Source organism: Myxocyprinus asiaticus, chromosome 8, assembly GCF_019703515.2.
Source record: "Myxocyprinus asiaticus isolate MX2 ecotype Aquarium Trade chromosome 8, UBuf_Myxa_2, whole genome shotgun sequence".
Classification (NCBI taxonomy): domain Eukaryota; kingdom Metazoa; phylum Chordata; class Actinopteri; order Cypriniformes; family Catostomidae; genus Myxocyprinus; species Myxocyprinus asiaticus.
The window spans coordinates 41,896,791-41,968,879 of NC_059351.1; the positions used below are offsets into that span (position 1 = coordinate 41,896,791).

Sequence of the window (72,089 nt, forward strand, 5' to 3'; positions counted from 1 at the left end):
AATTTTCGCTGTGCTCTTGGAGGAATTTTGGAAGGTCAGCCACTTATGGGAAGGTTCCCTACTGTGCCATGTTTTCTCCATTTGGAGATAATGGCTCTCACTGTGGTTCTTTGGAGTCCCAGAGCCTTTGAAATTGCTTTGTAACCCTTCCCAGACAGATGTATTTCAGTCACCTTTTTCCTCATCATTTCTGGAATTTCTATTGCCTTGGCATAGTGTGCTACTGGGTGGGACCTTTTAGCCAACTTCATGCTGCTGAAAAAGTTCTATTTAGGTGTTGATTTGATTGAACAGTAATCAGGCCTGGGTGTGTCTAGTCCAGCTGAACCCCATAATGCAATTTCATTGATTTGGGGATTTAGTAAAAGGATTTAGGCAAATACTTTTTTACACAAGCCCAGTTGGTATTAAATAAATGTTTTGCTTCAATAAATAACATTATCATTTAAAAACTGTATTTTGTGTTTACTCCGATATGAGATATACACAAAAACAGAATCAGGCTTGGGGCAAACACTTTTTCAAAGCACTGTGTGTGTGTATGTGTGTGTGTGTGTGTGTGTGTGTATATATATATATATATATATATCATTTTTTATTTATTTATTTTAATCAAAGAATAATCTCTAATATTCTGGCTGGGTCTGGGTCTAATTTTGGTCCATTCCTCCAGACAGAACTGGTGTAACTGAATCAGGTTTGTAGTCCTCCTTGCTCGCACACGCTTTTTCAGTTCTGCCAAGAAAATTGAGGTAAGGGCTTTGTGATGGCCACTCCAATACCTTGACTTTGTTGTCCTTAAGCCATTTTGCCACAACTTTGGAGGTATGCTTGGGGTCATTGTCCATTTGGAAGACCCATTTGCAACTGATAAACTTCCTGGCTGATGTCTTGAGATGTTGCTTCAATATATCCACATAATTTTCCTTCCTCATGATGCCATCTATTTTGTGAAGTGCACCAGTCCCTCCTGCAGCAAAGCACCCCCACAACATGATGTGCCACCCCCATGCTTCACGGTTAGAATAGGGTTCTTCGTCTTGCAAGCCTCACCCTTTTTCCTCCAAACATAACGATGGTCATTATGGCCAAACAGTTCAATTTTTGTTTCATTAGACCAGAGGACATTTCTCCAAAAAGTAAGATCTTTGTCCCCATGTGCACTTGCAAACTGTAGTCTGGCTTTTTTTATGGTGGTTTTGGAGCATTGGCTACTTCCTTGCTGAGCAGCCTTTCAGGTTATGTCGATATAGGACTCGTTTTACTGTGGATATACATACAGTCTACCTGTTTCCTCCAGCATCTTCTTTTGCTGTTTGTTCTGGGATTTATTTGCGCTTTTTGTGCCAAACTATGTTCATCTCTTGGAGACAGAATTCGTCTCCTTCCTGAGTGGTATGATGGCTGCGTGGTCCCATGGTGTTTATACTTGTGTACTATTGTTTTTACAGATGAAATTGTCAGGCATTTGGAAATTGAAGGATGAACCAGACTTGTGGAGGTCCACATTTTTTTTTTTTTTTTTTCCTGTGGTCTTGGCTGATTTCTTTTTATGATGTCAAACAAAGAGGCACTGAATTTTAAGGTAGGCCTTAAAATACATCCACAGGTACACCTCCAATTCAGTACACCTCCTATCAGAAGCCAATTGGCTAATTGTCTAAAGGCTTGACATCATTTTATGGAATTTTCCAAGCTGCTTAAAGGCACAGTTAACTTAGTGTATGAAAACTTCTGACCCACTGGAATTGTGAAATAGTCAGTTAAATGTGAAACAGTCTGTCTTTAAACAATTGTTGGAAAAATGACTTGTGTCATGCACAAAGTAGATGTCCTAAATTACTTGCCAAAACTATAGTTTGCTAATATTAAATCTGTGGAGTGGTTCAAAAAATAGTTTTAATTACTTCAACCTAAGTGTATGTAAACTTCTATTTTCAACTGTAAAAACTTAATTAGGTGTCTTACCAGATGTAGTTTTGTTGGCATTTCACTCAGACAAACTCTGCTGAGATCGGCGCCATGTTATTTTGTCACGACTGTGCATCAAAGGTTTACCCCTTAACTGACAGCCTGACAACTGGGTGTTCTGAACTGAGATCAGTTGGTTTAAATGCAATTAAACTATGGGGTGCACAAGGCTATAGCCTTTGTAAAAGCCTGTAAATGCACACTTGTGAGTGCACACTATATGCTATTGCGATAACCCCACTTTATCTCAATTATAACTGTTTAACTGATACAACTGAGTTATTTTACGATTATTTAAGAGGCTTTAGATATTATTCTTTGTGTTACACCCCTTACCTGTGGTAAAATCCCTGTAATGCACAGCCTCTGGTGCCTTATTGCTTTAATTACTTACATAAACAGTTTCTCATGTAGGGATTCATACTTCTCAAAGAGATGCTGCTCAGAACAGTATTTAAATGGATGGCATTCTTGGAAATGGATTGCTGTCCATTTTTCTTTAGCAGTTTGGTTGTAAATATATGGATTGTGTCAACACTGATGTGTAGAATATATACTGTTTTTTTATTTTTTTTATTTACAAAATCAGGTAAGCCAGTTGAAAACAAAAGCTATTCTAAATGTCAGTTGCAAAAATATGTCAGTCCTTTACTAAGAGAACTCAACTCAGATTCAGAGTCATCATAGATTTCTTGTCTCTCATCTTGATCTTTCACATTTCCATTCTCTTGCTCAGTTTCTCTTTGTTCCTCTTTTTCTAAAATCTCAATCGAGTTCTATCAGTGCCCTCTCTGACGGGGCTGCTGTTTGTGGTAACCTTGTAGCTCTTGCATTGCGCTGCTGTCAGTCGTCTGTCCATTTACACCATCCTTTTAGGGCCCACCTCAAAGCATATCAGTTTAGCAATCCTATTCTGCGTCCAGATCAAAGCAGACAGCAACTTCACAACTTTTTTTCCACACACACTTTTGTACTCTTTGATGTCATCCACACAGGTATTGTGCTGGACAGTGTGAATGATGAAATACAAAACTCCCCCCACTGCACACAAAATAGCTGTCAGATATTGTTAGTGTCTTAAGTGAGTCCTCACGCCAGACTTAAGACATTCGAGTGTTTGTTTTTAATCAGTTTTTTCTTTCTTTTGCCATTTCTAACCAGAACACAGCTCTTCTGTTCAACTCCCCTGCTATATAATAGTTACATTAATGTTCTTATTGCCAAGGCTGATCTGTTATGTTTTGTGACCAGTTCAACTGAGTTTTTGTGTGTTTATATGAGATATGACATTGTGTTATTGTGAGTTAGGTGAGTTAAAGAAATAGTTCACCCAAAAATGAATATTCTCTCATCATTTACTCACCGTCATGCCATTCAAGATGTGTATGATTTTCTTTCTTCTGCTGAACACAGACGAAGATTTGTAGAAGAATATTTCAGCTCTGTTCGTCCTCACAATGCAAGTGAATGGTGACAAAAACTTTGAAGTTCAAAAAAGCACATAAAGGCATCATAAAAGTAATCCATATGACTACAGAGGTTTAATCCATGTCTTCAGAAGCGGTATGATAAGTGTGGGTGGAAAACAGATCAATATTTAATGTATAATATAATGTAGTATAAATAAAAATGCTAGATTTATGCTGCTAAATAAGGCTGAAACGTGTCATCACACTGTTATAAAGGTCTATGTTACAATGCTGGTCGGGATGCTCAAACAAACAGAACAATGTTCTGATAGTGTCACAGTGCATACATGTTTCGTGGTAATTAACATACAAATGGTTTACTTCTAGTGATCTCTACATATTAAGAAAATATCTTAACATACAATAGATTGAAAACATCACCTTGCTGTATGCAGTGTCAGAAATTACATTTTATTTAATAGCCAATATTTGCCCCTGGATTTGATTTTCAGGGACATTTTTCCTTTATGAGGCCTTTTTTTTTTTTTGCCATTTAAAACAGAAAAGGTGTCTCATCTGTATATGTCTGATATGTTAATTCAATCAATTTATTACAAATTATAACAAACTATAGTTGAGTTGTTGACTTGAGTATACTTTATTGTCCCGTAAGGGGCATTTGTTTTGGACTACATACACCACAGCCAAAACACACACAAAACTTGAACTCTCAAATATTATATAATATCCTAATACAACAACATATACTATAATAATAATAATAATAATAATAAATAAAACCATGAAAATATAAGTCTCAATTAGTCTTATTTAAAAGTCCAATTGAGGTAGGCACAAAAGAGTTCCTAAAACGATTCGACCTTTTGTTTTTAACTGTATCGATAAGTTCCTGTACCATGCTGTTACTCCATATCTAATAAGACTCTCACAAATGGACTTGTAAAATAAAAACATTATTTTCTGGCTTACACCATGTAGTCTCCTCAGGAAATATAACCTCTGTTGCAGTTTTGCACACAAACTCTCAATATAGGTATTCCAACTCAATGAATTATAGCAGATGTTATAAATAAATAATAATAAGTAAGGATATGCCCAAAGCCGAATACCTTATTCAGAAAGGTACGAATAATGACTTCAAAACGAATAACGAATTCATCCGAATAATAGAAAAAAATATTCGAAAGACTGATCATCCAACGAGCACAGGTATAAAGCGATATTTTAAATAAACATATTGAAAATTGCAAAGCAATGATGAGTCTGTGAAGTCAATATTACTACAGTGTAAACCTATGAATGAAAATGCATACGATGTGATTTCAGGTTCAGATCGGATGGCCACATTCTATGGAAGCAAATCTGTCTCACCAGATTTTTAAATTTAAAAGCCATTGAATTTGTAGCACTGAATTTTTCAGCACTGAAACTATGTATGTGAATTTTTTGCCTTCAACTCTTCAAAATTTCAATAACTCATTTTCACTTTTATTTTTCAATGTTCACAAATTCAGAATCAAACGTTCAAGTTTAAAAATTCAAATAATTTATATTAGAGTTGCTCAAATTCGATAGGCCAAATCAGGGCCGGAGTGGGATTCATATTCAGCCCGGGATGTCATGTCCAAGTCAGCCCACACCCAAAAGGGGGGTTGGAGGTGAAGATGATAACAATAAACAAGATCACAGCAAAAATATGCAATAAATGTAACTACTTGAAAATTATTTAAGCTCTCCATGTCATTATACCATATACGGCATTCACTAAGATTTTCACTTTGTTATAAGACATCATTGTATGTTTTGTAAAAATAAGTGAATGTTAAAGGGATATTTGATCATTTTCTCACCCTCATGCCATCCCAGATGTGTATGACTTTCTTTTGCAGAATATGAATGAAGATGTTTAGAAGAATTGTTGGTCCATTCAATGCAAGTAAATGAGAAGTGGTGAGAAACAGATCAATAATTAAGTCATTTTTTTCCTATAAATCTCCACTTTCACTTTCATAAGCACTCTTCTCTCTTAAGAGTTCTTCTTCTGTTTTTGGTGATTTACATAAGCATATCGCCCCATACTGGTCAGGGAGGAGAATTTATAGTAAAAAAAAAAAAAAAAAAAAAAATTAAATGTTGACCTGTTTCTCACCCACACCTATCATATCACTTCTGAAGACATAGATTATACCACTGGAGTTGTATGGATTACTTTTTGCTGCATTTATGAGATTTTTGTACCTTCTGAGTTCTGATCACCATTCACTTGCATTGAAAGGACCAACAGAACTGAGAAATTCTTCTAAAAAGCTTAATTTGTGTTCAGTAGAAGACAGAAAATCATACACATCTGGTATGGCATGAGGGTGAGTAAATGATGAGAGAAATTTCATTTTTGGGTAAACTAAGTTTATTTTAAAGACTATCTAGGCACATAATAACACTATAGAACTGTAAATGTTTATAACTCTTTCAAGATGTACAGGCTCACACTTTAAATGGTCAGTGCTTTGTATTTTAGATAATTAAAATAGCAACAGATCCAGTGAAACAATTAAGGTTGAGTGATTGTTTTTACATTTTTACATGCCATTCAAAAACGTGCCATTTTACAATGATACGAATGAAATAAAAGTCTAAAAAAAACACATTTGTATTTTTCTTTTACTTGGAATGTAAATGTTCAGGACAAAGGCAAAATGGTTACTGTCTCTTTAAGAGGGTTTTATCGCATTATACAACATTGAAGGCACTCTGTGCAGTTTGTTTCATTGAGTTTAATCATTTGAGACTGTAAAGTCCCATTATTTTCGTACCATGTCGTGCTGTTGCATCTGTATTAATTTACTTTAAGTATTCTGTTATTTTGTGACAAAAAATAATTTTGCTATTATCATTCTGCACTGCTAGGGAAGAGGATTTCAGAGATTAATTAATTGAGATTGTGAGACTGCAGTCAGTATTAAACTTGTGATGATCTTGTACCTGAAGCACGTTCATCCATTCAGCTATTAGTAGCCTATCTGTTCTCGATGGATCTTCCGTGATCCTTCCCGCGCTGTCAAGTGAAGCACATCAGTTTTGTCTCTCACAAGCTACTCTCTCATTAGTTTGGGTGTGACATGATAAAATACAGACTGTGTCCGCTATAATACGGAACGCAGTTCTGATCCTTTAAATACCGGATGTTACAGACTGTTGGCGATTGTTATGCGACATATGATTTAAGTTTGTCAATCTACATGCGGACCTAACCGGCCCAATTTTTGACCGGCCCATCGGGAACTCTCCCGATCTTCCCGACTGCCACTCCGGCCCTGGGCCAAATTCAGATGCCAAAATTCGGTATTAAAAATTTAAGATTAAACATCCGGGACACCAAGGATAAGCAATCGATTCTGTATGAAATCGAACCATGTGACAGGAGGACACCGTTGCTTGAAATGACAGGAATGCCGTCAGCTATGACAACAAACCCAAACAATGGTGCTTTGGTGAGTGTATTAACTGTTTTATTTGCCTTTTGTAAGATTCAGTAACAGGTAATACCTGACACGTTGCACATTAACAGAATTTATTGGACAATATCTACGCAAACTTTTAATGAGGTGGCGTTCGTTAAAATTTTGTTAGTGTAGACATGCAGGGACGGCCAATAATGTAACTGTAACCAAACCCTTAATATTATGCTTATTAAAGTTTAGTAACGTTTAGCCGATTAAAACTTCATCTGTGTGCTACTGATTTGTAATATCCTTCTTATTTTTTTCTGTGCTGTATTTGTGATGAAAGGGTAGTCAGGCTGATATTGTACAGTCAGCTAGGTGCTTACTGTACTTACTAACATCGTCTGAAAGACAACGGGGCGCAGCAAGTGGTGATGTCTCAAATCAAGATATGGGGTGAAGTATCAAACTTCAATTCATGTACATATGGCTTATTTTTACTTATCAATTCTAGACTTATTGATTAAATATTCTTGGATACAATTCCGCAGAGAACAGAGGCAGGGAGGTCACAGCAGTTCAGCCCTTCAGCCAGAAAGACCATCATTTCAAATGAAAATGACCAGGTAAAGACTTAAAGGACAAATTGGCTATTTTAAATGCAAGCTGTATGTATACATATTTTGGCAAACTGTTGATTTGTACAGGCAAAATTCCACCTGTTACTTACAGTAAGTAATGATGCACATAGTATTGTGTTGCATGCTCTAATTCTTACCAATATTTCAGACATTAAAATCTAAAAAGTTAGTGAACTGTGGAATAAAGCATTCAATGTTTTGTGACCATCAATAAAACAAAGACCTGTTTCACTTTAGACTAATGTGAAATGTATTTATGAATAGAAAAAAAATATCATGGTTTTTGAAGTGCCACGTTTTTCTATTTTCATCTGTGTCATGCAAGGCAATGTTCAAATACGCCTGTTGGAACATTGTCAACTTTTAATGTAATTACAAAAAAACAGATAATGGGATAGTAGTGTTATGTTTTAACATGCTTATTTTCTAAAGGTCCTTTCCAGGTATTTTTACCAAGGGTAGAGGAAAGAGGCGCTTTCCTGCAGCAAATCTTGTTCCTGCCAAGAGACTTAAACCACTTGAAGTGGCTTTCTATTTGTTGCCAAAGCAGTGTGAAAAAACTCCAAATGAGCAGGAGCAAATAGCCCATATGCAGGCAGGGTTGGGCCGTAGGACTGCTTATCTAGATGAGAGCAAGTAGTTATAACCTATACTATGTATCAAACTGATTGATTTATGACATGTGATTTATGACCCCCATCACCCATGATTGACAGGTATGTGTAACGTGATTTATGACCCCGTCACCCCTGATTGTCAGGTAGAAGATAGTTCGGACATGTTAAAGAACATGTTTGGACATGATCTTCCAGGGATGTGTTGGCCATTCGTCGGATATCAATAATTGTTTATGGTGTGTTTATGTTAATGATTTTAAGTGTGAGCCCTACTTTTCACAGATTATAACCCCCCCACCCCAATGCGTACATGTGGTGTTAAAAACGGAGTCAGACACACCAGTCAGTATCAAACCATACAGTTGCGTTAGCGTCTGTGAGGTGTAAGTGAATCTTCGTTCTCAAATTACTTTTTTCTGGCAAGTTTTGTTATTTTGAAACATAATCATACTTCAAGAGAAGATGGCTGTCTATCTTAACAGTAAGTGTGTTTTATTATCTCGTATTATTATTATTATTAAGAACATTTATTTATAAGTGAGTCACGGCTCTGATGCAGTTCTTAAACAGGATCTCTACTGCTCCAGGTGTTGTGGATGATGTAGACTTTTCCGACATTGTTGAGGCAATTCAATTCCTGAACCATGCGAGTGGTACGTATACCTAATTATATACGTTACATGTCTACGTATAGTGTGTTGTGAATGTGTAGAATGATCATATTTTTAATATTTACCAGCAGGGCAGAATCTGGAGCATAGTTCAACATCAGAGCGTGCGTCTCCGCAAGACAGTACCAACATACCGCCGCTCAGTAATTGTTTGTAATGCAGCATTATTTACATGATTTGTTGGATTTGTTTAAAATGTTCTTATGTGTTGTTTTTTTTCCCAGAAGATTTATCAAACCTTGTAAACAAGATCGCCGCGTCTGGAAGCGAAAATCACACAGTGAGGGCTAGCGGCCGTGGCATTGCAACAAAGCCGAAAAGACTCAAACGTAAAGCATTTACGGTCGCCCAGGTGCATGCTCCGGTTGATGGGGGTGTGAGAGATATTGATTTCATACCACAGACACCAGAACGGAAACAGTCAAGATGTTCGCTCAGAGCATCAGCTGTTATGTGTGTGTGTGTGTGTGTGTGTGTAACTAGATGTTTGATGTGAACAAACATTGATGTTGGCGTGAAGTCTTAAATAGTATAACAATATGTACGACTTCTCAAAGCCTACATAAATAAATATGTTAAAAACATTATTTTATCTTTTTCCTAATTCATATATCCTCCCTAACTCTTTTTTTTTTCCACAGAGTTGGTTGTGGATGACCATGCGGTACCCGATGTAAATGATGTTCGGAGTTGGGGTGATGGACTGATAGAATCGTGGGACGCCTGTGCATTTTCCCAGGTAACTAAAGAAACACAACGGGGTGATCAATTCAACGAATGCGTGGTGTCTGTGGCAGATTCTGACCCTGAGGCTCTGCCTTCAAATCAGGAGGCTTACAGAAGGCGATCACATCCCGTTATAGACAATCAACACATAATCGGACTGTTTCAAGACCATTGAGGGACGTTTCAACGCCTTTGAGGGACGTATTAAAGCCGCTGAGAGGCGATTCAACATCGAGGAGCACTTGGATACCTTTGAGAAGAAGCAGGATTATTATAAACAGTCTGTGAAGGCCACACTACAACAACAAGGTATCTGGATTTAACAAGTGATAGCAACGCAGCGTTTCCATGGTGGGGCGAGCCAACGAGCAGCCCGCGATCAAAACCTGACAACGGACTTATTAAAGCAGGTCATACTCATGCTTAAAAAGAAACTCAGGTGAGTTGTAAAAACTTTATTTTTTAACTGTGTATTTTTTGTACCATCTATTTTTTCAACATTTATTCCCACTGTATGTTATTTTAGTTTGGTTGTAATAGTTTATGTTTTCGGTACTGTTTTTGTTTTTACTAGTTTTTTAGTCTAGTTTTATTTCCTTAGTTGTATTCTTAGTTATTTTAAGTGTACACCCCTAAGTGTGGTTTAAATAAAAAAAAGATGTGATTTAAAAATGGCAAAATGTTGTAGGGAGTCGGATGGTTGTGATCAGGGGCCAGCAGCTAGGTTTAGACGATGCGATGACTGTGAGATCCCCCTTGAACTGTTCAGCAACACAGAAACATTGCTCTATTTAATTCAGACAATAGAGGAGATGAATAGATCTGATTCTACAACTGGTACATTGCTAGAATTATTAAACATTGTGAGATCAATGTCAGACGATCAACCAGATCCAAATTCAGCATTAGACAGTGTTATCAATTCTCACCAGGTGGGATTAACACCCACTGATATTGACATGCTTGTAAGAGTGGGTGGTGACATTGGTGGTTATAGTGTGGTCCCGAGACTCAGATTCAGATGTTTGGAGATACGTCGGCGTATAAATCTGCGTGTGATATCTGCCACAGACTTAGCAGCCTACGCTATATTTTTGCACAATATTTTGTCTGAAATAGTGTCATTTTCTGGACTGTTGGTTGGGGATGACGGTTTAATTAACATAACATTGAGAGGTCCTAGTCTAACCACTGATGTTAACACTGTCTTGTCACCTAGCTACGATTACAGTGTGGATGTCTTCACAAATCAGATTGAAAAGATAATGCAAAGTAACTCTGAAGTGCGGGTTGATGATAGTTTGGATCTAAATGTGACTATAGCAAGGAGTAAACAAGGGGGTGTGTATCGAAAGATACGTGATAAGTGATCACCAGAAACAGGATGAATCTGTTCTGCCCCATCAACACATCAATAATCTGCACATAAGCAACCACCATTAGGTCAACAGTTTGCACAGTGTGCTGTTACAAAATACTGTCAAAAATGTAATAGACGTTATCATGTCAGTGCCACCAACCCCAAACCACACAAGTGCGCAGCCGATCGGTGTATTCATTGTGGCGAGGAATTGATTAATGACAGTGTACATCAATGCTTTATACAACCAATAAAGCTCGAGGCACCTAGCGACAAGTACATATTCTATGATTTTGAGACGCAATACGTAAATGGTAAACACGTTGCAAACTTTGTTTGCGCCATTACATTTAAAGGGGAGGAGTTCACAGCCACTGGTCCAGACTGTATAGAACAACTTGTTAAAAGGTTTAGACATCCACGTTATCAGAATTTCACATGGGTTGCCCACAATGCTTCTGGTTTTGATAACTTTATACTTTTGGAATATTTCACAAAAGCAGGGCTCACACTTAAAATCACGATGCACGGATGTCGGATAATTTTAATGTATGCCAACACATTCAAGCAGCACTTTATTGACAGTTATTCATTCATCCCTATGCGTTTGTCCATGACATCTGCTGCGTTAAATCTAACCTGTGCAGAGAATGGTTATTTTCCGCACAATTTCAACAGATTAGAAAATGAGAATTACATAGGCCCATACCTGGACAGGCATTTCTACTGCTATGAGACAATGTCTGACAAAGAGAGGGCTCTGTTTGATGAGTGGCATGTTACAGTATCAGGTAAAGTGTTTGATTTTAAAAAAGAACTTGCTATGTATGGCAAGAATGATGTAGTTTTGCTCAGGGAGGCTTGCATGAAGTACCGCGATGAATTCATACAGTGCACCAAACTTGATCTGTTTAGATGCACCACTTTAGCAGCATGTTTTATGGCAGTGTATAAAACCCACTTCCTACCAAAAGACACTCTAGCTCTGACCCATAACAATGCGTACACCAGTCAGAACAAGACATACTCAAACATTTCCATTGAATGGCTTGAATATGTTAAATCAACACACGGCATAGACATTCAGCATGCATTAAACCATGGTGAGATGGTGATTGGAAAATACCATCTCGATGGTTATTATGAAAAGGACGGTGTAAAAAAGGCTCTCAAATTCAACGGCTGTATATTTCACGGGCATGAATGTTGTTATCAAAACTGCCCTATGGCACACTCAGAAGACAGTTTGTTGATAAGGTTGAAATTTTAGAGCATGCATTTGAGATGGAGGTAGAAGTGATGTGGGAGTGTTCTTGGAACACTGCTAAACAGACTGATGGTGACGTGATGGCATTTATGGCCACTTACACACATCCTGAAAGATTGAAACCACGCAACGCTTTATTTGATGGTTGTACTAATGTGTACAAGCTGTATTATAAAGCTGTAACAAGTTTGTACCCCTTTTGCCAGGCCAAGAAATGCTACCCCATAGGACACCCCCAAATAATTTAAGGATTTTGAACCTCTTGAAAATTATTATGGATTTGTCAAAGCCACAGTACTGCCCCCGTGAAAACTGCTTCACCCTGTCCTTCCCTATTGGACAAGCTTATGTTTCCACTCTGACATACATGTGCAGATCAGCAGAATCAGACCACCCCATGTAGACACACTGATGAGGAAAGGATCATTTCAGGCTGCTGGGTCAGTATCGAACTGTTAAAGGCTGTGGAGAAGGGTTATGGATGTAAAGAAGGTGGACGAGGTATGGCATTTCCCTCAACGATCAGAAACCTTGTTTTGTGATTGTTAAAACATTTTTACAGTACAAACAAGAGGCCAGTGGATTCCCCATGCACGATGTGACAGATGCAGACAAAGAATCTTACATCAACGATTACTTTGAGAAAGAGGGGATTAAACTGAATCTTGACAAGATAAGTCTTAACCCTGCATGCCGGTCTATTAATAAACTTCTGCTGAACTCACTTTGGGGACGATTCTCTATGCGCGAAAATTTGCCGTGTACGGAACTACTTTCAGACCCTGAACAGTTTGCCCAGCACATTTTTGGTGATGGTTATGACATTAAACACTTCTCGTTCATGTCAGACACTGTTGCACTAATTCAGTGGTGTTACGCGGACGGGAAAGGTAAACAGACCCGTGACATTAATGTCTTTCTTGGTGCGTTTACAACTGCACATGCGCGTCTAGAACTGTATGAACTAATGGATAAGTTGGGGGATAGGCTGTTGTACAGTGACACAGACAGCGTCATCTTTACTTCTAGAGACAGCGCCTGGGAGCCTCCATTGGGGCCTTACCTCAGTAATCTTACTGATGAGGTTGGTGACGGGGATCACATTGTAGAGTTTTGTTCAGGGGGCCCGAAAACTTACGACTACCGCACTGCTAAGGGTAAGGTCTGCATGAAAGCCAAGGGTATCACTCTCAATGCTGTAAACTCAAAAGCCATTAGGTTAGACACTCTGATTGGACTTGTTGATCACTATGTCATGGGGGAAGATAATAGTCGGCATATACTGGCATACACCGACACTATTGTGAGAAATAAAAAACACTTCACACTACACAACATGTCAGTCGTTAAAAAGTTTAAGGTGTTGTACAACAAACGTGTGCTGCTCCCTGATTTCACCACGCTCCCATATGGATTCTTACAATCTTTTTGGACATAGGGGTGTGTGAGACACAGATGGTTATGATTTCAGATTACAGCATCCATTTTCATGTGTGATAAGTGGCCCTTCAAACTCGGGAAAGTCATATTTTGTAAAAATGTTGTAAAATGCTGTACGGTTGATTTCTTAAAAAACTGAAAATATTTTGTATATTTATGATTGTTGGCAACCATTGTATGACGAATTGTTGAAAATTTACAAAATTAAATTTGTTGAAGGACTACCACAGACACTGAATGATGATGATTTGTTCCCCATCAACAAAGCTAATTTACTGATCCTTGATGACCGGATGAAAGAGGCCAGCGGAAGCAATGAGGTTTAGAAGGTTTTCACACAGTATGTTCACCACAGAAATCTTAGTGCTATTTATATTGTACAGAATTTATTTTGCCAGGGTAAATCCAGCAGGACCATCAGCTTAAACACAAATTATCTGATGTTGTTTAAAAACCCCAGAGATACCAATCAGTTCAATGTACTAGGAAGGCAAATGTATCCCAGGAACACAAAATTTTTTATGGAATGCTATCAAGATGCAACCAACAAACCTTTCGGATACCTGATGATTGATTATAAAACAAAAACACCCGAACACTATCGGCTCAGAACAGATTTACTTTCAACACATCCTGTAGTATACCTCCAGAAAAGAAGGTAGTGAAAAAAACTGTTGGACGATGAAAATGTCAGCTAGAATTTGTAGAAACATGCCTCTTTTAAAATTATTATTTAAAGCAACACCCAAACAGAGACGGGTTATTTTACAGTCTGCCACAGACAAGCTCATTGTGACATTGTGTGAAGTAACTCTTAATGTGCTCTACAGCAATATACCATTCACGTCACAACAATACCAGAAGCTAAGAAGGAGGAAAAGCGAGATCAAATTTGTTGCAGATAAGAAGATTGGGGTTAAAAGAAAGAGACGGCTGATAAACCAACAGGGTGGATTTCTTCTGCCCCTCTTAAGTGTTGCAATCCCTTTTGTCTCCAGCTTGGTTGCTTCTAGATAACCTTGGGGATGGCGTATGCAGAGAAGATGTTTTTAGTTCCACAGCATCAATTGGATAAACTAAAGACTGGCACCCCCCACGAGTCTATTCAACAGGTTGTGGAGAATGATTTGGACATGACTATAAGAAGTATTTTGCACATATCTGATTTGGACAATTATGAAAAGGCAAAACTGTACACAAATACTTTACAGTGATTTTTAACACTTGCTAGACAAGGGGATAGGGAAACCAACACATTAACCCTTCCATAGCCTGACCACGTAGAAAAAGAAGACCCACCCGCGACGGGCGGTGTAAGTGTCCAGGATGTTTTAGATAATGTTGTGGATGACATTTTGAAGAATGTTCCACAGAAGAGTGTAAAACAACGTTCGTTACATTTTAGATAAAATGTCTAAAACTAAAGATGTCACTTCTTGGGCTGAGTCGGGCGAGTTTGTTTAAAAGTAGAACAATCCCTGGTTCACACATGCTTGATTAAGATAAAGGTGTCACGGCTCCACAAAAGATTGCTGATGCACGGAGACCTGTTGGATGGAACGAGTTTCTGGAGGCTTTTGCTACTTTAAACATACCATACTCAACGGTACCAAATCATTATGTCAGACATGCAATTAACTCTTTCAAAACCAAATCGACACTGACTATAACCAGCTCATCTAAGAAGAGTAAAAAACAGAGAGTACACCCGATTCCACCATCAACACATTCAAATTATTCAGATGGACATGTATTCATTTCACCTACTCTTGACCAGAGTCAGTGTCTAGGTTTTTAATCTCATAGTTTTGTATGTTCTGTGTTCTCATGTTTTGATCTTGTTATTATCTGTATTGTTGAATGTGTTGTATGTATAATAAAGAGTCAAAAGAAGAAATTTCTGTTCTTTAGTTGTTTTATTGAAAATATTAAGCATAAGACATAAACATTTCACCTGTCTGAACACATTGAACACACTTGAAAACATTTCATTACAATGAGATTATTTTAGTTTAATTTTTTTTCACAAAAGCTGACACCTTTTTGTCATTTTTAATAAAATCATTGGGATACAGCTTCAACACATAAGCATAATCCCCTTTGCCAAGTGGTAGAGATAAACACACAATGTTGACCACAAGTCTCTGATGAAAAATCTTGGACTTGCACTGATGAATGCTGTACCACACTAGAATTGCAGTTTAGAAAGTTTTTGATAATCGGCAGAAAATGGGGGTAATCTGGTTTATTACCAAAGCTGTCGAAAAAACACCCCACACAGTCCTCATTTATGTAGATGGCTAACCAGTGTTCACCTGGGAGTCCTGAAGGATGTGTGTTGATTATAACTATTGATGGTAATTTTCTTAAAGGGTCTTTTGGTAGATAGTCAAACTGAAGTACACTGAAAAAATGGATGTTGCATGAGATCTTATCCATGATAGTTGTAAGCTGGACAGTGTCCATTTTTACATATTAATAGTAATCAACCAGGATCTGTCGGTGACTGGACACTTCGATGATGCTGTCGAATATGGCATAAACAATTAAGTTGATCGTTTGGGGTAGCGGTTGTCTAAACCAGGCTTCTAGTCTAATATTTCCAGACTTGATAAGCGATATGTGTTGATTGCACTCTTCATATGGTGTGAAATTGAATGCGTAGAGGGTATAGCTATGCAGAAAGTCCTCTCTATCAATAGATAAACCTGATTTTTAAGATGATTTCCAGAAGACAACGCTAACTGGTAAAATTCCCGCACTGCAGAACCACTTTCATATTCAGGCTGCAGAGGCTTCGCTGGGTGCTGTTGTCCGTCCAGATAAATGGCCAAAAATTCTAGGTCGTAGTTTTTAAATGCAAATGGGTTTTTATTATAGGATCCTGTGAACGCATCATTATCAGTCATCGCTAGAACAACAGATTTTGGTAGAGTTCCTAAGAATAAGTTTTCTTGATTGTAGACACGTGAGCCTGCTGGAATTGAGAAGTTTTTCAGGCACACTCTGTCGATGGGGTACTTGGCAGTTGTTGAGAGCAGTGCTTGTGCATGCCCCAAACTCACAGCTGGTGATACAGACACTTTTTTCACAAATAGCGAGGCCGACAGGATGTTTAGTTTAAAGGCTACAGCGTCGCTCCTCATCAAGCAGAATTCATCTTTACCTCTCGTCATGCAAATTTTAATGTCCATCCCGTTAAGCATCAGTTTTACTTGAGAGAAAATATCACTGTGAACGGGTGCGAGTAGCTCAACCACATTACTGGCATTGGTAAATGCCGCTCTCTTTGTCAGACCACGATTACCCCCAGCGGGGTCTGCCACATCCATATGACCAGCCGTGTCTTTGTAAAAGAGCCCTGCAGAGAAAAGCGTTTCAAGTGCATCTTTACCATAATTGGTAAGACATTCTATTAAGCATCGATAAGGATGTGTGCTAGAACTCTGTGATATAAGACGGTCTCCAAGCGACACATCCACTTGTGAAAATATTGTTGCCCCTGCATATTTAATAAGACCCACTGGGGCTCCATCTGCAATATCTGTGCCATCAGCATTAGTGATTTTGAGACACAAAAACTCCAATGTGTTGTTTAGGTCTACATAATCCTCTCCAGTCTCCATGATAAAAAATGTCATGGTTACTGGTGTAACCTCCGTTCCCTGATGGAGGGAATGAGACGTTGTGTTGATGTAGTGACACTAGGGGTCACTCTTGGGAGCCCGAGACACCTCTGGTTTTTGATAAAAGGCCAATGAAAATTGGCGAGTGGTATTTACATGCCACTCCCCCGGACATACGGGTATAAAAGGAGCTGGTATGCAACCACTCATTCAGGTTTTATGCTGAGGAGCCGATATAAGGTCCGGCCATTTCAGCGGGTAGTTCAGCGTTGTGGCAGGAGGGACACAACGTCTCATTCCCTCCATCAGGGAATGGAGGTTACACCAGTAACCATGACATTCCCTATCGGTCACTCACTCGACGTTGTGTCGATGTAGTGACACTAGGGGTCCCTATACGAAATGCCACAACTGGCTGAACTGTGTTACATGAACTGGCAGTGTGTGGTGGGCAGACTGCTGTGTGCCTCATAGCCAGCACACCAGGTCAACACGTTACCTCCTCCAACATAGTTATGAGTGTCGAACGGCCCTTTTTGGGGACAAGTCGACTACCCAAAGATAGAGACAGGCTTAACCCAGTCATGGCCTCTTTTCCCCTTCTCTTTTTCCACTCCCTAAAAAAGAAGGGGGATTATCCGACTGGGCCGCCAGGTCTAGTCGGGGGTGTCCCTCCCAAGGAAAAGACACTGCGGAGACCACACCTCACCCAAAGAGAGGGGGGGGATATTTAAGTGGAAGAATATGTCACATGGTCTTTCCAACCATGTGGAGAGCCTTCAAGGTAGATCCTGCCCAATGGGGGAGGAGTTACTACAAACCTGGAGACTGGGGCAGAGGGGCTCTGCCCAAGGAAGACACAGTTTGCCAGAAGGGAAACAGACTAGCGGAAAATATGTAATCGCATGGGGTTAGCTTTACAGGGAACTGCCACATGCGGAGCACCTACCCCAGAACAGGGCTCTTAGTTAGCACGTGTACTGGGCCGGCAGCGAGTCTCTCCGAAAACTCGACTGCCACAGGGCTCGGAGGAAGTCAACCAAGGAACAAAGATTGTGAACACTACTGGGAATTAACAGCACACGTCTTCAGCTCCAAGGGAGGTGGAAGGCGCTATGTGCAAGCGATACACCCGGCCAGCTATCCCGGGCTTATCCGCTTGTGTTGCGTGCCACTACCTGGGACGAAACCGGTTCCACCCGGAGGTTGTAGAACCTTGCAAAGGTGTTGGGTGTTGCCCAGCCCGCTGCTCTGCAAATGTCTGTTATAGAGGCACCTCTGGCCAGGGCCCAGGAAGCCGCTACACCTCAGATAGAATGGGCTCGTAGCCCTACCGGGGGCGGCATGTTCTGGGCGAGATATGCCATAGTTATGGCATCAACGAGCCAGTGGGCTATCCTCTACTTGGAGACAGCGCTTCCTTTCCGCTGTGCACCAAAGCAGACAAAGAGCTGCTCGGAGATTCTAAAGCTCTGCGTGCAATCCAAATAGATGCGTAAAGCACGCACCGGACACAGCAATGACAGGGCTGGGTCTGCCTCCTCCTGGGGCAGCGCTTGCAGGTTTACCACCTGGTCCCTAAAAGGGGTGGTGGGAACCTTGGGCACATAGCCCGGTCAGGGTCTCAGGATCACATCTGGGTGCGGGTGCCAGAGGGTACCCCATCCCTGAGAAAGAAGGTCCTTCCTCAGGGGAATTCGCCGGGGGGAGCTGTCGCGAGGAGCATGAGGTCCGAGAACCACGTCTGGGTGGGCCAGTAGAGTGCTACCAGGACGACCTGCTCCTCGTCCTCCCTGACCTTGCACAGGGTCTGTGCAAGCAGGCTCACTGGGGGAAACGCATATTTGCGTAGGCCAGGGGGCCAGCTGTGTGCCAGCGTGTCTATGCCGAGGGGAGCCTCGGTGAGGACATACCAGAGCAGGCAGTGGGAGGATTCTTGGGAGGCGAACAGGTCCACCTGTGCCCGTCCGAATTGACTCCAAATCAGCTGGACCACCTGAGGGTGGAGTCTCCACTCTCCCCTGAGGGAAACCTGCCGTGACAGCGCGTCCGCTGTAGTGTTGAGGTTGCCCGAGATGTGAGTGCTGCTGACTCCGGAGGAGGAGACGGCGGGCGAGTTGTGACATACAGCGAGAGTGCAGACCACCTTGGCGGTTGACATATGCTACCGCTGCCGTGCTGTCCGTCCGAACTAACACGTGCTTGCCCTGGATCAACGGCCGGAACCTCCGCAGGGTGATCAGAATTGCCAATAACTCGAGGCAGTTGATGTGCCAATGCAATCGCTGGCCCGTCCAGAGGCCGGCGGCTGCGTGCCCGTTGCAAACAGCGCCCCAGCCCGTTTTGGAGGTGTCTGTCATGACCACGACGCGCCTGGAGACCAGTTCTAGAGGAACACCTGCTCGTAGAAACGAGAGGTCGGTCCAAGGGCTGAAAAGACGGTCACAGTCCGACGTAATGGCCACGCGGTGTGTCCCGTCTTGGGACTCAAGTCTGGAGCCAGTGCTGAAGCAGCCTCATATGCATCAACCCGAGCGGGGTGGCCACCGCCGAGGACGCCATATGCCCCAGGAGCCTCTGAAAAAGTTTCAGTGGAACCGCTGTTCCTTGTTTGAATGCCTTCAAACAGGCCAGCACCGACTGGGCGCACTCGTTCGTAAGGCGCGCCATCAAGGAGACTGAGTCCAACTCCAAACTGAGAAAAGAGATGTTCTGAACCAGGAGGAGCTTGCACTTTTCCCAGTTGTCCCTGTGTGCGTGCAACACGTCTCGAGAGTGAGCTAGGATTAGCCAGTCATTGAGATAGTTGAGAATGTGAATGCCCACCTCCCTTAGCGGGGCAAGGGCAGCCTCTGCGATCTTCGTAAAGACGCGAGGAGACATGGACAGGCCGAAAGGGAGGACTATGTACTGATACGCCTGACCCTCGAACGCGAACCGCAGGAAGGGTCTGTGTCGAGGAAGGATCGAGACGTGGAAGTACGCATCCTTCAGGTCTACCGCCGCGAACCAATCTTGATGCCGGACGCTCACCAGAATGCATCTTTGCGTCAGCATCTTGAACGGGAGTCTGTGTAAAGCCCGGTTCAATACTCGCAGGTCCAAGATTGGCCACAACCCACGTAAAACCCTTTCTTCATCTTGGCTGGAGGGACAGGTTCTATCGCATCCTTCCGTAGAAGGGTAGCGATCTCCGCATGCAGGGTGGCGGCATTTTTGCCCTTGACCAAGGTGAAGTGAATACCGCTGAACCTGGGCGGGCGCCTGGTGAACTGAATCACGTAGCCGAGTCGGACGGTCTGGATCAGCCACCGCGATGGATTGGAAAGCGCGAGCAACGTGTCCAAATTCCGCGCGAGGGGGACCAAGGGGACAATGTCGTCGGACGTACCGGCAGGTGGGGCCTCGCGGTGGGGCTGAGTCTAGGGGCATCGAAGTACTTACCTGGCTCCTTGTGACCACCCCCGGAACAGCCTGGGATGGGGAGGAAGAGGCCTGTCCTCGTAAGCCGTGGAGGCTGCCACATCGGGGGCGGCTGTGTGCCACAGCTGGGCATTCAGGGGCGGAAAGGGCACCGCTGGAGCGCCAATCCTGCAAGTAAAGCCCGTGGACGGTAGTCGTGGTGACGACCGTACGCACTGGGTATGTGACCCAGGGAGGAAGGAAGCCACTCTTTTGCTGAACTGTTGGGTACTGCAGCCACTTGGGCGTGTGGCAAAATCAAACAAAAAGGCAACAAAAGATTTTCCACCCGGCCCTCCACCGGGGGATGGAGTGGTCTTCCTACCAGCTCCACGTGAGTGGGTTCCCTCATCCCTGGGTTGCCCATCTCAGGGGCGCTTCGAGGACCTCTGTGGGTTCTTCGGCGCCGGCTGTGAGATGGGTGGCGTCGGCTTTCTGCGGTGGGCTCCACGCTGGGGCTGGGCTGAAGAGGCGGGCTGCGGCGGAGCCGGTGCAGTCACCACAGGGGACGCCCTTGGCGACGAGCAGACGGGGTACGGGATCTTGAGCCACACCGGGGCAGGATGTGCCAGATTGCCTCCGTCTGCTGCTTCACCGTCGAGAACTGCTGGGCAAAGTCGTTGACGGTGTCGCCGAATAGGCCCGTCTGGGAAATGGGGGCAGCAAGGAACCGTGTCTTGTTGGCCTCGCCCATCTCGACCAGGTTGAGCCAAAGGTGGTGCTCCTGGACCACTAGTGTGGCCATCGTCCGCCCGGAGGGCGAGGTCGGTCGCCGAGCGCAGTTCCTGCATCAAATCTGGGGTGGAACTACCCTCGTGCAGTTCTTTCAGCGCCTTGGCTTGGTGGACCTGCAGGAGAGCCATGGGGTGCAGGGCAGAGGCGGCTTGTCCAGCAGCACTGTAGGCTTTAGCCGTCAGGGGATGACGTGAGCCTACAGGGCTTGGATGGGAGCTTAGGGTGTCCATGCCAGGTGGCGGCGCTCTGCGTGCATAGGTGCACCGCGAGCACCTTATCCACCGGGGGAATCGCCGTATAGCCCTTGGCTGCCCCGCCATCGAGGGTAGTGAGAGCGGGGGAACTGCGGAGTCGGGGCCGGGCAGTGAAAGGTGCCTCCCACAACATTGTCAGCTCCTCATGCACTTCCAGGAAGAATGGCACTGGAGCTCACGGCCGCCTGGGAAAGCATGTCCGTCATTTCGGCATCGGCCTGTGACTGGGCGATCATCCCCAAAGGGGGAAGCCCAGCTGAGGCTTCTGCGTCCGACTGGACAAGCCCGCTCTCCGATGCTGCGCTCGAGGGCTCATCATCTTTGCGAGCTCTGAACAAGAAGCCAGACTCGCCGTGAGACGAGCCGGTGAACTCATCCGGAAGCCCGATTGGGGCAGACGAGCGTGCTGGGGAATGGGAGGTCCGCGGGGGGATACCCGGCGGAGATGATCCCATTGGGGTCCCCAAATCGCCCCCAGTGCTAGCCGCGCTGGCCTCATACCCATAGGTAGAAGGACCGAGGTGGGGAGCCGCTGGGGTGGCTTTCTTTCTTACGAAAGCAAGCCGCGACCGCAACGTTGCCATGGTCATGTTCTCGCAGTGAAAACATGAACCATTCACAAACGCTGCTTCCATGTGGGTCACGCCCAGACACGAAAGACAGCGATCATGACCATCCGAAGTTGAGAGATAACGACCGCAACCAAGAATAACACACAATCGGAAAGGCATCTTTGAAAAGACGTGTCTTTAAAAAGACGTTCCGTGTGTGCGCTCTTTTAGAGAAATATATACTCTTTTAGAGGGGAAAAAATGCTCTTTCAGAAAATATACTCTCTAGTTTTTCTGCCGAAGCGCCTAGGGGCGTTCTCTTTTATCAAAGACCAGAGGTGTCTCGGGCTCCCAAGAGTGACCGCTAGTGTCACTACATCGACACAACGTCGAGTGAGTGACAGATAGGGAACTCTAAAGGTGATGAGTCCGATATCGCTGATAATGGTGGTACTTCTATATAAGTATTTTTTTCAATAGCAGTTTGAGTCAACGGCACTGTGAATAGATCCAGTTCGTTTTTTAAACACTCTTCTGACATGTTGTGTAGTAAAGCCATGATCTAAAATATTGTTTTAACAGAGCTCTTTGGTCTTTTTGATGTAGCACGTGTTGTTGTTTCCTTGCACTTGCATTTTACGACTGACGCTTTCTTAGGTGTATGTTTTGTTTTCTTCTGCATTTGGCCACTCCTCCGCACCCCTGGTGATCTAGATGCTCTTTTGCGAGCCATCACCATTAGCTTGGATCCGTCTTGAGTACTGTTGTTATTAAAAGACCTTGATAATGTGTTGCTAACAACATCACTTAGTATGTTTTTTGCAGCTGATTTAAGATGTGGCTTGGCTATGCTAAATCCTCGTTTTAGCAATGGTATAGCCATTCTAAAGGGTCCTCTAAACTTCCCCCCAAACCAGCTCCATACATAACCCTGCCGGGGAGTCCATTGCCATCCTGATTCTGGTAATAGGCCACATAACGCATGGGGTCGGTGATTGTTGAAATATGCCATTTTTAAACAAATTGTTTCACAGGTCTAAAGTGTAGCTTAGCACACACCTTCCCGTAACTGAAACGTACGTCTTGATTTTGATCGTCTTTCACTTGTATGGTATCTCGGTACAATGGACAATTTATTAACTGGTACGTAATGCGGTCTGTCGTATCTAACACTAACAATCTTGTTATTCTCACCGTCTATATGTACACACCTTAGTAGCAGAACATGATGATCACCAACTGATTGATATTCTATAATATCCGTGTAGATATACATGGTGTAGAACCCACCATTTATGTTTGCTTGATAGGGCGCATACGTCACAGGCTTGTACCCAACACTATGATTTTCATGAGTTTGGTTACCAGTTTCTAACCCCTGGTTTTAATCCTAAAATATTAGCCAACTTTCTATAAAATGTCAGTGATGTCTTCAGAGGGGCTTTCAGAAACACTTTGTTTTTAACATGGTCATAACCAAGACTCACCCGTGATGGCAGGTTTGCGTTGATCTCCCTGATAAAAAAACCGATGTCATCATAATATCCAGTCTTTAACCTGTAAGGCACATTTGATATCTTTTGATCGCTGCTGATGAAAATCTCTATCTCTTTGCCTTCAACAGGATAGTCGGTGATGTGTTTCTCACTATCTGTCGACATTGTTTCACCATAGTTGAGAATGAACGCAGCTTCTTCCTCATTAAATGTGTACCATGACACAGGATATTCAAATTCGATCAATCAAACTTGCCATTCTCCTTTTAGGTTTAAAGTTCTCGCTAACCTTGTTGTATAACTAGATATGCAGTTTTCCGGATAAACAGATAAGGAGACGTTGCAGGGCAGCGTGACATAAAAGCCACCCTCAGTCATGGTTAGTTTTTACATGAATGTGTGCTACCTATGTAGGTCTTTTGTTTTTAAGCTTCTTTACATCAACCAGTTCATTCTGGTCGATCCATGATGCGAATATTGCAGGCCATCCGAGCCAGCGAACCAACACTAACATTTTCCGGCCTTGTTTCTTCTTGTCTAAAAGTTTTTGCACTTTAAATGTCTTGTTTTTTGTTCACAAATATTTTTTGTAATTCCTCCTTATAAAAAACGCCGTCGATGACATAGCCGTCTTAATCACACAATCTGTAGACAGGTGGGTCGCGTGGGATGCACACTGTTATAATGAAAAACTCCTGCATATAGTTTTCCTCATACCCTTTTGTGAATGGGCCTCTTACTTTAGAAATTCTAACAATGTCACCAAATTTATATTTAAATTTTGGGGTGACACCGCAACCCCCACTAGACCCATAAAGATTATGAAACACCACAGATTCATTTTCTTTGTTCACATCAACCGGTTCATCATCTTGATGCTTCTGTGATAGCTGACGTTGTATCCATCCGTGATGTCATGAAGTATATCGATGTAGCATTTGGAGTTTGTAGCTGTTAAATAGCTCCACATCCTAAACCGCTCAATGACACAGGCTTTTAATTCTGTGGTGGGTGCAAAATGCGTGATGTTGTACTTTTTTGTCATGCTTTGAAAATGCTTGTTAAACAACTCCTTTCCTTTGTCTGTCTGTAACTTGTGTGGCACATGTCCCTGTTTCAGTATAGATTCAAATGCTTTAGTCACCTCGGCACCGCTCTTGTTTTTAACACACGCGTCCATGCATATTTACTAAACAGATCTATGCACGTCAACAGAAAATGATAGTCGTCATTTTCCTTGGTGTATGCAGACATATCAACTAGATCGGCCTGGAACTGCATATCAATACCATAGACAAAAACCCGATTCCTTTTGTATTTTAGAGGGGCAGTTCTGTGTAGTGTGTAAGCATCCTCACCGGCGAACCAGTCTGAAACTTGTTTATCGGTTAAGCGAACACCCATTTCTTTTAAAACACCATCTTTTAAATGTTGTTTACCTCCTAAAGAACCCAGGTTAGAAGGTGTGTAATAAATATTTTTCATTTCTTCGGACATATTGTCACTTCAGTATCCACAAAAGAATAACTCAGATGGTTTAAGTGTTTTGGGTTTTTATTTCAGTAAAAGAGAACATTGGCATCATACAGCATCGAGGTACTGTAGAAAATGTATACACATCACAATGTTTTTCTCAAGAATGTAATCAACTAGTGTTTCAGTAATTTCACAAACATCAGTCTGATCATTTCTTGACACTGTGATTACACATAAATCAGTCATGTACGTACACATACAGATTATGTCAGCAATTCTAATACAACTGCCACATTCGGTCACCAGGTCTAGTAATTTTCTGATGGTTGCACAAATTGGATCGCCCGCATTAATACTCATACGCATCATATCTCTCCACTCATTTGACATGCCTCTTACAACAGACATTTGCCTTTACAGTTGTCCACTGCGTCATAGACAATCTGTTCGCTGCTGACATCCACAACTTTCTCTCTGACTTCACAAAGCTTTTCCACAATGTAAACTTCGTCACGCAGTTCATGCATAATAGTGTTCACCGTCCCCTGAATCCTCTGGGGGTGAATCCTCAAACCACACCGGCTCAATGCTTGAGCTATGATGTGTTTAAGTCCTGGTTTAACCAGATTACATGACAGTTCCTCAAAGTACGCGTCAAAGAAATAGGCGTCAGGTTCAAACAAGCAGGAATGTCTAATCTGACTCGGATGGTCCACCTCGCAGCTCAAACAGAGTTCTTTCAGCTTTTTGTTGATGAGATATTCCAGAAGGACCACGACAGTCGCTTTTATGATTTTGAAGCCGTCAGAGCGGATACAACTGTCTGTGTCATCAATCCCAGCATAGGCCGCAGCTCCAGCTATTGCTCCAGCATTGCCATACAGCGTTGTAAGGAAGGTCAGGTTGTGATACCCCAGATCCTTGCAAAATATATCCAACCAGTTGTTGTCACAAGTTTGTGGGTGGGGCTCCAGAGGTGTTGCATTGTCATCAGGCATCGCCGGTGCAGTCTCAGGAGTGTTGGTGTAGCAGTAGACAGTCATAGATTCTTGAGACATGGTGAATGTATGTAGCGAATGTACCGAACTGCTGGCGTTTTTAATGGCTGTAATATGGGGGCGGACTTAAGAGGCGGTCTTTGGGGTTGTTGACGCCCTGCTCAGGGTGAAACAATATTGTCTTTACAGAACTATAGCGATCATACATGTCACACCATCAAAACATCTTGTCAATACAGGTAAAAATGTTGTCAAGCATATGAACATCTTTCCGCTGAAACAAAAATTCCATGTCATAGTACATGTGATGCTCAGACTCAAGAATAGGCCATGCATTTTTGCGGAGATTTGTCTTGTCGTTGCAGCAAAAAATATAAGGAGATTTTGGCATCCCACGCACCGATGTACAGTGGCTCATCGCCACAGTCATTCAAATCTCTCCAAACGTAATTGTAAAACATAAACCAGTCTTTGGCAGGGAAAATCAGGCAGGGTTCCTGTGATGTAAAATCAGCTCCAATACCCACAGCATAGAGTTTCACAGTCCGCATCACCTTGACAAACACATCTCTTCCTAAACGATTACCAGACAATGAAAAATAACGTTTCGCAAAATTCACATCTTCATGAAGAAACTCTGTCAAACTAACATTTTGTTTTTTCCTTGGTGCAAAAGTCAGTTCCTCTCTCATTTCAACAGGTTCTCTTGTTGGTGAAATACACATCACTCTTCTAGGGGTTTTAGGAGTTCTCGGAGCAGCCATTGTAGCAGAAAGTTGCAGAGCGTCTTCTGTGTTTTAACTATGGCATCTTAAACCATTATTTAAACAACAAATTCAGGATGTAGGTAGTGATGTAGGTGTGAAAAGCATACCAGGAAGGAACAATGGTGAGAGGTAAGACATCATTAACATTAACACACCATAAACAATCATTGACATATGACGACTGGCCAATACACTCCAGGAAGAACATGTCCAAACATGTTCTTTAACATGTCCGGACTATCTTCTACCTGTCAATCACGGGTGACATTTTGACAAATAGTATAGGTTATAACTACTAGAGCACAACATATGAAGAGGTAATAACATGCAATTAGTTATTTAGGCTAGTTGTACAAAAAACGAGAATCCATATATTGTATATTGTATTCTGATATGCTGTGAAGTTCATGAAAAACAATCACGTTAATTAATTGTGGGCACACATGCACACATCTCAAATAGTTTTGGTGTAGAACCAAAGATACAGTCAAGTTAAATGGACAAAACTCATGGTTAGGGTTAATTATGAATTAGGATGAATGTCATTTTGAGGATACCTTTATATCCAAAGTACCTCACAGAAACATAAGTCCATAGTTTGTGGAATGAGTGAATCAAACCTCTATTCTTTTAAGTGCTGGTAACATTCTCTACTAACACAGCACCACAATTTGTATTCATAGAATGTTCTTTTTTTTTTTTTTTGGCATGGATTTTGTTTTTAACATTTGGTTTAACCAAGCTACATTGTTTCAGAGTATTAATCTTAAATACATGCCAAATTATTTTTTTCCCCCAAGGACTTGCTAGTTTGTCATATAATTTGTGCATATAATTTTTTTGCTTACAGTTATGTGATGCCCTCAAAGTTTTATTTCCAAAACTGGGGACAGTTACTGGTGGGTGGCTGCTTTACATATCTTCAGGTAGGCCAACACAAGTTTGTGTGTTAGTGTTGCTCATTCATAAAAAAGTATATATGCAGCAGCTAACTGCACATTATGCAACACACACTGTTACTTTATTCCAACAGATGGTACCCAAATAAAACTTTAAAAGGTTCTCTTCAGAATCATATCTGTACATTTATTATTTAGCCAATCTATGTTGAATTTAAGACATTTTTGTGAACATTTATTAGATAATGTCTAACTGCAAATCAGCAGCTGCAAACTAACTGTTTAATTGTAATAGTTGTATTTGTAAAAGTCAGGTCAAAAAACCTTGACTTATTGTTTTGACTTCAAGACTCATTTAGGTGATTTCTTTAGTCTGAACTGTACTGTGTCAGACAAGAAGTCTAGTTGCTTTGACTTAACTTCTAGATATAATGTATACCTAATAAAGTGTTAAAAGTTTGCTTCAAATTTTCCTCTGCAATGTTTTCAACAGGCGGATGGGGTTGCCGAAAACTCTCTTGTGGCTCCTGATGATACTGGCTATACAGGCAGGATCTTGAAAGCTGCAAGCCGTGGGGGTAAAAATCTATTCATAGTCCCAATTCAAGAAGAACTCAGCACAAATCCCCTACAACTAACTGATGAAGCATTCAGTAGCATGCCAAAAGCCACATGTCAGAAGTGTGGAGTAGCAGTTCCCCTGCATCTCCTAACAGAACACATCAAGTCTTGTGGTGTCATTGATGTTGGCAGTGATGATAACCTGGATAGCGGTGAGTTTGAAGAGAGAAAATGTAAGAATTCTTCGTTTAAGCTTTTGTTAGCATACAATATAGTATTAAACACCAGAATAAATTCAGAAACTATTTGTTTGAAAATAACACTGTTGTTCTTGCTTGTAACTTCAATTTCTCAACAGCAGCTATGCAGCAGTGTCCTGTCTGCACAGAAATGTTTCCCACTGACTTTATTGAGGTACACGCTTCTTCATGTGGGGAAAGGTATCCACTTACTTTTTATTGTTGATGTTTTTTCTCTCATCAGCAACTGTCTTACTCTTTGTTTTACACACACAGTGCAAGTGTAACACAAAAAACATTTTATGTGGGTAGTGCAGGAAATGAGGTGATGCATGAAAGTACTGTAAATGAGGAAGAGCAAGCAGCAATGCCTGGACCATCCGGAACTTGTGTAACAGTTACAGATGGTAGGTGCTGCTCAGGGTTTGAAGTGATGTAGGAAAGTTAAGGAAGGTTATAGTGCAGTAAAAATTGGCATGTCAAAAAGCATGGTCAGCTCTTGATGTTAGCCATGAATTGTTTACCTGAAAAAGCTACCTTGGTATGTATCATAGCAGTCATTTAATATTACAACAATTTCAATTATACTTTTCAATCTTAGCACAATCTTCAAAGCTCAGCGTTATGGAGTGCCAGAGTGGTTGTCTGTTTGACTCATGTTTTCATATACAGGTGCATCTCAATAAATTAGAATGTCGTGGAAAAGTTCATTTATTTCAGTAATTCAACTCAAATTGTGAAACTCGTGTATTAAATAAATTCAATGCACACAGACTGAAGTAGTTTAAGTCTTTGGTTCTTTTAATTGTGATGATTTTGGCTCACATTTAACAAAAACCCACCAATTCACTATCTCAAAAAATTAGAATACATCATAAGACCAATAAAAAAAAAAAAAAAAAAAAAACATTTTTAGTGAATTGTTGGCCTTCTGGAAAGTATGTTCATTTACTGTATATGTACTCAATACTTGGTAAGGGCTCCTATTGCTTTAATTACTGCCTCAATTTGGCATGGCATGGAGGTGATCAGTTTGTGGCACTGCTGAGGTGGTATGGAAGCCCAGGTTTCTTTGACAGTGGCCTTCAGCTCATCTGCATTTTTTGGTTTGTTTCTCATTTTCCTCTTGACAATACCCCACAGATTCTCTATGGGGTTCAGGTCTGGTGAGTTTGCTGGCCAGTCAAGCACACCAACACCATGGTCATTTAACCAACTTTTGGTGCTTTTGGCAGTGTGGGCAGGTGCCAAATCCTGCTGGAAAATGAAATCAGCATCTTTAAAAAGCTGGTCAGCAGAAGGAAGCATGAAGTGCTCCAAAATTTCTTGGTAAACGGGTGCAGTGACTTTGGTTTTCAAAAAACACAATGGACCAACACCAGCAGATGACATTGCACCCCAAATCATCACAGACTGTGGAAACTTAACACTGGACTTCAAGCAACTTGGGCTATGAGCTTCTCCACCCTTCCTCCAGACTCTAGGACCTTGGTTTCCAAATGAAATACAAAACTTGCTCTCATCTGAAAAGAGGACTTTGGAACACTGGGCAACAGTCCAGTTCTTCTTCTCCTTAGCCCAGGTAAGAAGCCTCTGACGTTGTCTGTGGTTCAGGAGTGGCTTAACAAGAGGAATACGACAACTGTAGCCAAATTCCTTGACATGTCTGTGTGTGGTGGCTCTTGATGCCTTGACCCCAGCCTCAGTCCATTCCTTGTGAAGTTCACCCAAATTCTTGAATCGATTTTGCTTGACAATCGTAAGGCTGCGGTTCTCTTGGTTGGTTGTGCATCTTTTTCTTCCACACTTTTTCCTTCCACTCAACTTTCTGTTAACATGCTTGGATACAGCACTCTGTGAACAGCCAGCTTCTTTGGCAATGAATGTTTGTGGCTTACCCTCCTTGTGAAGTGTGTCAGTGATTGTCTTCTGGACATCTGTCAGATCAGCAGTCTTCCCCATGATTGTGTAGCCTAGTGAACCAAACTGAGAGACCATTTTGAAGGCTCAGGAAACTTTTGCAGGTGTTTTGAGTTGATTAGCTGATTGGCATGTCACCATATTCTAATTTTTTGAGATAGTGAATTGGTGGGTTTTTGTTAAATGTGAGCCAAAATCATCACAATTAAAAGAACCAAAGACTTAAACTACTTCAGTCTGTGTGCATTGAATTTATTTAATACACGAGTTTCACAATTTGAGTTGAATTACTGAAATAAATGAACTTTTCCATGACATTCTAATTTATTGAGATGCACCTGTATATAGTCAATGAATAAGTTGCTAATGTTACTTTGTTTATGCCTAAGTAAGGCTTGATGGCTTTAACTTGTGATTTTTTTTTTTGTTGCTACAGTCAAGCATAAATAATGAAACAACCACGTTTTAATTTGTTTCTTATTAGGCTGGTTAACTATCAGTGACCCTACCAAGGCCATATCTCAGTGTGCAAATAATTTTTGCCATATTCTTGAAATGGAGAGTCCCTTACTTCTCAGCATGGATATCAGAAGTCGTCTTGCTGAACAGGACATGGCCCTTATCTCCTTTTACAAGCGACCTAATGTGGAATGGGCACGACCCCTGAATTGCAGACTTGAAGGTAGCTCCAATTACACGTTACAGTTGTCAAAAAATTATTCAAGTATTTCCTTCATCTTTATTCTGTCGAACCTTACATTTTTTTTGTCAACATGCATGGAAAAGCTGAAGTTTGGGTTTTGCATCAATTTTGGTATGTATGTTATGTCTATGGCATCCTTGCAAATGCTATGTTTATTTCAGGTTGCATAATAAAAAAACAAAATTGTATATACCATGTGTCTATTACAAGTTTATTGTAACAGTTGGTTTGCTTTACCCTGAAAGGTCAAAGGATTCTACTAAATGTATAATGCCAATATTGATGAGAACTGCGGTCTCCAGTCCATCACAGTGCTAACACATACAGTCTGACAACCATTCACACTCACATTTATACTTAAAGGCAATTAAGAGTTAGCAGTATTAACCTGCATGTCTTTGTACTGTAGAAGGAAGCTTATTACTTTTTATTGTTGTTGTTATTTAACGTTTTTAATGTATTGAACAGCAAACTCCAATGTTACATGGCTTTTTGAAGGAGAGCCTGACCATTTAGTCCCCTCAGCATCTCACTTTCTTGTGGAAAGTGATATGTTCCTTATGGCGGGGAGAATGGTAAGCCACTCCTTTCTTCACAGAGGACCATGCCTGTCGGGACTCAGCCCTGCTGTTGTTCATGTCCTGCTTGGTGTGAGTCCTGAAACTGCAACTGTTCTACTGGAGGACTGTCCAGACTTGGACATCAGAGAAACAATCAGGCTTGTATGTTTATTTTAAAAAACGTAAGTTATTTCTTTCATGTTATATTTTATGCACAATGGAGCACCCTTTTATTGTATATCCAGTGTCCTCAATGGGTCATAGAGTGACGTTTAGATGTGGCTAACTCAAGCTTGTCAGGTGAAGAGGGAGTGAATGAGATTTTAACATTTAGTTTTGTAATACTGTAAATGTAGTATTATACAAATAATCCTGATTCTAGAGCGACTCAAATGCCAGTAATCTGTAAATAAAATAGTCAGAGGGTGGTGCTTATTTGGACCCACTGTGTTCCACTGTATACTGTGTAATGTTCAGTACTTTTTACAAGTGCACATAGTATCTGGCATTACACATCTTTTATTCAATCCTAATTTGCTTCCCTCTTTCTTGAAGCTTGAAGGGGAATCCAAAACCTCCAATAAGGATAAAATAAGTGTCCAGGACTTGGCCTATGCCTGGGACCTCCCTTCTCTGACTGAGAACAACAGGAAATGGCTTTTTGAGAAGCTATTGATCCATGCTGTGAGTGAAAACAATTCTTGTTTTAGTTTTTACCATGTGAGTTATATATTGGTTATAAATGCACATTGCTAAGTTTATCAAAAATCTGTCTGAAGACATTATTACACTTTTTCTAGTTCATTTATTCCCAAGGGAAATAAAAAAACTGTCACGGTTGATGATGTAAAATGTATCACTTCCTATGTGCCAAATTATTTCCCTGGAAACATAAAAGATGGTGGGTGGTTTGTAATACTGCAAATGCAAGGAGTTTTGTCAGTGAGCAGGTGAACAGTATCATTACTACCTCATTCACCAGTGGATAGAAACATAAATTAAATGGAAACATATTCTTGAAAATATTCTTCTTTTTCTAATATCTTACTCTCCGAGCTTTCTTTAGGATAAGGAATGTTATGCGTTCTACCTTCTCTCTCCTATTACTATTAACAGGTAATCGGACATGTCACAAGACAAATCAAGCAGCTGAGACGAGGTCTTAAAGAAACCCCAATGTGGACCGTGCTGACCCAACGACCTGACACAGTGGCCTTGCTTTTTTCCCAAAAGAGGGATTTTTTTGTTGATAATTTCATTTGTTGTAGCCATTTATTTAATCTACTCCATAGCAACACCAACTGAACTGACCGATCTGGTCAAATTCTGGACTGGATGGGAGATTCTCCCAACAAGTCTCTCTGTAGAGGTAGTCATGGGCAGATACCCCACAGCCTCCAATTGCTATGAGACCTTGCGCATCCCAGAGCATTACAAGGATTACACATCTTTTAAGATTGATATCCTGGACTGTATTTGCACTTCTCAGACAGGATTTGGTCTTGTGTGAGAGTGACATCTTGGCCTGTATTTGCACTTGCCATACAAGATTTGATCTTGTACTAAAAGATGTTGCTGTAACATTTAAGCTTGCTAGCTGTTAAAAGTGTTCTGTTAAAAATGTGAACGTTTAAGAGTTGTTGGCTGAATTGTTATACTTGTAAAACTGAACAGAACTGTCACTTGAGAGGGAGTACTTCACACAGATTCTCCAGAACATGCTCTGGGAGATTCCCAGCCCTCCTTACTCTACCAAATGAACACACCTGATTAGTTAAGTGACATTGCTTAAGTATGCATGTTTCTGGCATACGTTTCACATCAAGTTTAAAATGTTCCTTGTAAACAATCTCTGCACTCAAATAATTTAAGCAGGAGTTAAAAGTGAACTTGACTGTACTGGTTTTATTTTCTCAGACTGTTACAGCTGAAGGGGATGAAAGCCCTTTGCAGTATTATAAAACATCTGTTAATCTCAGTTTTTGGCACAAATTTGACAGATTTGAAGTTTAAAATGTTCCTTGTAAACAATCTCTACACAAATAAACCATTCAAGCTGGAGTTAAAAGTGAACTTGACTGTACTGGTTTTATTTTTTCAGACTGTTACAGCTGAAGGGGATGAAAGTCCCTTTGCAGTACTACAAAATATGTCAACCTCAGCTTTCACAAAAATCTGGTGTACATGAAATTATTTCCTTTAGGTGATGTAAAACAAATCAGAATAACAGACAAATTCTGGACAAATGTTGCAATTAGAATAACTTTTGAATGGTGTGACATCACTGCAATGTCTTAAGGCAAATAATTAAAACCCTTTAAGGAATGAAGTGTTACTTAATTTTTTCCATTGACCCAAGTTTATTTATTGAACAATCTAAATATGTGATTACAACATAAATGTGGCATATTTGCGATTTTGACAAATTTATCATTCAGATGGTCTTAACACATGTCCTCACTTGTTTGAAAATAACACTGTTGTTCTTGCTTGTTGTAACAATTTCTCAACAGCAGTTAAGCAGCAATGTCCTGTTTCCCACTGGCTTCATTGAGTTAGACTCTTCTTCATGTGGGGAAAGGTATCCATTGACTTTTAATTGTTGATGTTTTTTTCTCTCATCAGCAATTGTCTTAGTCACTGTTGAGTTTAAAAGTTAAGTCATTCTGATTCTCAGATCAGTTCTTTCACAGAAAATGCTCACAAAATTGAACAGCAGCAATGTAAATGTTGCAGCCAAAGCACTGGGATGCAGCTGTTGGGTTAACTCTTAAAGCTGTTATTTGTCCATCAGTCAGTGGGTATTCTGTGTCTGGGACAATGATGCTAGAGTTGTCATCACGAGGAAGTCCACTGTTTTCCCACTCAATATCAGGAATGTCCATACCCTACAAAGAGAAAAATCTTTGAATTGTATACAGTATTAATTATTTGGTTAGATAAATAGGCACACTTTCAAATACTATGTGATCTTGGCTTCTAATTGAATTGCTTAAACACAACAACTACACTACTCATTAAAATCACATTATATTTTCATGTAGAGAGAGCAAAGTCTTTCAAAAAGATGATTAAGCAGTAGTTCCTAGGAGAGAAAAAATTTGTATACAATGTAAACTACCAATAGAAAAACAAAATCATGACTGTAAGAACAGATGTTTGGAATGTCTGTAATCTGATGTAATAATTGCTACATCAGATACTTCTTTTAGTACAGATTATATGAATGTTTAAACACTGAACTGAAAACAGCTCAAAATTAACTGCATTTATTAGCATTACTGCACAATAACCCCTGCTATACAATGGGGTGAAAGAATGTCAATTATGAAGGGAGCCCTGTAAGGGAGACACTTCCACTCCATCTGTAAATTAGTTTGATTATACAGTAAGAAAAATATATTTATATAGAACCTTTGAAGAACAAAAGTCACAGAGTACTTCACAATAAAACAAACCAAAAGATCAACCAGAACCGAAAAAACACAAAAAGTGTCAATGTTTCGTAGACTAATTCATTCATTTTGTTCAGTCGCCTGACTCTTCACACTGCTCTGTTTCTCTTCTTCTGTTTCTCACAAGTGTGCATATGCAAGTTAGCAAAATCAAGCAAGTTACTTAACTACCCAGCTGTTAAACGTACTGTCAGTCAGATCTTTTTTTATTGCTTTTTTTGTCAGTCAGATCATAAAAACTGCCTCAGAACTGCAAGTAACGTTAGCGACAATAAAACATGCTCGCAAAAACTTGAGCTACGCTAACAACATTTTAACGAACGCCACCTCATTAAAAGTTCCGCGTAGATATTGTCCAATAAATTCTGTTAATGTGCAACGTTTCAGGTATTACCTGTTACTGAATCTTACAAAAGGCAAATAAAACAGTTAATAAACTCACCGAAGCACCATCGTTTGCATTTGTTGTCATAGCAGACGGCATTCCTGTCATTTCAAGCATCGGTGTCCTCCTGTCACATGGTTCGATTTCATACAGATTCGATTGCTTATCCTTAGTGTCCCGAATGTTTAATCTTAAATTTTTAACACCGAATATTGGCATCTGAATTTGGCCTATCGAATTTGAGCAACTCGAATATAAATGATTTGTATTTTTAAACTTGAATGTTTGATTCTGAATTTGTGAACATTGAAAAATAAAAGTGAAAATGAGAGTTGAATTCAAAAGCAAAAACGTCATGGTTACTTGTGTAACCTCCATTCCCTGATGGAGGGAATGAGAAGTTGTGTCAATGTAGTGACACTAGGGGTCACTCTTGGGAGCCCGAGACACCTCTAGTCTTTGATAAAAGGCCAATGAAAATTGGCAAGTGGTATTTGCATGACACTCCCCCGGACATACGGGTATAAAAGGAGCTGGTATGCAAACACTCATTCAGGTTTTATGCTGAGGAGCCCAGACAAGGTCCCGGCCATTTCAGCGGGTAGTTCAGCGTTGTGGCAGGAGGGACACAACATCTCGTTCCCTCCATCAGGGAACGGAGGTTACACAAGTAACCATGACGTGCCCTATCTGTCACTCACTCGACATTGTGAGGGAACCAGGCGCGGTCTGGAGGGATTCAGCCTCCTGGCACCTCTTAGGAACCTGATGATCAGGTCGTGCTTCCCTAAGGACTTACTGTCGACTGCGTCGTGGTGTGCTGCTATGGCGGCAACGCACGCCTTCAAGGTGGAAGAGGACAGACTCCCTTCCAACCTCTCCTGCAGGAAGGAAAGCACTGATCTGAGTGTGCATCTCTGGGTATCTTCCAATCGGGAAGAACACCACTTAGCGAACAGATGCCACTTAAGGCATACAGGCGCCTTGTAGAGGGGGCCCTAGCCTGAGTGATCATATCTACCACCGCAGGTGGCAGACCGCTTAGGTCTTCCGCATCCCGTCCAGGGGCCAGACCTGGAGATTCCAGAGGTCTGGTCGTGGGTGCCAGATGGTGCCCTGTCCCTGAGAAAGAAGGTCCTTCCTCAGGGGAATTCGCCGGGGGAGGGGGGGCTTTTGCGAGGAGCGTGAGGTCTGAGAACCATGTCTGGGTGGGCCAGTAGGGTGCTACCAGGACGATCTGCTCCTCGTCCTCCCTGACCTTGCACAGGGTCTGTGCAAGTAGGCTCTCTGGGGGAAACACATATTTGCGCATGCCAGGGGGCCAGCTGTGTGCCAGCGCGTTTATGCCGAGGGGAGCCTCGGTCAGGGTGTACCAGAATGGGCAGTGGGGAGGATTATTGGGAGGTGAACAGGTGCACCTCTGCCTGTCCGAATCGACTCCAAATCAGCTGGACCACCTGAAGGTGGAGTCTCCACTCTCCCCTGAGGGTAACATGTCGTGACAGCGCGTCCGCTGTAGTGTTTAGGTTGCCCGGGATGTGAGTGGCTCGCAGCGACTTGAAGTGCTGCTGACTCCAGAGGAGGAGACGGTGGGCGAGTTGTGACATAAAACGAGAGCGCAGACTGCCTTGGCGGTTGACATATGCTACCGTTGCTGTGTTGTCTGTCTGAACTAACAGGTGCTTGCCCTGGATCAACGGCCAAAACCTCTGCAGGGCGAGCAGAATTGCCAACAACTCGAGGCAGTTGATGTGCCAATGCAGTCGCGGGCCCGTCCACAAGCCGGTGGCTGCATGCCCATTGCAAACAGCACCCCAGCCCATTTTGGAGGCGTCCGTCGTGACCACGATGCACCTGGAGACCAGTTCTAGGGGAACACCTGCCCGTAGAAACAAGAGGTCGGTCCAAGGGCTGAAAAGACAGTGACAGACCGGCACGATGACCACGCGATGTGTCCCGCAGCACCATGCCCATCTCGGGACTCGAGTCTGAAGCCAGTGCTGAAGCGGTCTCATATGCATCAACCCGAGCGGCTTTTCTCTCTTTTTTTTTTCTTTTCTTTCGTTGGCCACCACTGAGGATGCCATATGCCCCAAGAGCCTCTGAAAAAGTTTCAGTGGAACCGCTGTTTTCTGTTTGAACGCCTTCAAACAGGCCAACACCGACTGGGCGCGCTCGTTCGTGAGGCACGCTGTCAAAGAGACTGAGTCCAACTCTAAAAAAAGAAAAGAGATGCTCTGAACTGGGAGGAGCTTGCTCTTTTCCCAGTTGACCCGAAGCCCTAGTCGGCTGAGGTGTGAGAGCACCAAGCCCCTGTGTGCGCACAACATGTCCCGAGAGTGAGCTAGGATTAGCCAGTCATTGAGATAGTTGAGAATGCGAATGCCCACCTCCCTTAGTGGGGCAAGGGCTGCCTCTGCGACCTTTGTGATGACGCGAGGAGACAGGGACAAGCCGAAAGGGAGGACCATGTACTGATACGCCTGACCCTCGAATGCAAACCGCAGGAAGGGTCTGTGTCGAGGAAGGATCGAGACGTGGAAGTACGTGTCCTTCAGGTCTACCGCCGCGGACCAATCTTGATGCCGGACGCTCGCCAGAATGCGTTTTTGCATCAGCATCTTGATTGGGAGTCTGTGTAAAGCCCGGTTCAGTACTCGCAGGTCCAAGATTGGCCGCAACCCACCGCCTTTTTTCAGTACAATGTAGGGGCTGTAAAACCCCTTCTTCATCTCGGCCGGAGGGACAGGTTCTATCGCGCCCTTCCATAGGAGGGTAGCGATCTCCGCGCGCAAGGTAGCAGCGTTTTCGTCCTTCACCAAGGTGAAGTGGATACTGCTGAACCTGGGCGGATGCCTGGTGAACTGAATCACGTTGCCGATTCGGACGGTCCAGACCAGCCATCGTGACGGTTTGGAAAACGCAAGCCACACGTCCAAGTTCCGTGCAAGGGGGACCAAAGGGACAACGTCGTCGGATGTACCGGCGGGGCAGAGCTCGAGGTGCCACACCATGTTGTGGCCGTGCTGAGTCTAGGACATCGAAGCACTTACCTGGCTCCTTGTGACCACCCCCGGAACAGCCTGGGATGGGGGAGGAAGAGGCCTGTCCTCATGACCCGTGGAGACTGTCACATCGGGGGCAGATTTGTGCCACAGCTGGGCGCTCAGGGGCGGGAGACCACCGCTGGAGCGCCAAACCTGCCAAATGGAGTGGTGGACGGTGGTTGTCATGACGGCCATGCACACTGAATACATGACCCAGGGAACAAGGAAACCACTCTTGCTGAACTCTTGAGTACTGCAGCAACTTTGGCATGCAGCGCAATTAAATGCTAAGGTAACAAAAAGATTCTCCTCCTGGCCTTTGACCAGGGGATGGAGAGGTCTGCTTACCAGCTCCAGAGCAGCAGGTTTCGTCGTCCCTGGGTCGCCCATCTCAAGGGCGCTTCAAAGCCTTTCACAGGTGCTTGGCGGCCGCGAGACGGGTGGCGTCTGCTTCCTGCAGTGGGCTCCACACCGGGCCGGGTCGAAGGGGCGGGCTGCGGCGGAGCCGGTGCAGTCACTGCAGGGGGACGCCCTTGGCGACGAGCAGACGGGGTGTGGGATCTTGAGCCGCACCGGGGCAGGATATGCCGGATAGCCTCCGTCTACTGCTCCACCGTCGAGAACTGCTGGGCAAAGTACTGACGGTGTCGCAGAATAGGTCAGCCTGGGAGATGGGGGCAGCAAGGAACCGTGTCCTGTCGGCCTCACCCATCTCGACCAGGTTGAGCCAAAGGTGGCGCTCCTGGACCACTAATGTGGACATCGTCCGCCCGAGAGACCGCGTCATGACCTCCATCACTCGGAGAGCGAGGTCGGTCACAGAGTGCAGTTCCTGCATCAATCCCGGGGCGGAACTACCCTCATGCAGTTCCTTTAGCACCTTGGCGGACTTGCAGGAGAGCCATGGCATGCAGGGTGGAGGCGGCTTGTCCAGCGGCACCGTAGGTCTTGGCCGTCAGAGACTTTGTAAACCTACAGGCCTTGGATGGGGGCTTCGGGCACCCATGCCAGGTGGCGGTGCTCTGCAGGCATAGGTGCACCGCGAGTGCCTTTATCCACCAGGGGATTGCCGAATAGCCCTTGGCCGCCCCACCATCGAGGGTAGTGAGGGCGGGGAAGCTGAAAAGATCGGGACCGGGCAGTAAAAAAAGTGCCTCCCATGACCTTGTCAGCTCTTCATGCACTTCTAGGAAGAAAGGAACGGGGGCGGGGCATGGCTTTGAGTGGCGCTGTGAGCCCTGGAACCAATCATCGAGCCGCGAGGGTTCAGGGAAGAGTGGAGGGTTTCCTCTCTAGCTAACGCTCGCGGCTGCCCGGGAAAGCATGTCATCATCTCCGCATCAGCCTGTGACTGGGCAATCGTCCCCGAAGGGAGGAGCCCAGCTGAGGCTTCCGCGTCCGACTGGACGAGCCCGCTCTCCGATGCTGCGCCCGAGAGCTCATCACTTTCGTGGGCTCTGAATAAGAGGTCGAACTCGCCGTGAGATGAGCCGGCGGACTCATCCGGAAGCCCGATCGGGGCAGACGAGCGTGCTGGGGAATGGGAGGTCCGGCGGGGGCGGTCCCATTGGGGTCCCCAAATCGCCCCCAGTGCTAGCCGCGCTGGCCTCATACCCATGGGTAAAATGACGGAGGCGGGGAGACTCTGGGGTGGCTTGCTTTCTTATGAAGGCGAGCCACGACTGCATCGTTGCCATGGACATGACCATCCATGAATGCTGTCTGCGAGTGAGCAGTGCCCAGACACGAAAGACAGTGATCGTGACCGTCAGAAGGTGAGAGATAACGAGCGCAACCAGGAATAACACACAATTGGAAAGGCATCTTTAAAACGACGCATCTTTAAAAAGACGTTCCGTGTGTGCCACTTTTTTAGAGAAATATACTCTTATTTCTGCCGAAGCGCCCAGGGGCATTCTCTGCATTGCACCAGTGCAAAGGAGGGAGAAGCTGCTGAAATGCACGGTCAGATCCAGCAGAGGTGAATGAACAGTCGTGGGAATTCAGCTCAGTGAGCATGACCGTTCTGCTCCGAAGAGAAAATCTGAATGAGTGATTACATACCAGCTCCTTTTATACCCGTATGTCCTGGGGAGTGGCATGCAAATACCACTCGCCAATTTTCATTGGCTTTTTATAAAAGACCAGAGGTGCCTTGGGCTCCCAAGAGTGACCCCTAGTGTCACTACATTGACACAACGTCGAGTGAGTGACAGACAGGGAAATTCACATACATAGTTTCAATGCTGAAAAATTCAGTGGTACAAATTCCATGGCTTTTAAATGTCAAAATCTAAGATTTGCTTCCATAACATTCTCGACTCGCAGTGCAGTGTTCGTTAACTGTGCGCATCTTAGAAATCTAAGCTTATCAAGACTCAAGAGTATTAACTAAAGCATACACATTTTCCACTTCTTGAAATGCCTATTCACATTAACGACAAATGTTTCACACAATTCACACGTAAGGATTTATAAACCAACCGGAGCGTGATGTTTAATTCCTGACCAAAGCAGTGATGATTTTATAGTGGAGCTTGACTGTAAGTTGTTTATATCCACATTATGGTAATTATCTGGTTAATCCTTTATCCAAAATGTTATAAATGCTCCATAGAGGTTTAAATACTTCATAGAGTGTAAATCCATTCAGAATATTCCTGCACACACAGAAAAAAAAAAAAAGTTTTTTCACTTTTTATTTTTCTAGAAATATATAGAGGCTTGATCTTGGAATGTATTCCATTGCATTTCTCTAATTCTGCACATGTAATTTAACTAATGAATAATGTACTCCACAAAAATAAAATGTTGAACACAAAATAAGCCTAGAGTGAATCATAAAACTTTCTGATATAGATTTACGGTGCTTTCAGTATGTAGGCTATATTAATTTATTCTCATTTCTTTTAATATTCGTGTTTGTATTTAATATTTGCTGCAAAATTTGTGCTTTACATTTTACAATTGCTTGACACCTCATGCCTCCAGAATAACATTGTTACTTGCACACTGCACAGACATAAACGAAAATGTTGTTATTAATGTCCGAAATACCAGGATATGTTGTTAACAACATATTCCACAGTTTATGTAGCCTAAATATTCAGCTTCATCTGGTGAGAATAAATAAAGAATATAACAATAATATAATTGAATAATAATAATAATTATAATAATAATAATAATTATATTTAAATTCACCTATCCAAGGCATACTTTATTTACAGAAGCTATAGCCTAAATGTAAGAGAGTTACATTTTAAAATGAGTTTTGACGCACTTCCGTTTTAAACCATGCCCACATCCGGTTCTGTCCAAATTCAGATACAGTTACAGATAATTTTGTCATAGTAACAGATACAGTTGAAGTCAGAAGTTTACATACACTTAGGTTGAAGTCATTAAAATTCATATTTTAACCACTCCACAGATTTAGTATTAGCAAACTATAGTTTTGGCAAGTAGTTTAGGACATCTACATTGTGCATGACACAAGTAATTTTTCCAACAATTGTTTACAGACAGATTGATTCACTTTTAATTGACTATATCACAATTCCAGTGGGTCAGATGTTTACATACACTAAGTTAACTCTGCCTTTAAGCAGCTTAGAAAATTTCATCATAAATTTCAAAATTATGTCAAGCCTTTAGACAATTAGCCAATTAGCTACTGATAGGAGGTGTACTGAATTGGAGGTGTACCTGTGGATGTAGTTTAGGCCTACCTTCAAACTCAGTGCCTCTTTGCTTGACATCATGGGAAAATCAAAAGAAATCAGCCAAGCCCTCAGAAAAAAAAAATTGTGGACCTCCACAAGTCTGGTTCATCCTTGGGAGCAATTTCCAAATGCCTGAAGGTACCACGTTCATCTGTACAAACAATAATACGCAAGTAAAAACACCATGCCATCATACCGCTCAGGAAGCAGATGCATTCTGTCTCCTAGAGATGAACATAGTTTGGTGCGAAAAGTACAAATCAATCCCAGAACAACAGCAAAGGACCTTGTGAAGATGCTGGAGGAAACAAGTATCTATATCCACAGTAAAATGAGTGCTATATCGACATGAAAGGCTGCTCAGCAAGGAAGAAGCCACTGCTCCAAAACCACCTTAAAAAAAACAGAATTGTCACGGAGAGAACTCTCAGAGGCAGAGGGATGGACTCAATCGTGGGTCTTATTGACAAACGGAATGGCTGAGAGGTGAAACAAACAGGTGAGGTAATCCAAACACAGGTATGACATGAACAGCAGGTGAGTAAACACCAAACATGGTAATTCAACAATGTACAGATGATGAGAACACTCACAACAGTTTTTTGGTCTTTGCAGGAATTGTTGCAAACAGAGGGATAGTCAATTCACTGGAAGAGTACACGGAGGATGAAACAAGCAGTAATCTCAGACACGGGAAACAAACTACAAGGTAAGTAAGTCAACAGGTAAGTATAGAATGGCTAGGGAGTCCGTAGTCTTTGTGAGAACATCGACGAGAACAGACAGTGAATGAGAGTGTGAGCGGGGTTTTTATGCAGTCCATGACTGGCGTCCTGATGACGTGCATGTGCATGTAATTAAAACACAGGGGAGAGTAAGCGCAGTGCAGGCAGTAAGGGAATGGGAGAGAGAGAGCCTGGTGGATCCGTGACAGTAACCCCCCCCCTTCAAGGACCGCTCCTGAGGGCCGGATCCTCAAACGCGGAGCTGGGTGAGTGGGATTCTCCACGTGAAAGGTGGTAAGTAAGGTCAGATCCAGGATGTCATCTTGGGTAACCCAGGATCTCTCCTCAGGACCACACTTCCCAGTCCACCAGGTACTCGAGAGATGTCGGGAGTCTAGGATGGCTCGAACCTCGTAAACCGAACCATCCTCCAGGAGTAAAGACTGAGGGAGTTCCTCAGTTGCACCAGGCTCTGGGGAAGGAGACAGAGAAGGATAATGAGGATTGAGGAGGGAGACATGGCAGGTGGTGTTAATTCTGTAGTGAGGGGGCAGTTGTAATTGGTATGTGACTGAATTTACTTGGTGGAGTATAGTGAAGGGACCAATGTATCTGGGACTTAACTTTCGACAGGGCAGCCGGAGCCTGATGTCCCAAGTGGAGAGCCAGACCTTCTGCCCAGGATGGTAGGTAGGCGTCTCAGATCTCCTAGAATCAGCCTGGCTCTTCTGGCACCGGACTGCCCATTGGAGATGGACATGAGCAGAGTCCCAGACCCTCTCACTTTCCTCGAACCAGTGGCTCACAGCTGGAACGTCAGAAGGGTCTCTGACCATGGAAACAGTGGGGGTTGGAAACCGAGTACGCACTGGAACGGGGTGAGTCCGGTGGCTGGTTGACAAAGGGAGTTCTGGGTGTACTCGGCCCAGGGTAGGAAATGGTTCCAGCTGTCCTGGTGGTTGTGGCAGTAGGTCCGCAGGAAGCGGCCAATTTCTTGGATCTTCCGCTCCGTCTGCCCGTTAGACTGCGGATGATATCCAGAGGTTAAATTTACTGACACACCCAGGAGGGAGAAGAAGGACCTCAATATCAGTGAGATGAACTGGGGACCGCGGTCAGACACAATGTCTTCTGGGAGGCCGAAGTTCTGGAAGACATGATGGAATAAGGCTTCCACAGTTTCCAGCGCCGTGGCCCTTCATGGGAACTAGACAACATGCCTTGGAGAATCTGTCAACAGTGACTAAGACACAGGTGAAAGAATCCAATGCTGGTAAGTCAGTCATAAAATCCACCCCCAAGTGTGACCAGGGGTGCTGAGGAATGGGCAGAGGAAGGAGCTTACTGGATGGAAGAAGGCATGGAGATTTCAAGATGGCACATTCTGGACAGCCTTGAATGTATCGCTGGACTTCCTGGGACATATGGGGCCACCAGTATCGATTTTGGAGAAGCGAGAGGGTTTGATGGTAGCCAGGATGACCAGAGCCCAGGGAGGAGTGGATGGAAGTGATGAGGGAGGTCCAAAGGTGTGAGAGGATGTATTTGCGTCCCTCGGGGCATCCCGGTGGAGCTGGTTCTTCTCGTGTGGCCTCTTCTATTTGGTCGTCCAGGGCCCACTGGATAGGACTGATGATTAATGCGGGAGGTAGAACGGACTCAGGTGTTCCCTTGGGAGGTTCCACAGCGTGTAGTCAGAATAAAGCATCCGCCTTGGCGTTTTTGGACCCTGGACGATAAGAGACCAGGTTCAGTCGTTTTGCTTCTCTCAGGTACTCGAGGTTGCGATGATCCGTGATGACCAGAAACGGATGACGTGATCCCTCCAGCCAGTGGCGCCACTCCTCCAGCGCCAGCTTGATGGCGAGTAGCTCCTGGTTGCCGATGTTGTAATTCTGCTCCGCCGGGATTAGCTATTTCAAGGGCACATGGGTGAAGCTTGGGAGGATCCCCCTGCCGCTGGGATAGTACAGCTCCTACACCTGAGGTGGAGGCGTCTACTTCCATAACAAATTCCTCTCCTGGTCAGGATGAACTAAGATGGGATCTGTCGTGAAAAGCCTCCAAGGCGGGTTGGTTCCAGGACAGGGACTTGGGCTTAGATTTTAGAAGAGATGTTAAGGGTGCAGACATGAAACTGTAATTACGTATGAAGCGTCGATAGAAGTTTGCAAAACCTAGGAATCTTTGAAGCTCTTTTATTGTGGTAGGTTTGGGCCAGGAGTGAACTGCACTAACCTTCCCTGGTCCATTTCCACTCCTCTGAGACTGATGATATATCCGAGGAACTGAATTGATGGTCGATGAAATTCGCATTTCTCTAATTTCAGATACAGTTGGTGTTCTCTAAGCTTTTCCAGTACGGACACTACATATTGACAATGGTCGGTCTCATTCCGGAAGTAGATGATGATGTCGTCGATGTAGACAATGACAAATTGGTGGAGATATTCCCAGAATACCTCGTTCATAAAATTCTGGAATACCAAGGGGCCGTTGGCCAGGCCATATGGCATGACCCGATATTCATAGTGGACAGTTGGGGTCACGAAGGCCATCTTCCACTTGTCCCTCCTCTGGATATGAATGAGGTTGTAGACATTAAAATAGGTTGAGCTTAGAGAACACGGTGGCTCCTCTTAAGAGTTCTAGCACTGCTGGGACCAGGGTAAGGGGATAACGGAACTTGATAGTGACTGCGTTGAGAGTACGGTAGTTGATGCATGGCCACAAGCCTCCGTCCTTTTTGGCCACGAAGAAGAAGCTGAAAGTGGCAGGGGAAGTGGAAGGGCAGATGTAACCTTGTTTAAGGGCCTCATCGATGTACTCCACCATGGCCTTTTGTTCTGGAAGTGAGAGTGGATAAATCCTTCCCCTGGGCAATGGTGCTCCTGGCATCATGTCAATGGCACAGTTCCATAGTCAATGAGGTGGTAAGGTGGCTGCTTGTTGTAGACTGAAGACATTTTGATATGCACAATATTCCTGGGGCACGTCTATCTGAAGCTCACTTGCAGGACTCTCTATAGAGGTGGCACACACAGGAATAGATGTGTGGGGACAAGTAGGATGGGGAAGTTGTAAACATCTGTGGAAACATTCTTTACCCCAAGCCAAAACCTCTTCAGTATTCCAAGAGAGCTGCGGTGAGTGTAGTTGTAACCAGGAACGCCCCAGGATGATATTGGCGGTGGAGCCCTCCAGAATCAGAAAGGAGATGTCCTCAAAGTGTGTGCAACCCACTTGAAGCATAACAGGCAGGGTTCAATGAGTGATGATTCCCTTTCCCAGAGGTTTTCCGATTATTGAGTAGCGCATTTGATTGTCAGGAGTTGGAGCCGGCGGCGGAGTTGTTCGGAGATGAAGCTGCCTTCCGCCCTGGAGTCAGTGAGGGCCTTGACTGAGAGAGAGACATTTGGACAAATCACTGAGACCATAGTCAACAATGGAGCATGTATCATAGGCTTGGTAATAGTCTGACTCACTGTAAGTTGTAAGGGGCGAACAGGACATTCAGTGATCACATGCCCACTGGCTCCACAATACAAACACAGCTGCTGTTGTAATCTTCATTGACACTCGAGTGGGGACAGTCTGAATGAATTTAGTTGCATAGGTTCTTCCACTGATTCTGGAGGCCTTGGGTAATGGTGTGCAATTGGGGATTGCAGGCAGTCTGTTCACTGATGCAGGTCTTCATCCACTGGGAGACACGTATGGAGAGTTGAATAAAGCTTTTGAGGCCGATGTAATCATTGTGTGCTGCTAGCTGCAGCCGCAAGGATGGTTCCAGTCCCTGTCTGTAGGTCATCAGAAAGACCGGTTCGTACCAGCCACTCGCGGCCGCTAGTGTACGGAACTGCAGGGCATAATCAGTTATCAATCTCTTTCCTTGTTTAAGGCGATACAGTTGTTCACTCACCGATGAATCACCTGCGGGTAATCCAAAAATGCTTGAAGAAGGCATCCAATGACTGAGTGACTGGATCATCCTGATGCCACAAGGTGTATGCCCACTGCAGTGCACGTCCGGAGAGTAGAGAGATGACGTAGGCGATCCTGGCTCTATCCGTTGCAAACATTTGAGACTGCATCTCGAGCATCAGCGAACACTGCAAGAGGAATCCTCTGCAATCCTCTGCTGCACCTGAATAAGGAGAAGGATTGACCATGGCACTGACCTGAAGAGAAACCGGTGATGGAGGTGTGGATATGGAAGGAGAAGAGGAACTGGCGTTCGAGGCTCCAGGTGGTGTGATGACTCGACGAAGCTCGTTGACCAGCTCCTCTAAGATGGTGCTCATTGGTGGTGGTGATCGGTGGGAAGCCCCCGCTGAGTCCATATTGGTGGTCTGTTCTTCTGTCACGGAGAGAACTCTCAGTGGCAGAGGGATGGACTCAATCGCAGGTTTTATTGACAAAGGGAATGGCTAGGGAGTCCATAGTCTTTGTGAGAACATCGACGAGAACAGACAGTGAATGAGAGTGTGAGTGGGGTTTTTATGCAGTCCATGATTGGCATTCTGATGACGTGCAGGTGCGTGTAATTAAAACTCAGGAGACAGTTAGCGCAGTGCCTTCAGTGAGGGAGAGGGAGAGAGAGAGCCCGGTGGATCCGTGACATGACTACAGTTTGCAAGTGCACATGGGGACAAAGATCTTAATTTTTGGAGAAATATCCTCTGGTCTGATGAAAAAAATTAATTAACTGTTAGTCCTTAATGACCATTGTTATGTTTCGAGGAAAAAGGGTGAGGCTTGCAAGCCAAGGAACACCATCACAACCTTGAAGCATGGGGGTAGCAGAATCATGCTGTGGGGGTGCTTTGCTGCAGGAGGGACTGGTGCACTTCACAAAATAGATGACATCATGAGAAATCCCCAAATTATGTGGATATATTGAAGCAGCATCTCAAGACATCAACCAGGTAGTTAAAGCTCGGTCACAAGTCGGTCTTCCAAATGGACAGTGGCCCCAAGCATACCTCCCAAGTTGTGGCAAAATGGCTTAAGGAGAACAAAGTCAAGGTATTGGAGTGGCCATCACAAATCCCTGACCTCAATCCAATAGAAAATTCATGGGCAGAACTGAAAAGGTGTGTGCAAGCAAGGAGGCCTCCAAACTTGACACAGTCACACCAGTTCTGTCTGAAAGGAATGGGCCAAAATTCCAGCAACTTATTGTGAGAAGCTTGTGGAAGGCTACCCAAAACTTTTGACCTAAGTTGAACAATTTAAAGGCAATGCTACCAAATAATAACAAAGTGTATGTAAACTTCTGACCCTCTGGGAATGTGATGAAAGAAATAAAAGTTGAAATAAATCATTCTCTCTACTATTATTCTGACATTTCACATTCTTAAAATAAAGTAGTGACCCTAACTGACCTAAGACAGAGAATGTTTTCTAAGATTAAATGTCATGAAACTGAGTTTAAATGTATTTGGCTAAGGTGTATGTAAACTTCTGACTTCAACTGTACAGATACAGATAATGGCTTTGCTGCACACCCCTAATAATAAGGGAATTTTCTTTTTTTTTTTTTGCCCACTCACTTCGAATTTGGGGGGCATTGTTGTTATTTTTGGTGTCATTTTTGCCTTGAGCCCCCGTTAATTTCAGACCCTGGCTATAAGCGTCTTCAGTGGTTTTACTAACTTTAACTAACTAACTAGCAATAAGAATATCTGATTGGCTTTTTCAACCTTTCCCTCTCCTTGTCTGTGGTCCCCACATGCTTCAAAACGTCCACCATTGTGCCTGTACCAAAGCAATCCAAAATCACTTGCTTAAATGACTGGCATCCTGTTGCTCTGACCCCCATCCTCAGCAAATGCTTTGAGAGACTAATCAGAGATTACATCTGCTCTGTGCTGCCTCCCTCACTGGACCCATGTTTGCTTACCGCAACAACCGCTCCACTGATGATGCCATTGCATCTACACTACACACTGCTCTCTCCCACCTGGAAAAAAGGAACACTTACGTGAGAATGCTGTTTGTAGACTACAGCTCAGCATTCAACACCATAGTGCCCTCCAAGCTTGATGAGAAACTCCGGGCTCTGGGCTTAAACAGCTCGCTGTGCAGCTGGATCCTGGACTTCCTGTCAAGCAGACGCCAGGTGGTTAGAATGGGCAGTAACATCTCAATACTGGACCCTCAACACTGGAGCCCCACAGGGCTGTGTTCTCAGCCCACTCCTGTATTCCCTGTACACACATGACTGTGTGGCAACACATAGCTCCAATGCCATCTTTAAGTTTGCTGGTGATACGACGGTGGAAGGTCTGATCACTGACAATGATGAAACAGCCTACAGAGAGGAGGTGCAAACTCTGACATGCTGGTGTCAGGTGCACAACCCCTCCCTCAACGTCAGCAAGATAAAGGAGCTTGTGGTGGACTTCAGGAGAAGAGAAAGAGAACACAGCCCCATCACCATCAATGGAGCACCAGTGGAGAGAGAGTCAGCAGCTTCAAATTTCTCGGTGTCCACATCACTGAGGAACTCACATGGTCTGTCCACACTGAGGCCGTTGTGAAGAAGGCTCATCAGCGCCTCTTCGTCCTGAGACAGCTGAGGAAGTTTGGAATGAACTGCCACATCCTTACATGGTTCTACACCAGCACTGTAGAGAGCATCCTGATTGGCTGCATCTCCGCCTGGTACGACAATAGCGCCGCCCACAACCGCAAAGCCCTGCAAAGGGTGGTGCGAACTGCCAGACACATCATCGGAGGTGAGCTTCCCTCCCTCCAGGACATATATACCAGGCGGTGTGTGAAAAAAGCTCAGAGGATCATCAGAGACTCCAGCCACCTGAGCCATGGGCTGCTCTCACTGCAACCATCAGGCAGGCGGTATCGCAGCATCAGCACATGCACCAGTCGACTTCATGACAGCTTCTTCCCCCAAGCAATCAGACTTTTGAACTCTTGATCTCTCACGATCAATATACATCAGCACTGCACTTTATTAATTGTATTATCTCACACTGGACTGTCATAAATTATATTCTCTCTTAACAACACACTGGCAACTGACTATCAACCGTCAGCCTGAATGTCAATACAGTACAATACAACCTACTGTATATTTTATATATACTATATATACTATTTTTTATTGTATAATGTGTATTCTATATTATGTGTATTCTATACTGTACATTGTATGTTATTATTTGTATATTGTGTTGTGTGTAATTATGTGTATATTAGATTTTAAATTGTGTCGCGTAAATCTGATGTTTATTGTAAATTGGTATATGTCTCATCACTGTCATGACTGCTATGTTGCTCGGAACTGCACCCAAGAATTTCACACACTATTGCACTTGTGTGTATGGTTGTGTGACTATAAAAGTGATTTGATTTGATTGGCTAACAAAGCGTGGACCACTCCCATGATTTTTTTTTTTATTTTTTATTTTTTTTATGCTGTAATATCTCATTGTTAGGTGGAAGGAAAATTGTGTGTGCGTGTGTGTGTGTCTGTGGGCAGGTTTAAGTGGTTTACGAGGACTTTTTTTTAGGTTACAAACTGGTAATTACAAGGGTTTTATGCTATAAATGTGTTTTATGAGGACATTTCTATTGTCCCCATAATTCAAATAACTTGAAAATCATACTAAACGATGTTTTATTGAAAATGTAAAAATGCAGAAAGTTTTTTGTGAGGGTTAGGTTTAGGGGTAGGGTTAGGGGATATAATCTATAGTTCATACAGTATAAAAATCATTATGTCTATGGAGAGTCCTCATAATGATAGCTGCACCAACATGCATGTGTGTGTGTGTGTGTATGTGTGTATGTGAGTTTTATGTCACATACAGCAATAAAGTAAAAAAAAAAGAATAATAATTTATATATATATATATATATATATATATACAGGTGCATCTCAATAAATTAGAATGTCATGGAAAAGTTCATTTATTTCAGTAATTCAACTCAAATTGTGAAACTTGTGTATTAAATAAATTCAATGCACACAGACTGAAGTAGTTTAAGTCTTTGGTTCTTTTAATTGTGATGATTTTGGCTCACATTTAACAAAACCCACCAATTCACTATCTCAAAAAATTAGAATATGGTGACATGCCAATCAGCTAATCAACTCAAAACACCTGCAAAGGTTTCCTGAGCCTTCAAAATGGTCTCTCAGTTTGGTTCACTAGGCTACACAATCATGGGGAAGACTGTTGATCAGACAGTTGTCCAGAAGACAATCATTGACACCCTTCACAAGGAGGGTAAGCCACAAACATTCATTGCCAAAGAAGCTGGCTGTTCACAGAGTGCTGTATCCAAGCATGTTAACAGAAAGTTGAGTGGAAGGAAAAAGTGTGGAAGAAAAAGATGCACAACCAACCAAGAGAACCGCAGCCTTATGATTGTCAAGCAAAATCGATTCAAGAATTTGGGTGAACTTCACAAGGAATGGACTGAGGCTGGGGTCAAGGCATCAAGAGCCACCACACACAGACATGTCAAGGAATTTGGCTACAGTTGTCATATTCCTCTTGTTAAGCCACTCCTGAACCACAGACAACATCAGAGGCGTCTTACCTGGGCTAAGGAGAAGAAGAACTGGACTGTTGCCCAGTGTTCCAAAGTCCTCTTTTCAGATGAGAGCAAGTTTTGTATTTCATTTGGAAACCAAGGTCCTAGAGTCTGGAGGAAGGGTGGAGAAGCTCGTAGCCCAAGTTGCTTGAAGTCCAGTGTTAAGTTTCCACAGTCTGTGATGATTTGGGGTGCAATGTCATCTGCTGGTGTTGGTCCATTGTGTTTTTTGAAAACCAAAGTCACTGCACCCTTTACCAAGAACTTTTGGAGCACTTCATGCTTCCTTCTGCTGACCAGCTTTTTAAAGATGCTGATTTCATTTTCCAGCAGGATTTGGCACCTGCCCACACTGCCAAAAGCACCAAAAGTTGGTTAAATGACCATGGTGTTGGTGTGCTTGACTGGCCAGCAAACTCACCAGACCTGAAGCCCATAGAGAATCTATGGGGTATTGCCAAGAGGAAAATGAGAAACAAGAGACCAAAAAATGCAGATGAGCTGAAGGCCACTGTCAAAGAAACCTGGGCTTCCATACCACCTCAGCAGTGTCACAAACTGATCACCTCCGTGCCACGCCGAATTGAGGCAGTAATTAAAGCAAAAGGAGCCCCTACCAAGTATTGAGTACATATACATTAAATGAACATACTTTCCAGAAGGCCAACAATTCACTAAAAATGTTTTTTTTATTGGTCTTATGATGTATTCTAATTTTGTGAGATAGTGAATTGGTGGGTTTTTGTTAAATGTGAGCCAAAATCATCACAAATAAAAGAACCAAAGACTTAAACTACTTCAGTCTGTGTGCATTGAATTTATTTAATACACGAGTTTCATAATTTGAGTTGAATTACTGAAATAAATGAACTTTTCCACAACATTCTAATTTATTGAGATGCACCTGTATGTATATATATATATATATATATATATACAGTTGCAATCGAAATTATTCAACCCCCCTGACCAGCAATACATTCTGGTGATGTGAATTAAAACACATAAACTAAAACCTCAGTAAACAGTCAAAGTAAGTTTTAATACACATTTGAGTGATTTTGAGAACAAAGAGTTCAGTTTACCCAAATTTTTAAATAAAAAATAACTAATTCTCTCCACAAATGTCATGTCAAAAATATTCAACCCCCAAAGTCAATCATATGTGGAGCATCCTTTATCCTTAATAACAGCAAATAAATGTTTAGGGTAAGTATTCTCAGGCTTCGAACACCTCTCTATTAGAATTTTTACACATTTCTCATGAGCAAAAGCTTCCAGCTCATTGACATTCTTTGGTTTCTGTGCTGCCACTGCTTCCTTGAAATCCCAACAAAGGTTTGCAATGGGATTTTAATGATGGACTGAAAGGGCCATTTAAGGACATTCCACGACCTATACCTGAACCAGATTTGGACAACTTGCATGTATCCTTGGTGTTATTGTCTTGCTGGAAAGTCCAGTGATTACCAAGCTTCAATTTACACACTGAAGGCATCTAATTTTTCATGCCAAAATAGCCTGATACCTGACTGACCCACCTCCATGCTTGACTGTGGGGATGGTGTCGTTCTTGTCATCACCTTGTCATATTGCTCCAGACGTACTGCCTACCCATGGGTCTAAAACTCATTTTCAGTTTAGTGTCATACGTCTATAAAACCTTCTTCCAGGACTCCACAGGTCTTTCCAATTACTTCTTGAATATTCAAGTCAAAATTCCCCTTGGTGAAGTTTTGCTTTCTTCCACACCTCAAGAAGGTTGCTGTTGTACCATATTTAAAAAAATGTATGAATGGTGCTGCCAGCTTTGTCTATTGGAAACTGAAGTGTCTTGGAAATGTACTTTTAGCCATGACTTTTCTTGTGTAATGTAATAATCTCCTCTATTAACTTTTCAGACTTTTTAACTTTTTGCATAGAAATACATTTTGCTTACAATGCTAAACTTAAATTTTAAAACTTAAATAAGTGCCATTGCAGATTGATGACTTAATTTTGTTTTAAAACAATTACTTGTGTAGCCTTACATATTTCAAAAACAGCTACATGCAATAGGGGTTGAATAATTATGACATGGCTGTATTTAAAAAAAATCCTGCTATATAGAAATATTAGGTTATATATTCACACTATGACATTGAATGTGTCACTCAACTGATATAGATGTAAAGTTTAAAAATTCTGGGTCATCAGAAAAGCTTACCTTTGTAAATCCTTACTGTCTTGGGGGGGTTGAATAATTTCAATTGCAACTGTATATATTATAATTTTTCTCTTTAGATCCACCTCAACAGGAATTAGGCCTTGCCCTCTGTATATTAATCATGAAACAACAAGGAGTCTTTTATTTATAAATTTAGACAACATAACATATTTAACATATTTAAATATCCGTAAAAAATTATTTGTAAGATAGGAATGACGCAATATGTTGTCAACTGAAAAAGAGTGATCTGCAGGTGCACAGACAATGAGAACATTGAGGCTCAATCCATTGTGCTCATTTGCTTAGTCATTTGCACTTAAATCTGTAATTGACCTTGCATGTTGAATTGTATATCCCTATCCAAATACACTGAAGCTGTGAAATAAAGAAAGTCTTTAATGTATACCTATTTTGGGGGACCATGCAAAGAGGTTTGTGTGAGGTTGCTGGTTGCCTGTTGCTTTAAATTAAAGCTTTAACTGCCACATTTCCTCAACCAACATAATAATTTCAATAATAGCTATACTCATAACTAATGTACCACATTTCAGTCTTCCTATTATACATACTGATGTGTAGTTACACATTTATTATGCATTAAGTACTTTGCAATTACATAGAAATTTGTTGACTGGCAATACTGAAACGCAATTACACTGTAATATGAACACTAAAGTTTTACCATAATACATTTTATGACTATTTAGTCATCATTCAATATATTAATGCCAATATTGTTTTCATTTAGGAACTGTCCTTGTGTTAAAAGAAGACTTGCTTTTGATTCATTTCTTCTTCAAGTGTTGAAACTGAAAAGAGCAAATAAGGATCTACATGAGGTTGTTAGATGTACACAATGCAGCATCTACTGACATTAAAAAATTCTAGAACACATTCATAGTCGTGGTGATAAACAGAGCATCTCTACCCTTTTCTGCTCTTACATTTAAATGTTTCGGGCATTTGTGCATAAACCATCAGTATTAATTGACCCGACACTTCATCAAAGATAGCTGATGTGCATCACCTTGACCTCCTGTTTTGAACCAAAATGAAGTGTAGAGTTGTAGAGGCAGCTTTCACTTGACCTCGCTCACAGGCATTTCCCCTAGAGGCAGCTAGAATGACACTTCAGCAAATTGAAATTGATGGCAATTTGACTAGTGGTAAAATTACATTACAGTGTTTGCTGTACATTTGGCCTCTCAAGAGGGGCTATTGAGCTTTAAAATTAGATGTGTTATTTTGAGGCTCACTTCACTCCGTTAACTCTTCCTTAAGCCTTGCATATAGTTTTAATATGATCCAGCCTCAGCTTTATTTATTTAGATGCCTTCCAATAATATCCAGCCACAGGTCCTGCTGAATGCAGTCACAATTTCTGTAGTTTAAGTCATCTCTATATGGCGCAAAGTTCGAAGTGTTCTTTTGATCTCAGAGTCTATGCACATTTGATAAATTTTCTGTATAACCATATGCTGAGACTTTGACGGCAATATTTAAATTAATTTTTCAATGTGGTTTATTATTATGGTATAATCTATTGCAGACAACTCCGCTAAATGTATAAAAATGATTGACCGCTATGACGTTTACACAGTATTTTCCAGAGTAGGCAGTTTTTGGCCAGAACAAGCAGCAAAGAGAACCAGATTTCAAGCTGCAAGTCAAAACTCTGGCTTTATGAGACTCTTTCTCTTGCGTGATTATCGATTGCCACCATGTTTTTCTAAATTTTGGAGAGGCAGAAATTCAACAACACAATGAACACCTTTGTTTGAATTTTCCTTTGTTTGAAAGAGTTTCTTGCACCATGCACTTGCCAACTACAATATTATGACTCCCTGCAACAACAGTCACAGGCTGCCTATAATTTCCTGAACCCGTGGTCAACAGGTACTGTGTTGGGTTCTATCTGTCTCTCTACACAGATGTTTAGATTGAAATAACTTTATGAAAGAGGAAGTGCATTTGTCTGAATTTCAATCGAAACCCTGCTCCATAGCATGACTCACCAGCATCCACAAGCAATATCACCACTAACTACACTTGAGCTAAAAGCTCTTACCTAAATGGACCCATGGAAACTTGCTGACTCCTCACACTTACCACAAACATTTACATAAAATACGGAAAGTAATGGAGCAGCATATAATAATTTCTAATTATATGCAGTGTACACTTAGCTGGCTTTCAGTTCTTGTTATTACTATGAGTCTTGTACTATGTGTGTCTGGACGAATGGCTCAATAAAGGCAGTCGATATATAGGCCCTCTTAAAACTCACTGGTGGAGTGGTTGACTAATGTTTTAGATTATCTGCCAATTTTTTTATTGTTTTTATTTTTTATTAAAATCCCTTGAACTGTTGAAAGTCTATACAGTATGTAACACAAGTACATCATAAGTGACTGAAATTAAATCACCAAAAAATGAAGAGAAATCCTTTAATTACAAGAGTAATTTAATTACAGTAATGTGTTACTTTGTAAAATATAAACATTCAAAAATTGTTTTCTCAAGAATCGTTATGACAGGTTTGACGTCAGTGATGTCAAATGCTCCTTGGCTCTTGCATGTTTTGTGTCTGATTGTGATGTGCCATTTTTCAGATTATGTATTTATTTGAATGAGATATGAAGCCCTCAGAAGATTTCAGTAATTAACAACTTAAAATCCACGTAGTAACAATATAGCTATAAAGATATGTATGTGTATAACATAAAAGATTCATAATTATTTTAAAAGCTGTAAATGCTGTCAATACATCCAAATTGTAAGTTGCAGCATCTGTCGTAATGTACAAAAATGTATATGTAAATGTTACATATGAGTACCTACATATACTAATGAGATCAGGCTGTAATATCCATAGATTGCAGAGGCTTTAGGAATGCTTTGAATTGAGAATGTCACCAGAGTGATGTTTTGGGGTGCATTTTGTTGGTAGAGTGAAGTTTTCTATATAAAACTACCTTGGCTTATAAGTCAGTGACCATACATAATAAAATGCTTACCTGAAATTGATACATTGTTTGTGTGTAGGAAGAAAAAGAGGGATAAATAGTGATTCCTCAGCTATTCCCCTGTTAACAGCACTTTATTTTTGTGAATGCTTGAAAGTTTTTTGATTAGCCTACTGTAAGTCCTTAAAATAACTTATAAGATACAAAATCTCTGAATCTCTTTAAGAATGTCTTCAGGAACTTCACTGCAGTGGATGTACAGGCTCAAGGGAATGTGTTTGCAGAACTGCATACGTTAACATATAAATTTTGGTGGTAGTTGGTTTAATTTTTGTGGTCAGTTGAGCTGACAGTGATGTATCCACACCAGACACACAATTGATACTCCAGTGTTCTCACAGAATTTTGATATATATGTAAAATGTCTTTTAATTGACATCAGTTTTCAGAGTGGTAACTGCCAGGAATAATCTGGATATAGGGATCACCAGGATTTTTTAAAATTTATTTATTTATTTTGGTATGGTTGTCAAAACTAAGTTTGTATAAAAATTATTTAATGGAATTAAATTTGAGTAACATGGAGGGTGGATTAATATTTCAAGTGAATTCTCCTGCATTCACCACCTATACTTGTCGATTTATCGATCTGACTGCTACCGCTATTTGCTTCCAAACTGTGCCAGAGATTTCAAGGGATTTTTATGTTGTTCTTTGCTAAACTTTATTAAAAAAATAAGTAATACTATTCTTATATCTCTGCCTTTTTTATAGCAGGACAAAATATGACACGGTTGAACGCACTTGAATGTGTTCTATGGTGTGTTTACTCTCAGCAGTGGTTGATATTTAATTGTCCTCATATTCATCCATCCTTGTCCAGTGCATCTGTTCTTGAAAAATCTTCTCTATTTTGCAAACCTTTAGCACTGTTGTTGTACACTGTAGACTCAACTACTAAAACCTAATGGCAGGGCTATTCTGTAAAACAGTATTGACTGTACTCTTAACTATATTATTACAAATGTAAGCAGTGTCCTGCAACCAAAAGATATGTTGACCTATTATTGACTGAGATGGTTTCAGGAGAATCAATGCATGGCACAGGGTCAAACAGACATATTTTGCTCTCAGCATCCTGAATTCATAAGCATTCTTAAGAAAAAAACAAACAAACAAATGGATGACTCTCTACGGCCACCTCTCTTCAGGTTTCACGGTATCCCTTAATTATTCAGCTGCTTAATTTTGGAAGCTTATTTCATTACGCAATGTTTTAGCAGAGTGCAGATGGATTCAACCTCTGAACCGCGCTAAGACAGTATGTGTACTAATGTTTAGTCAGTCATAAATAGCCACTTATCTGCAGTACAACCTCTATCAGTGATGTCTTAGAGCAAGGAGCTGGACAATAATTGTGTTCTCATTATAGGTTTGTCTGTGCAGTGTAATTATGGACCTCACTCAGGAGATAACAGCAAGTGTAAATAGGTCAATTGACATCAAGTTATTGCTTGAGGTGTGAAGATGAACGTTGAACGTGGCCTAGAATTACAACTATATATTAGTGAAAGATTAAAGGTTCATTTTAAGGTGGAGATCAACTTTAAATCATTAACTAGAGTTTTGCTTTTTGCTCAAGATAATTTGAGTGGTGCTTTCAACTCTCCTCCACAGTGCTAGGGTGTAGGGATGCAACGATTCTGATACTGGCATCGGAATCGGGTCCGATACCATGCTCATGTACTTGTACTCAAAAATGCTTCGATACCCAAAAACGTCTTGGTTACTGATGTAACCTCTGTTCCCTGATGGAGGGAACGAGACGTTGTGTCGATGTAGTGACACTTGGGGTTCGATCTTGAGAGCCCCAATCACCTTTGCTTAAAATAGAAAAGGCCAATGAAAATTGGCGAGTGGAATTTGCATGCCACACTCCGCCCAGGACATACAGGTATAAAAGGAGATGCCGTGCATCACTCATTCAGATTTATGCTGAGGAGCCGATAGAGAGTCCCGGCCATGTCAGCGGCTGGTTCAGCACCGTGGCAGGAGGGGCATCAGTAATCAAGATGTTCCCTGTCTGTCACTCACTTGACGTTGTGTCGATGTAGTGACACTAGGGGTTCCTATAGGAAACACCGCAGGCGCTGAACTGTGTCACGAGGTACGGAAGAGTGGATACGGGCAAGCTGCTGCGTGCCTCGCAGCGATTAGACCAAGACATTAATGCAGTCCCAAGTGAAGTTGCCTTTAAAAGTTGTCGATGTGTTGGTTGAAGTGGGATTTTAGGTGTAGAACTAGATTTTTGTAATGTCTTAAGATTCTCTACCTTACTACAGTGTTTTAGTTTGTACATTGCAGTTCATTTTAACATCAAAGCTTTGCTACAAGCTGCATATTGTATTATAAACAACAAAAGATGTGAGTGATTTGGTGAAATAGTAATCAAATCACTAGAGCTGGAAATTTCCACAGACCTCGTGATTCGATATTACAATGATATTTCCTAGCTGATTCAATATGTATTGCGATACTGCAATTCTGTAAGTATTGCGATTTGATGTTTTGCGATTTGATGACAATTTATGAACAGTTGTGTCTGAAATTACAATTGTTTTCACTCTGTAATATATAATTTGCAGTTAAAAGGTAGGGATGAGCAAAACTACCAATTTAAAATGACCAATTGACGAGTCAGTGCGTTGTCTGAGCTAGGCGACTATAACAAACTGATGTTTAAGGCTGCATTATGTCCATTTGTATTCAAAAAAGAAATATAGCCTATACAATATAATTCTGTATAAACTAATTTTGTTATTTTAGAACATAACATACTGTATATTACCATAGGCTATTACTATTATCATAATGATAATTTTGTAATATACAAATGGAGGCTAAAGAGTAAACTTGTTCAAGAACCATTTCTGGGGCTGTACTGAATTACGACACACATTACAATTCACCTGAAGTCCCACTGTCAATGGATGTTATTTGCATTTGCATCCTGAGACGGTCTGAGATCCTATGCAGAGTTCTCATTGACAACACTATTCTTACAAACTGCTCCCAGATGACTGACGGAAAAAAAAGTGAGAACTCACCATTTGCGCGTTCCACGAGACACTATGGAGCTGCGCGTGTTGGTGCCAAAGAGCAAATAGAATTCTGAACAAAAAAGCAAATCAGACACGCATCGCTGGGATGTCTTTCGTCTGTTCTTCAAAATATAATCAGACCTGTTTCCTCAAGCACGCATCTTTGTGTCTAGCAACATTTCTTGTCGATAGTGGCGAGTAGATGCGCAAAATTACCCGCCACTGCGCATGAATACCCTGGCTGTTAGATTATAAATATTGAGGGGGCCCGACATGTTGTTTACTGCATCCAACAGTTACCTTTTTTACAGCTAAACTACTTATTAAAGCAGTGTCAGACAGAATCTGCAGAATGACTTCTGACAAATACTCTCCACAACACCTCGCAAATAAACTTTTGGATTATGCATAAAAACAGGAACATTGATCACAGCAGAGGATTTTGACGTCTGACAGTGAACAAACGGCGCATGATGGCTGTAGCAGCGTTGCGTTAATAGACTAAATGTAAAGAATTAAAGAGACAAAACTTCTCAGTGAGAAAACCTGTTTATGTGGAAATTAACACAATTACAAATTTTAAAAAAAATCACCAGGGAGATGATTTTAAAATCGTTTAGCTCAAGAATTGCGATTTGTAACAGAATTGATTTTCTTGTCCCAGCCCTACAAATCAATCTTATGAGGTACGAATGTCTGCAGAAACATCTGTGAAACAAGTTGGCCATTAAATATGCAACAGCATATCCAGAAATTTCTTTTGCATGATATGACATGGCTTTAAAATAATTATCATGGCCTGAAGCTCATTCAAGTAATGGGATTTAGCTTGTGAGAATCTGATTGAAATGCACTACATTATGCTTTTTTTCTATGTAGCAAAGTGGAAAAACTTAATGTAATTTAACTCTAGTCATAAATTGGACGTGGCCCCTTTAATAACCAGAGTTTTGTGGCACCCTCTTTCCAGCACTCTCTCATGTTACACACATGTGTGCTGGATAGAGATGTGAGAGTATACATTGTCCAAGAGAGCTCCCAGTTTTGTTCATCGTTTGATAATTCTTTGGGTAAATTATACACAACATTTAGTTAAATTGCATTAAATATGTGTTCACAATGTTAAAATTGAGTGTTTGTTATTGATTATTTTTGAAGGATGCATATGGATTGCATGTGGGGAGTTTGACCACATTTTTGCATACATGTGAGGATGGGGTATGTAAATTTAGGATTAATCATATCTTATTAAATTATTTATAGACCAGTGTATTTTCCAGTTTAGTGAATGAGTGTAATACATGTTATATGTGAAAATGTATGAGAATTTTATTGTTTAAACTGTTATATATGTCCTTTAAGCATGTTAAATACATAAAATACTGTGAGTGTTTAAGCATGTGTTAAGTGCATACAATGCTGTGAATGACATAAGCATGTATTAAGGTGATGTATGCTGAAGCATAGGCTAATGGCGTTTGAATTTTCATTTGACATTAGACTCTACCGTATTTCATCTGTTGTATTAAGTTGAACCATATTTCATTTTTGTATCTTTATTATTATTTATATATATATATATATATATATATATATATATATATATATATATATATATATATATATACAATACAGTATCTTTATTATCATTTATATCATTAATACAATATGACCCCATCGACGGCTGTTTTCTTCTTCTTCTTTTTTGTTAAAGCAGCCATCAGAATAAAACCCCAAAAATATATTTTTGTATCCTGTGTGGCTTACCGGCTACAACTACAGTTGAAGTCAGAAGTTTACATACACTTAGGTTTGTAGTCATTAAAACTTTATTTATTTTTTTAACCACTCCACAGATTTAATATTAGCAAACTATAGTTTTGGCAAGTTGTTAATGACATCTACTTTGTGCATGACACAAGATTTTTCCAGCAATTGTTTACAGACAGATTGTTTCACTTTTAATTGACTATATCACAATTCCAGAAGGTCAGAAGTTTACATACACTAAGTTAACTGTGCCTTTAAGCAGCTTGGAAAATTCCAGAAAATGATGTCAAGCCTTTAGACAATTAGCTTCTGATAGGAGTGTACTGAATTGGAGGTGTACCTGCGGATGTATTTTAAGGCCTACTTTCAAACTCAGTGGATCTTTGCTTGACATCATGGGAAAATCAGCCAAGACCTCAGAAAAAAAAAAAATTGTGGACCTCCACTAGTCTGGTTCATCCTTGGGAAATGCCTGAAGATACCACGTTCATCTGTACAAACAATAGTACGCAAGTATAAACACCATGGGACAACGCATCCATCATACTACTCAGGAAGGAGATGCATTCTGTCTCCTAGAGATGAACGTAGTTTGGTGCGAAAATTGCAAATCAATCCCAGAACAACAGCAAAGGACCTTGTGAAGATGCTGGTGGAAACAGGTAGACAAGTATCTATATCCAGAGTAAAATGAGTCCTATATCGACATAACCTGAAAGGCTGCTCAGCAAGGAAGAAGCCACTGCTCCAAAACCGCCATAAAAAAGCCAGACTACAATTTGCAAGCAGCACATGGGAACAAAGATCTTACTTTTTGGAGAAATGTCCTCTGGACTAATGAAACAAAAATTTAACTGTTTGTCCATAATGACCATCACTGTTTTTGGAGGGAAAAGGGTGAGGCTTGCAAGCTGAAGAACACCATCCCAACAGTGAAGCATGGGGGTGGCAGCATCATGTTGTGGGGGTGTTTTGCTGCAGGAGGGACTGGTGCACTTCACAGAATAGATGGCATCATGAGGAAGGAAAATTATGTGGATATATTGAAGCAACATCAAGACATCAGCCAGGAAGTTAAAGCTCGGTTGCAAATGGGTCTTCCAAATGGACAATGACCCCAAGCATACCTTCAAAGTTGTGGAAAAATAGCTTAAGGACAACAAAGTCAAGGTATTGGAGTGGCCATCACAAAGCCCTGACCTCAATCCGATAGAAAATTTGTGGGCAGAACTGAAAAGGCGTGTGCGAGCAGAGAAGCCTACAAACCTGACTCAGTTACACCAGTTATGTCAGGAGGAATGGGCCAAAATTCCAGAAACTTATTGTGAGAAGCTTGTGGAAGGCTACCCAAAATGTTTGACCCAAATTAAACAATTTAAAGGCAATGCTACCAAATACTACAAAAGTGTATGTAAACTTCTGACCCACTGGGAATGCGATGAAAGGAATAAAAGCTGAAATAAATCATTCTCTCTACTATTAGCCACCGATAGTGCTATGACATCTGGAGATCGCCTGCGACAAATACCGGTACTTCAACATGTACCGGCACATGTGTACCTTTTCGAACAAACCTAGTGACCACGTTTACAAGGACACCAGAAAGCAATTTTTTACTAGACGTGTTATCGGTTGCTATCGCACAATAAACCCCTTCAGGGTGATACAAGACTGATCACCTTGTCGGGGTTTATTGTGCGATAACAACCGGCTGACTGTATATTAACCCTTACTTAAAAGCTGTCTTTACAATAAGGTTGTATTTGTTAGCAGTTAACAGCAATAGTAACCTGAACTAACGTTAAGTTTTTAATGGTCTTGACCACAAACCATTGGTCAGGAAATTAGCAAGAATTGAGCAAATAGATACAGTAATTTAGTATGGGATAGTTTTTCCCTTTAGATTTTTAAGCCTTGTGGGTAAATTTGTGGACAGCTTTTTACAGAAAGAAGAGTCAATGTTGTTCCACTCAATTTTGATGGCTTCAAACAGTTTTTGAGACCAAATATTCTCTATAGGGTTCAAATCTGGACTCTGACCAGGCCAAAACCTGAGCCTGATGGACTTGTTCTCAAGCCACTTCTTGGTGGTCTTGTTAAAAATAACATCTGATCGTTCCTCTTTAGAAAACAACTTTTCAATTGTGGGAATATTGCAAGCCTTTCTGCAATATTCTCCTGCACTCCAAAGCATTAATTGACTTTTTACGGTGAAGCAGCTCACCAGTACCAGCAGTTAAAAAAGGCTCCCCACACCATGACACCTCTTCCTCAGTGCTTCACTGTGGTAGAGATGCATTCACTACTGTATTTCTCACCATATTTTTGAAGACACCTCTCTGGAGCATCACCATGCAACTCAAATCATTATTCATCACTCCACACAACTCTGCTGAACCACTCTCAATCAAACTTTCCATATTCTGCCAAAAACTTCTGTCTTTGATATTTATCTGAGATAGCAATGGCTTTTTAACACATGTTCTAGACACAAAACCTGCATTGGATAACCTTCTGGTTATTATTCTTCTCGAAAGAGTCTGTTTTGTGAGGTCTTGAATTCTGCTGACAGTTTTTGTAGGCTTTTTTTCCTGTCTTTGAGAAATATTATTTAAGCAGGTGGTCATCCCTGCATCAAGAGGCTTTGGGCCTTCCAGATCCTTTTAGTTCTGGCAACATCACCTGTTGTTTCAAAGTGTTGACCTATTCTCTTAATAGCTGATAGAGTAATAGGGATTTTCTCTGCCTTTATGGTATAGCTACAGTTGGCCTGACACAGACCAGAGGTTTCTGACAGCAACCCCTACATGATATTTTGCTCTATTTGGAGCAGATTTTCTCACTCCTTTACAATGAGACTCACAACACTGCATATTGTAGATCCCTCCCTGCTCTATCACTCCTGGTTCCATCTATGAGCTTGTTATCAGGCCTTTTGGCTGCATCAGGTGTGGCAGATTACCAACTAATGGCTAATCGTTTAAAAAACCCTCTGGGGTTGACGGATGCGCTGGCACGTCCTGCTGGTTTTTTTTCCTCATAACAGCGGAAACAACTTAAAATATGCCGTCATTTTCGGGCATACAGATAAGTGTAAGACATCATTAGAGACTATAAAGGGTCTATTTTTATTTGTGTACACTCACAATAACAACAAAACCTTGTGCTTTTGTAAAATAATGAAAATAAATAGGGTGCGCTTTCAGCCGTCTCTGTCTCCGCAAGCATCTTTCTGAAACACTTCACAAAAATGAACTGAAACTCCGTGAATATTTATCACACAAACATGAAACATATGTCTAAAGAAAGCTTAAAATGTCTACTTTTAAATAAAACAATTCAAATTTAAAACAAATATTCTTCTGCAGTGTAATCTGTATGAAACAAAGCGATGTACAGTTTCTGCTGGCTCAGCTAATTATCCCTAATGTGATCACACCCACGCGCAGAGGGCGCTATTCATACGGTAATGTGCTGAGAAGATCAATGCAAATGGTAAACACCCCAACAATGCCTTAAAAAACATCCTACAAAAAAAAAAAAAAAAAGTTCATTCACTTTTCTGAGCGCTTGGAAGACGGCATGCTACGCAGGTGAGGATGTTCCTGGATCGTGATGAAAAGTTCACGTTTTCCTCAGAAGAAGAGCGGGAATCTGACGAAGAACGTTTAAAGAGCGACTTGATCCAGCTGAGGATACAATTTCGGATGAGTAAGTCATTTAGTTTTACTTACATATTAGTTGACATATTATTTTATATAAACATGTACGTATTTTACTAGTTGGACTATTTCCAGACTTGCCAGCCAGAATTCAGAGTACTGTAATTTCAAATATGTCCTAATAGGCAAGTTTTAGTTACATTTAAATGTTGTTTTGGCTAAAGCAGGTATTTAAATTGTATGCTGTATGATATAAATATGATATGTAATATGATATAAAAATAATATGAATGTTTAGATTATATTTTAACTAGTGTTTATGCTGCCTCATTATCATCAACGAAGCTTATGCTTGCAAATATCTGTTCGGGTGTAAATGTGTAAAATGTGCTGTAAATATGCCAATATTAGAAAATCAGCATATTAGAATGATTTCTGAAGGATCATGTGACACTGAAGACTGAAGTAATGATGCTGAAAATTCAGCTTTGATCACAGGAATAAATTGCATTTTACAATATATTCAAATAGAAAAGTTATTTTAAATTGTAAAAACATTTCACAATATCACTGTTTTTGCTGTATTTTGGATCAAATAAATGCAGCCTTGGTGAGCAGAAGAGACTTCTTTTAAAAACATTAAAAAATCTTACAGATCTAAAACTTTTAAACGGTAGTGTAGGTCTAAAGTTTTTAAGTAAAGTCTTTATGTAAAGAAAATGTATAGTCAGATTACTTCTTTTAACTTAAACTACAAACAATACATTCAATCATTAAGTCCCCTCACATTCATCTCTCTCAGGGGAGGGGTCTTTGTCTCCTCAGGTGTGAATCACATCAATATTCATGATCATCCATGCCTCCTTGTATATGGCCTTTCTAACACTAAAAGTGTCTTACAAAAGTTAAATGACTATATTGTTTTGTATGAACGAGTGATCAGGATGGTTTTCACATCATTTTTGTAGCAAAAACTCTAGGCTACAAGATCCAGTTCTCAAAAGTCTTGTGAACAAATGTTTAGTATGTGTTATATGGCCTTATTTCAGTTACTTACAATTTTAGTTTTTTCAAAAACCACGCATAAACGTTATTTTCTCAAAAATACAAACATGTTCACATATTATTGTAGCCCAGTTTGTGCTGAATAGTGTTATCAGACTTGTATATGTTATATGTAATATTTTTTTAAGCAACTGAAAAAAGCATCCAGAGGGTTAAGAGAAAAAAAAGAAAGAAAAAAAAAAAACATCCCATAAGATATTTTTGGAAATATTTTGAAAATAAAAAGTGTAAAGTTTTGCCATTCTGTCTATCTATCTACCATGTTAACATTAGCAAATGCATTATGAACAAACATGAGCCAACATTGGTAAACTGACGTGAACCAAGATAAATAAATGCTTTAAAACGATTGTTCAGTGTTATTTCATGGTAGTTCACCTAATGCATTAACTAATGTTAACAAATAGACCATTTCACATTTGAAGATTCCTAATAATTGGTTTAATTTTCTCATTTTGCATAGAGAACATTAAGCCTATTTTGGGGATCCTTAATAATAATAATAAAAAAATAAAAAAATATTGTGAGATTATTTTCATGGTAATCAAGCACATCCACATGAAGCACTCCAGAATTAAGTAAAATATATTATGTATTTACTACTAATTCTTCTACTACTATTCCATGCTACTATTTCTCTAAAAGTAGTCTTTATTTTATGCAAAATACTGTATAACATTTATTTATTTACGTAAATGTATTTAATTATTTTGATTTGGCAGTATTATTCTTATTTTTTTACCTGGACATGTTCTTGACAAGCTTTGTGAGAATCACCCTTAAATTCTGAAAAGTGTTTGAAAAGACACAAACATTGAAACTGGCTCTTTTTTTTTTTTTTTTTTTCTCAAAGTTTGCTAACAAACTTTTTATTTGTGATTACAGTACCTCGTTCACCACAAATGTTTATGGACACACACAATTTCAGAGCACATCCTGTGACAAACGAAAAACGTATTTGATGATGGAGATGAGCTTGATAGAAGATCTTGCTTGTCAAACATACAGCAGACATCATCCATTACTTGATGCCGCAAACACAGTTTTAATTATAGGAATAAGTTATTGGTGCAGCTGTAATATGTTTGCCGAAAATCTAAATTCCTTTATTTATGAAAAGAACTCGACTCAGAACACACAGGTGCAAGGTTTATTAGAGAATTCAGGACTATAAATGTATGCAGGATTCTACTCTGAGCAAACCACAAAACTAGTCCTTTTCTAAATGTAATACTATAGCCAACCTGGCTGCCATGGTTAGTGATACAACAATAGAATTAAAGAAATTGATTTTATATGCAAAAAAGCTAGAGCCTCATGTCACCATATGGATAATTGGGAACAAGGGAGAAAATCTGCTTCATAAGTTATTCCTATTACTATGGGTCATATTCATTTTAAATAATAATAATAATTAAAAATATTAGGAAGGTAAGCAGTACCCCTGCATTATTTAGGGCTGACACTATTAGACCATAGATGTAGACCACACTGTACTGTAAATGTCACTCTCCTTCATGAGTTTGCTTGTTTCTCGTTTAACAGCGAAATTTGGTTAGAAGAGGATAGGTGGCCAAACCCTCCAACTCGCATACATTTACTTGCACACACACAAGTCGCTGCATGGAACAAGATACAACTCTGAGAAAATAAGCCATAACAGGGAAAGGAGAAGAAATCAAGAGAAGAGGAGGTGTTTTGGGCATCTGTGGTGCGAAGTTAAAAGGAGTCCATGGCCTTGAATTCACTGAGGGCTTGGACGGGGGAAATGTGTTTCTTCTGTGAGCCCCGCCTGACACGGGTCTGGCACTCTTCAGGTTTCTCTCTCTTGACCAGGGGCTTCTTCTCAGGGGCCTTCATGCGCCAGGACACCACTGGAGAATTGACTGCCGCTGTACCATACACCTTCTGGTATTTGGTGGAAGCCACATAAGAGGCCTTGACTGTGAGGACCACGGCATTCATCAAGTTCTTGGCTGCCTGGATGAGGGATGTGGCACTGTCCAGCTGAATATGGAGCAACAGGGAAGAGAATATTCAGGTTAGTCGATTGTTGGTGTCTTGAGTTTAGTGGACTGTTAATAACTGGGTGTTTCTTCAACTTCAGGCACTTTTAGCCCTGTAAATTTCATGAAAGTAAAGTCCTGTTAAAGCCTGCATTTTTCACACTCTCACTAGTTTCATTAATTTGTCTACTAACAATTTCCAACAGTGTATGTTTGTACATACACTACTGGTCAAATGTTTTGAAACACTTACCCATTTTTTATTATTATTATTTTATTCTCACATTTTAGAATAATAGTAAAGTCATCAAAACTATGGAATAACATAAATGGAACTATGGGAATTCTGTTGTGACTAAACAAAATCCAAAATAAATCACAACTGTGTTAAATTTTAGCATCTTCAAAGTAGTCACCCTTTGCCTAGAATTTGCAGACATGTACTCTTGGCATTTTCTCAACCAACTTCTTGAGGTGTCACCCTGGGATGCTTTTTAAACAGTATTGAAGGAGTTCCCATCTATGTTGGGCACTTATTGGCTGCTTTTCTTTATTATTTGGTCCAACTCATCAATTTCAAAAACTTTTTTTTTAAATTAAATTTTAGTTTTATAATGAAATTAATATGGTGGCACAATTAAATTTTTGTCTACAAAACTAATTTCAAACATTTAAGCATGCGCCTTCAGATCAAAAGATTTTTAAGATCATGAGAAACATTTCAGTCAAGTGTATCAAAAGTTTTGACTGGTAGTGTACATCACAGAAGTTAGTAATTTTTGTCATTATTTTAAAATGTATTTTATTTTATCAGAAAGTCATGGAAATTCCCACCACAGTGTAATTTCCACCACATCTCACATTTTATAATAGGTTTAACTGAATTCCGTGGTGGAAATGACAGTTTCCAAAATAAAATGTCCGATTCCTTTGTCTTGCAAAGGCTAATTTCATAGCTAAAATATTATGTATTCTAAATACAATTACATATAATTTTTTACTTTTTTACTTTTAGCATCATTTGGCAAAAATAAAGCTTGGTTTGAAATGTTGCCCAAATGAAAATATTCTGCTAAAGTGATATATACCTTGAATAACCTTATATACAGCTCTGGAAAAAAATTAAGAGATCAATGCAAAATTATCAGTTTCTCTGGATTTACTATTTGTAGGTATGTGTTTTAGTAAAATGAATATTTTTGTTTTATTCTATAAAGTACTGACAACATTCCTCCCAGATTCCAAATAAAAATATTGTCATTTAGAGCATTTATTTGCAGAAAATGACAACTGGTCAAAATAACAAAAAAGAAGCATTGTTTACAGACCTCGAATAATGCAAAGAAAACAAGTTCATATTCATTTTTTAACAACACAATACTAATGCTTTAACTTAGGAAGAGTTCAGAAATCAATATTTGGTGGAATAACCCTGATTTTCAATCACAGCTTTCATGCGACTTGGCATGCTCTCTACCAGTCTTTCACATTGCTGTTGAGTGAATTTATGCCACTCCTGGTGCAAAAATTCAAGCAGCTCGGCTTTGTTTGATGGCTTGTGGCCATCCATCTTCCTCTTGATCATATTCCAGAGGTTTTCAAAGGGGTTCAGGTCTGTAGATTGGGCTGGCCATGACAGGGTCTGGATCCGGTGGTCCTCCATCCACACCTTGATTGACCTGGCTGTGTGGCATGGAGCATTGTCCTGCTGGAAACACCAATCCACAGAGTAGGGAAACATTGTCAGAGCAGAAGGAAGCAAGTTTTCTTTCGTGGCTTTATTCGTGCGTCCTTCAAAAGACGAATCTGCCTGATTCCAGCCTTGCTGAAGCACCCTCAGATCATCACCGATCCTCCACCTGGTCATCTAATGGTTAGACGGAGACCTAGAGAGGCTTTCAAGCCACAGTGTCTCACACCCACTGTGAAATATGGTGAAGGTTCTGTGATGATCTTGGGGTGCTTCAGCAAGGCTGGAATAGGGCTGATTCATCTTTGTGAAGGACGCATGAATCAAGTCACATACAAGGTTATCCTGGAAGAAAACTTGCTTCCTTCTGCTCTGTCAATGTTCCCCAACTCTGAGGGATTGGCTTTTCCAGTAGGACAATGCTCTATGCCACACAGCCAGGTCAGTCAGGGTGTGGATAATCTCCAGACCTGAACCCCATTGAAAACCTCTGGAATTTGATCAAGAGGAAGATGGATGGCCACAAGCCATCAAACAAAGCCGAGCTGTTTGAATTTTTGCACCAGAAGTGGCATAAAGTCACCCGACAGCAATGTGAAAGACTGGTAGAGAGCATGCCAAGAAGCATGAAAGCTGTGATTGAAAATCAGGGTTATTCCACCAAATATTGATTTCTGAACTCTTCCTAAGTTAAAACATTAGTATTGTGTTTAAAAATGAATATGAACTTGTTTTCTTTGCATTATTCGAGGTCTGAAAACTGCATCTTTTTTGTTATTTTGACCATGCTCTAAATGACAATATTTTTATTTGGAATTTGGGAGAAATGTTGTCAGTACTTTATAGAATAAAACAAAAATGTTAATTTTACTCAACCACATACCTAATATATATATATATATATATATATATATATATATATATATATATATATATATATATATATATATATATATACACACACACACACACACACACACACACACACACACACACACACACACACACAGGGTTGGGGAGTAAATGGAATACATAAATATTTAAAATACAAAATATAAGTAACTGTATTCCACTACAGTTACAATTTAAACCATTGGTATTTAGAATAAAGTTACATTCAAAAAGTATTTTGATTACTGAAGAGATTACTTTGCATTTTATTGTCATTTGTTTCATTTAATATTTAGTCCTTTCAGATGGAAAACATTTATACATATAAATGATGCGATCCAAAGTGCATTTGAACAGCTGTGAAACACTTTATGTGTTACATTCATACGAGCAGACAGAGAAGTTTGGAGCAGAAGAAATATAAATAAACATTGTGTAAATAGTCAGCTTTACGTTAAGCTAAAATGCTATTTCTAGCCATTTTACATGCACTTTACCAGGCATGATCATATTTTTTTATCAAGAAAATTCACATTGGATCATTATTTTTTTCTAGTAATAACTTTTGATATTAGGGCAAAAATCATATTCTTGATGATAATTTTTGTATTGTTTTCCTGTAAAAATATCTAAAAATCCTTCATCAATTAGATTCATCTTGTTTTAGAAACAACACTGCATAAGATTTTTCAGAGAATGTGTATTTTGTCTTACTGTACTGGCAGAGTTTTTATGGTCAAAGCAAGTGAAAAATCTACCTGTGCTGAAGATGTAATCCAAAGTATTTAGAATACGTTACTGACCTTGAGTAATCTAACGAAATACGTTACAAATTACATTTTACAGCATGTATTCTGTAATCTGTAGTGGAATACATTTCAAAAGTAACCCTCCCATCCGTGTGTATGTATGTGTGTGTGTGTGTGTGTGTATATATATATATATATATATATATATATATATATATATATATATATATATATATATATATATATATATATATAGTATTTC

The 72,089-nt window shown here is 41.1% G+C and overlaps 2 protein-coding genes across 4 annotated transcripts in view; one reads left to right on the forward strand and one right to left on the reverse strand.

The window, feature by feature from the left end:
- Positions 1-7,202: 7,202 nt before the first annotated feature.
- Positions 7,203-33,869, forward strand: LOC127444597 (uncharacterized). The gene is made up of 10 exons (XM_051704054.1): positions 7,203-7,300; positions 7,396-7,470; positions 27,782-27,857; positions 28,324-28,603; positions 28,750-28,831; positions 28,943-29,037; positions 31,035-31,232; positions 31,852-31,975; positions 32,369-32,497; positions 32,930-33,869. The coding sequence occupies exons 1-8, from the start codon at positions 7,296-7,298 to the stop codon at positions 31,905-31,907; spliced, it is 867 nt and encodes a 288-aa protein (XP_051560014.1). The 5' UTR covers positions 7,203-7,295; the 3' UTR covers positions 31,908-31,975; positions 32,369-32,497; positions 32,930-33,869.
- A 33,505-nt stretch (positions 33,870-67,374) lies between these two features.
- LOC127444566 (catenin alpha-2) overlaps positions 67,375-72,089 on the reverse strand; it is a 784,313-nt gene continuing 779,598 nt past the window's right edge. For all 3 annotated transcript variants that reach the window (XM_051704010.1, XM_051704011.1, XM_051704012.1), the window contains one exon: positions 67,375-68,498. In XM_051704010.1, coding sequence (XP_051559970.1) covers positions 68,211-68,498 — 288 coding nt within the window. In that variant the 3' untranslated portion in view covers positions 67,375-68,210. The remainder of the gene's footprint in view (positions 68,499-72,089) is intronic.

Coding starts and splice junctions, on each gene's coding strand:
- LOC127444597 (XM_051704054.1), top strand. Junction 7,471..27,781: donor TTTCAAATGAAAATGACCAG/GTAAAGACTTAA, acceptor TTTTGCTTACAG/TTATGTGATGCCCTCAAAGT. Junction 28,832..28,942: donor GCTTCTTCATGTGGGGAAAG/GTATCCACTTAC, acceptor TTATGTGGGTAG/TGCAGGAAATGAGGTGATGC.